Source organism: Euphorbia lathyris, chromosome 1 (assembly GCF_963576675.1).
Source record: "Euphorbia lathyris chromosome 1, ddEupLath1.1, whole genome shotgun sequence".
NCBI classification, from domain to species: domain Eukaryota; kingdom Viridiplantae; phylum Streptophyta; class Magnoliopsida; order Malpighiales; family Euphorbiaceae; genus Euphorbia; species Euphorbia lathyris.
This window is the reverse complement of record NC_088910.1, coordinates 53,145,781-53,217,869: the sequence shown is the minus strand read 5'-3', so window position 1 is coordinate 53,217,869 and position 72,089 is coordinate 53,145,781. Positions and strand designations below refer to the sequence as shown.

The 72,089-nt window shown below is 36.4% G+C and overlaps 1 protein-coding gene, 1 long non-coding RNA gene and 1 pseudogene across 4 annotated transcripts in view; all 3 read right to left on the bottom strand.

The window, feature by feature from the left end:
• Window positions 1-1,868, bottom strand: part of LOC136232998 (uncharacterized) — a 3,057-nt gene extending 1,189 nt beyond the window's left edge. The window contains exons 1-2 of one of the 3 annotated variants that reach the window (XR_010690659.1): window positions 1,197-1,866; window positions 35-155 (exon numbers count right to left, since the gene is read on the bottom strand). This is a non-coding gene — a long non-coding RNA (uncharacterized lncRNA). Of the gene's footprint in view, window positions 1-34; window positions 156-1,196 lie in introns of all 3 variants that reach the window. The other 2 variants (XR_010690662.1, XR_010690661.1) reach the window with 2 other exon arrangements.
• A 19,546-nt stretch (window positions 1,869-21,414) lies between these two features.
• On the bottom strand, window positions 21,415-30,779 carry LOC136233010 (flavonoid 3'-monooxygenase-like; annotated as a pseudogene).
• Window positions 30,780-59,571: 28,792 nt separating this feature from the next.
• Window positions 59,572-63,629, bottom strand: LOC136232990 (chaperone protein ClpB1). Its single transcript, XM_066022500.1, has 7 exons — window positions 63,441-63,629; window positions 61,862-63,038; window positions 61,594-61,775; window positions 60,857-61,497; window positions 60,498-60,777; window positions 60,211-60,408; window positions 59,572-60,124 (listed from the first exon to the last, which is right to left on the bottom strand). The coding sequence occupies exons 2-7, from the start codon at window positions 63,009-63,011 to the stop codon at window positions 59,819-59,821; spliced, it is 2,757 nt and encodes a 918-aa protein (XP_065878572.1). The 5' UTR covers window positions 63,012-63,038; window positions 63,441-63,629; the 3' UTR covers window positions 59,572-59,818.
• Between the last annotated feature and the right edge of the window lie 8,460 nt (window positions 63,630-72,089).

Sequence of the window (72,089 nt, the reverse complement as noted above, 5' to 3'; positions counted from 1 at the left end):
GATAAAGAACAGGGTCTTAGTTAAATTTAAGAACCTCAATTCAAAAACATGAGTTAGCCGAATCCAAGAAGGATCAACTGGTTTACATGAGTGATTTCTGTGGCTTCGAGCTTAAGCTTGAGCTTGTGGTGGACATTGATAAGCATTGATGCACACTAGAATTTGAAGCCAAACAAAATTAGGAGACTATACATGACTCATGAATGAACTAAGTTACTGATAAAGACTCTAGACCAAAAGGAAAAAGGGATACAGTTGAGTAGAAAACTCAAGGAAACAAGAAAGCAGAATTAGTAAAACCAAATGCTAATAGCAATTTACATTGTGCTTCTATTTTAAACCATAAAAAAGTCAATAACATCAATCTACTTTAGGAAGAAACTGTAAAATCAGATATGCATAGCAACTGCAATTGCTGAAAAGAAGAGCTATGAAATTAAAGCATGCAAGTGTTGATCAAAGAAATGAGATTTAAACAGCAATAATTGGTGCGAAACTTTGTCAGGGTTAATCAAATGTAGAAAAAGGTATATATATATACAAATTTGATTATTACATGAATGGAAAAGGAAAGCAGCTGGCTATTTAGAGCATCTGTAGTCATACTTGTACTATTGTACATGTACAAATAGAAAAACTTGAGAGACATACTAGGTGGGATCCCTGAAGAAAGTAGTTATAATGAAGATTTGAGGTTCAAGGTAATAAGAGATCATCTTAAAACAGTGAAAAGGGACAGCTATGGAGGAGGCCATGATCATAACCCAAAACCATCCAGGTCTAGTTATGGTTCCTCCTCTGCATCTACTAGTGATTCATAAAGCATACTGTCAGATGTAACTATTATATCCTAACCCATGTTTCCATGCGCATAATTATCCTCAATTAAAGCATGATCCTTCGTATATGCTCACGATCTATTAACATTTGTTGAAAGCAAAAGTCTCACTGGTTCTGAATCGAGTGATAATAGACACACAACGAGTGATAATAGACACACAAGTGGAAAGAGTAAGAATGTTAATTTCATTGAAGACTTGTATGAAGGGATATATTATAGAGGCAAATACATAGCAAAATTAGAAAAAATCAATGAAAACTGTTGAGCAAACTCTCATTATGAAACTTCAGTTTAAAACCCAAGCAAGGGCTAGTTAATTTAAGGAATTCTTACAAATTAACAAAGGGGGACAAACCAGTGAGGTTATTAGCAGCAAGGAACCGAGACACAGGGAGAGAGCAGCAAAAAAAGGATCAACGACAGGGGCTGGAACATGGAATTTAAGAAATTAACATAACCCAGGAATAAACACAAACCAGAAATTAACAAAATTCAAGTGAGGACAACTAGATTTGGTGTGATGGTTGCCGCCCATAGTGGATGACCGTCGAGAAGTGTTTAATATTTAGCTAATCTGCTCTTCTCGTGTGTGCGATACAGCAGCTCACAAGTCAAAAATCAGAGAGAGTGAGAAATAACCTGATTATAAAAATTGCCAGAATTTCTCCTTCTCTTTTGTGACGAGCAGGTCGGGAAAGTCGACGTTGATCGGTGTAATTGCTGACTGATGTTCTTCAAGCTCCCTTTCCAAGCCCAAAAAAAAAATCTAGAGTTGAGGCGTTATCGATCAATTAGGACTCTGTATTGCGACCAACACGGTATTTGAAGATTAAGGGCATCTGAGGTTCCAGAGGTGAATGGTGGAGAGTTTTGTTTGGGATTAACATAGTTCACGACCCAATTTCGTTATTCCTTGAGATTGAGAAGAATGGAGCAAGAGGCAGAGAAGACGTGGAGGAACGAGGGAGAAAAAAAAGAGGGAACCAGGATAATAAGTAGCCCGTTGTAAACGTAAGCATATTTTGTTGTAAACAATGTAAGGATAAGGATAGCGGGTACCTATATTTTTGGTTTGACAGGTTTATTATTCACTATTTATAAATATATTGTCTAGTATTTATTCTATAAAAATAAAATAGAATTATACAAATTTTTGATGGATTCTGACGAATTTAATATAATACAGATTAATGCAGGAATAACAAATTTCCGACGGATATCGCCGGTAAATATCCGTCGGATATTATTTTACCGGCGGAATTCCGCTGGAACCAAATGGTCGGTATTTAAATTTACCGGCGGAATTTCGCTGGAACGAAACGCTCGCTGTTTATTATTACCGGCGGAAATCTCTTACCGAAAATGGGTCGAAATATTTTCCAGCGGATTTAAAATATGGTCGGTGTGCGGGAGCAGCAGCCCTTTTACCGGCGGATAATTTTCGCTAGTAAACCGTCGATAAGTTGTATTTCCAACAGATTTTTCCGCCGGTAATTCGCACTAAGGCGGTGGTTTAGTATGGATAAAGGTTGAGATAAGTATAAAGATAAAAGATTGGGATAAGGATAAAAATAAGATGGGATGACTTATTATCCCATGTTTGGTACGTAGGACAGAGATATGGATAAAATAATTCATTTTACTATGTTACCCCTATCCAAATTTAAATAGACTCATATATTATTATAGTATCAATGTGGAATGGAATTAATTAAATTTAATCTATTTTCTTAACTTAAGAAATATTTGAAACACTATCTTAAATTTTCAAAACACAAAAAATGAAATAACAAATATATTTAAGATGATAGATTAAATTTAATTAATTTCATTCCATATTAATACTCCAATAATATATGGGCAAACTTACGTTTTCAAAAGTTCAAAATTAAAATTAACTTGAGAAATATTTTGAACACTCTATTTAATTTTCAAAACACAACAAATAGAATAAAAGGATAATGTGCAAAAATATCCCTAAAACAGCCAAGAGCAATTTTACCCCTAACATCTAAAATAGTTCAATTTGACCCTTAACATTGGCAGTCAAGAGCAATTTACTCCTGACGTTGTCAAGTTGTGTCAATTTGAGAAGTAATTCATCAAACTGTCTTCTCGGTCATGAATCTTGTCATTTACACATATGTGAGTCATTTTTATCACCCATTAGTAACAAATCATAAACATATGACTAGACGTGATATTTTTAATTAAAAAAATATACTATTTTTTTGTACGAGAGTGACAAAAAAAAAATTTCATAAAATTTCATTACATTTATAAATATTAATCTCTAATTCTATTATTAAATTACAGAAAATATGATTTTTTTTAAAATAAACTGATATGCAATTGGTACATAATAAGCAACAAAATATCTGTATTTTATAATAATGTCTGAAATTTATTCAACTTGACAACTTTAGGAGTAAAAATTATTCTTGGCTGCCAACGTGAGGGGTAAAATTACACCATTTTAGATGTTAGAGGTAAAATTATTCCTGGCGGTAAACATTAGAGGTATTTTTGCACCCTATCCCTAAAATAAATAATAAAATCTGAGGGACTAATTAGACTTTTCCATCTAAATAAGTTATCTCTATGTCTTATACCACCCCCTCTCTAGGTATAATTTTAGTGGGATAAGGAGCTTATCCCTCATTTATCTCACAGTCCTATCTCCCGAGCTGAACCAAATAGAACCGAATCGAACAACATGAATTTTTAGGGACCAAACTGAACCAAATTCCTCATTCCTACACCACTAAAAACTCCATAAAATCATGATAAATTTTCGAGCATTGTGACGAGAAAGCATTAGTTATCCACGTTCCAAGCTAAAGAAGAAATCAAATCCGCCAGGCTAGCAAATAGATCTCCTACTCAAACGTAACAGTAAATAATAAACAGTAACATCAAACAGTAGGTAAAACAAACGGGCCCTTATTTATATAATGGAACGAATGGAGTAATAGATTTACAAAAAAAATGATAGGTGAGGACAATTGAAAAACTTGAATTTCTAAGGAGAGAAAAGGAAGAAATGTAAGCGGATTTTACAAGTGTAAAGTCACTGAAAAATTTTAGGGGACTTCTGGAGTAATACTCCCAAGCAATAAATTCAGGATATATATATATATATATATATATTCTTTCCACCAATCATATCCATGTAGTGCATGGTATTTAAAATAATTTTCATTGGCTGGGAGTATTACTCCCGGAGTACTGTAAAATTTCTCAAATTACTACTAATTAATGAACTCATCTTTCAAACAAACTACTCAAACGTTGAAGATACGAAACAAGCTACTTGCTAAACAAAGTTCATACTGTAAGAAAGAAATAGTGTTACAGAAAAAACTTATCAGAAATTGAACTGTGTCGTGGCAGGAGCCACTGCCTTGAAAGCGATTTTGGCAGACGGAAGTGCAATATGAAATTTGTTCGCTCTCCAAGGTTAACCAGTAGAAGATCCGAGAACTGCTCCATCGTGTAGAATAGTGGCGGCACTAGTGATACAATTCTCCTAAGGCATTGGATTCGCTCTTCTGGATCCATGGAGTATGTTTCCTCCCTTGAAATTACCTAAAAGGCGGTTGTGCCCCGGAGCTAGCGCATCAGGCAAATTTCCCAGCATCTTGCATTACACAATCGCTGGATTCTTGACCCAAGTGAGTTTTTACTACTATTCTGACATCATGTAGAAACGATTGTGGAGATGAATCTAATGAATCTCGTATCTATATGACGGGATCATTAAGGCGAAATGGAGAAGTAGATCCTATTATGAGTACTTGAGACAGTGGTAATCCCTGTAGTGGGAGGGGCTAGGATCCCCGTAGTGTTAACGTTAGTGATCCCAGTTGTAGGTAGAGTTGGTAACCCATCTGATGTCATCTTTGTTCGTGGTAAAACTCTAAATAATTGAGAGTTCCACGCTCACCACACTAGTTGATAACTTGTGGAAACTTCATTGGTTGGAATACCTTCTCTAGGAGGTGTCGTTGGAATCGGTGAGGGACTTTTCGATGCCAAAGTCAATATAGTATGGAGAGAATAATAAGAATAATCTCAAAAGTGCTCTATAGCTAGTAAGTGTACCTTTTAGCTTCTGTTGTTGGAGTATTTATGTAGGTTTTTGTAACCTTTGTCATTAAGGAAGAAGGAGATACACGGTTGTATCTTTATTGTTCATTTAATGCCTTTTAATAGCTATGTAACCGTCTTTAATTATAGAAGCGTTCATCCAGTTACATCATCAGACGTTATCGTAACTGATATAAGATATGATGGCAGATCAATGATCCCTTATGGCGTATCATCCTTTGGGGATCTTAGTATATCCGTCTGGCACATCATCCTTTGGGTATCTTGGCATACTCGTCTGACGTATCTCTATATTGTTACACGTGGCTGGTTATAATGCTGGCGACTCCTCTGTTATTTGTATCATTACAATGTTACTCCTTGAATAACATTTCGAATGTTACCACAACTTTTAAACCACATAGTTTATGTTTGAAAATTGATCCAAACTATAAGGTTTATTTTTGTACTTTTTTTCTATTATAAATGCTCAAAATATTAAATGGTATAATCGTTTGATAAATACTAAAAATAAATACTGAATTTGATGCGGACATCCTAACTGGGATCACTGATCACGCGCGCCCTGGCGGATCCTCAGACATCAGATCCACGGAGGTTGTACCTAAGAGGGCGGATCCCCAGGACATACGAGCGGGGCGGATCTAAGAGTACACAAGGAGGCGTATCAACATCTACCCCTGGGCGGATCTCTATGTTACTTCCTCCCGAAGGAATTCACCAACAACCCTGACACGTGATAGGGGTATTTTACCTCTATCTTTTAGCGTGATTTACGGGTTGATTTTGGATAAAATAAATAAGTTTAATTACCAAAATAAAGTGTTTTGATAAAATAAAGAAATAAAAATAAATCTCGTACTTTCATTTAATTTTCCGTGCTTTTGATTAGTTTAGGAAATAAAAACGTCAAGCTAACTCGGCTCGCAAGATTTGTATTTCAGGTACGAGCATGGAGCAAAAATCTACTCAAATACGCGGGGCGTACAATCCTTTACGCAGGGCATGAAACATGTTGTCAGCAATGATTGCCTTATCCGCAGGAGCCACGTGGAATTGACTCAGCATACGCGGGGCGTATGCCAACCTACGCGGGGCGTATGACACATGTCGGAAATGATTGGCCTAATCCTGAAAGTCAGACTGCACTGTCTCCTCGAGTCAACTCTTCGTACGCGGGGCGTATCACCATACACGCGAGGCGTACCAGGCATTTCCTCAATGATAAAAACTCAGAGACTCTTTTACGCGGGGCGTACGTCAGCTACGCACGGCGTAAAAGCTCCAATTCAAGCAATAAAACTTCAGAGACTCAAACACGCGGGGCGTACTTTAGCTACGCAGGGCGTGCTTGAGACAACAAGACAACGAATTGGTCCACATGCAGGAGATTTCTGACAGAATGGGCACTTACGCGGGGCGTAGACCACCTTACGCGGGGCGTATCATGGGATTTCTGCACCAAATAATGTTGCTCCATACTTGTACTTTGTGAAGTTACAAACTTGCCCTTGCTTGATGTCTATAAATAGGAAGCTCTTGAACTTCATTTGACACCAAGAAATAATTACACACTAGAGAGCAAACTATACTTGTTTTGATTATTGTTGTAGTATAGATTCAGTTTTTGTAGCTAAACTCTCCACCTCGAGAGCTTGTTCGGTTGTTTCGGCATTCCATCGAAGTTCCGCTCCACCATTCGTCACCAAGCTCGAGAGCTCCACCTCCATGACCTAGGAGACGGCTTTGAGTCCGGTTAGCTAATTTCAAGGGCGGATTCTCCCCTTTTACGTGCTAATTAGCTTGTACTCTTCCTATGTACTAGGCTTGGTTGTATTCCATTTATATACATTTCATATTTATAATTTCATGATTTATGATCTCTACTTCCCTTTACGTGTTAGTGTTTGCTACTTGTTTTGATATTGATAATTGATTATTGTGTAGGAGAACGCGATTTCCGACGCCATTCGGGCTATCTTTAGGGAGTTATATAAGTGTTGCCCTACCGGAAGTGACAAACCGGAGACCGTAGGAATTGACAAACCATGGAACTTACGGGCCCTAGTTTCTAATTCCCCCGCATTAGACACGCCTTGACTAGGAATCACGTAGTCTAAGTGCTTCACGGGTCGGTCCTACTACACTTAGTCATCTTTGCAAGAGTAATTATTATCCGTATACATTTAGAGTCGTTATTTATCGTGGTTATAACTTATCATTATTCATCCCACTTCATAGGGTTTTAGCTACATACCAATAGTTAGGAATAGTGTGTAGTTGTGTCTTACTTTACCCCAAAGTAATCGTCGCTTAAATAACATACGAAACCGAGTCGTCTAATACTTGTAATTATAAATCCCGTGGATTCGATACCCGGTCTTAACCGGATTATTACTTGATACGACGGGGTACACTTACCCCTAAGTAGTCGTAGCGTCTAGCAGAGTTAAGAGCAATTTATAAAGATCACATCCATAAATATAGAGTCCGCACTCATTATATATACATTTCATCGTGAAAACTCTACCACTAGGCGTCGCGCTATCAAGTTTTTGGCGCCGTTGCCGGGGATTTATAATCTCCTACAATATTAGACAAAAACGTTTCATTGTTAGTTTAAGCATTCTTTTTGTATAAATTGTTTATTTATACTTTGACTAACATTATTCTTTCTTGTTGATAATCTTTTATACTTCTTTTTACTTTATGCACACCCGATCGAAAAGTGATTCTCTTATTCCTATTGGTCTCGAAATTGAACGTACTCTTTGTAGGATTCGAAAAGAGAGAATGGCAAATCTCAACGATGAAGCTAACCAGCCCGAGATCAACCAAAGGGTGCCGGAACAACCCGTAAATGACGACCGTAATGGTGAAGGCAATGATACGCGTTCGATGTTGGAGATTCTTGCTCCACATCGCCCTCAAATTCGCCACGGAATCGTTGCCCCCACCATTCCGGCCGACACATTTGAAATAAAGACTAGCATGATCCAATTAATTCAACAATTCGGTCAATTCGGAGGGGAACCCCATGAAAACCCTAACGAACACCTTGATAAATTTCTTATGTGTGCCGAAACTTCACGGCAAAACAATGTTCCGGTTGAGGCCGTCCAACTAAAACTATTTCCTTTTTCTTTGACAAGACAGGCGTTGGAATGGTTGCACTCGTTAGAGGCGGGATCGATCACATCGTGGAAGGAACACGAGAAGGAGTTCCTATCTTACTACTTCCCGCCCTCTAAAACTGTTAAATTGAGAAAAGATATCACTTCCTTTCGGCAACTTGGATACGAGGCCCTCCACTCAGCTTGGGTTAGGTTCCGAAAGTTGCTCCGAAGCTGTCCCCATCACGATATCCCTAAGCATGATCTAGTAAGTACTTTTCTTTTTATCATGGTTTAACACCTACTAATCGTGCAACCGTTGATTCTGCCGCAGGTGGGGATTTGTTTCGCAAATCGGCAAGCGAGGCGTATGAGCTCATTCACGAATTAGCTAGGAAAAACGTCCAATGGCAAGAAGATCGGCTTACCGGACCCTCGCAACATCAAACCTTTGCCGTAGAGGATGAGGCTTCCACAATCTTCATGATCGAAATGAATAAGAAACTGGACGCTTTAATGGCGCAAATGAGCCTCCAAAATTCAGCACAAGTCCTAGTGTGCTCTCACTGTGGTGGTGGCCACCAAGGTAAGGATTGTCAAGCCGGAAGCCCTTTTGCCGGTGACGCCGAAAGCGTAAGTTATGTAGGGGGACAACAAAGGTATAATTCTCATTATAACCCATATCCTAACACGCATGCTTATCACCACCATAACAATAATAATGACAGAAGGAGGCTTCAACACATTCCATCTTATGATAACAAGCGGAATGTGTTGAAGCCCCTGTCCGAACTCCATGGTAAATTTGTGGAACAAGGGTTGGGCCAATTCCCTCATGACCAAGAAGGGCAAAAATCACAACCTCCTAGCAATGCACAAGATGCAATGGTAATTGATCTTCTTAAAGAAATATCTTCCCGTCTTGCTAACAATGAAGCATTTTGCAGGGACTTGGGACAGCAAGTGGCCCAATTGAGTCGCCAACGACAAGGGAGACAACATGGGTCTCCCCCGATTAACACCGAACAAAACCCGAGACCAAAAGATTGGGAGACCGCACAAGCAATAACTCTCCGTAGTGGTAAGGGTTTGGAACCACCGGTTCCAAAGGCGACTCCACCCGCTCCACAGGTAAGTGACGAACCGGAAGTGGTAAGCAACCCCAGTTCGGATCCAAAACCCGCAACTTCCTTGGATAAGAATAAAAATGTGTGTGATCCAATTGGAGCTTATGTACTGAAGCTCCCTTTTCCAGAACGCCTTAAAAAGGAAAAATTGGACCACCAATACGGCAAGTTTTTGGAAATTTTTAAGAAACTTCACATTAACATTCCACTTGCGGAAGCATTGGAGCAAATGCCCACATATGCGAAGTTTCTTAAAGAAATCCTCGCCAAAAAGAGGAAGTTGGATTATAATAAGACGGTAGCGCTCACGGAGGAATGCTCCGCGATTATAACAAACAAACTCCCACCTAAACTCAAGGATTTAGGTAGTTTTTCTATCCCTTGCACGATTGGTAATGTTGAGTTTAGGAGAGCTTTATGTGATTTGGGTGCTAGCATCAATCTAATGCCTTTATCTGTATTCAGGAAGCTCGGCTTGGGAGAACCTAAGCCTACCAATATGACGCTCCAGCTGGCCGATAGATCCATTGCCCGGCCAAAAGGAATTGTGGAGGATGTCTTAGTGAAAGTGGACAAGTTCATTTCCCCCGCCGATTTTGTAGTGCTCGATATGGCGGAAGATGATTCGGTACCAATCCTCCTAGGACGACCATTCCTTGCAACAGGTAGGACTCTCATTGACGTCCACGAAGGTAAGCTCATCCTACGGTTGCAAGACGAAGAGGTAGAATTTAACGTGTACAACTCCATGAAATTTCCATCTAATACCATGGCGGATTGTAATTTTTTAAATTCCGTGGACTCTATTGATCTCTTTGTTGAAGAATTTTGTGATAGGTCTTCTGCGGGAACCTCTTCGGAAATAGATGGTATTGAGCATTTGGATGAGGAGCCATTGAACAAGCCGTTTGAATACTCCTCTGAAATAGAACAATGTCTGTTGGTAAGGAGCCGGTTTGAGGGTTTAGACCGGGATAGCAAAGCAAAGCCGAAGACCTCTCTTGAGGAACCTCCAACTTTGGAACTTAAACCCTTGCCTCCTAATTTAAAATACGTATTTTTGCAACCTCCTAATTTCTTACCAGTTGTTATTTCTTCGCTTTTGACAGCGGAAATGGAGGAAGCATTAATTGCGGTGTTACAAAAACATAAAGGCGCATTTGGGTGGACCATTCACGATATAAAAGGGATCAGCCCCACCATTTGCACACACCGCATCTTTATGGAGGATAAAGTCAAGCCCTCCGTGCAGCCGCAACGATGGCTTAACCCCAATATGAAAGAGGTAGTGAAGGCCGAGGTAATCAAACTCCTCGATGCAGGTATAATCTTTCCTATCTCCGATAGTCCATGGGTTAGCCCGGTCCAATGTGTTCCCAAAAAGGGGGGCACAACGGTGACGGAAAATGATCAAGGGGAATTAATCCCCACACGGAAAGTAACCGGGTGGCGAGTATGCATTGATTATAGAAAACTTAACGAAGCCACCCGAAAAGATCATTTTCCCTTGTCGTTCATCGACCAAATGTTGGAAAGAATGGCGGGTCATAAATTCTTTTGCACCCTCGATGGCTTATCCGGTTATATGCAAATTCCCGTCGATCCTTCGGATCAAGAAAAGACGACATTCACTTGTCCGTATGGGACATTTGCATATAGGCGGATGCCATTTGGGCTTTGTAACGCCCCCGCCACCTTTCAAAGGTGCATGACGGATATATTCTCCGAAATGATTGAGGATTTCATGGAAGTCTTCATGGACGATTTTTCTGTTTTTGGGTCGTCCTTTGAGATTTGTTTAAGTAATCTTGATAAAGTGCTCCAACATTGCGAAGACACTAACCTTGAGCTCAGTTGGAAAAAATGTCAATTTATGGTTCAAGATTGCATTGTTTTGGGACACAAGGTGTCCGGGGAGGGGATCAAGGTCGATCCGGCCAAGATCGAGGTAATTGAAAAACTACCTCCACCAATCAACGTTAAGGGAATTCGGAGTTTCTTGGGTCATGCGGGGTTCTATAGACGATTCATCAAGGATTTCGCTAAGATAGCAACCCCCTTGACCCAACTCCTTGCAAAGGATGCGAAATTTAGTTTTTCCCCCGAATGTTTACTTGCATTTAATACGCTAAAGGAAAAACTAGTTAATGCACCTATCATGGTGAAACCCGATTGGAACCTCCCCTTTGAACTCATGTGTGATGCGAGTGATTTGGCTGTAGGTGCTTGTTTGGGCCAACGGGTGGATAAACTCTTTCGCCCTATCTATTATGCGAGCAAAACGCTCAATGAGGCCCAACAAAACTATTCCATCACGGAAAAAGAGATGCTTGCCATTGTTTTTGCTTTCGATAAATTTAGGTCATATCTTGTGTTATCCAAAATTATCGTATACACTGACCACGCAGCTCTCAAGTACTTGATGACTAAGCAGGACGCCAAACCACGCTTGATACGGTGGATCCTACTCCTACAAGAATTCGACATCGAGATCAAAGATAAAAAAGGAGTGGAGAATGTTGTGGCCGATCATCTCTCTCGCTTACAAGGCGAGCAAGGCGAATCTCCGGAAGCTATTGAGATTAAGGAGACCTTTCCCGATGAAACACTCTACGCGGTAACATCTTTACCTTGGTATGCCGATATGGCAAACTACAAAGCCGGTAATATTCTTCCCCCGCACCTTACATATGAGCAGCATAAGAAATTCTTTCACGATGCTAAGCATATTTTTGGGAAGAACCCTATCTATTCAAATCTTGTGCCGATAACATTATTCGTAGGTGTATACCGGAAGAAGAGGTTAATCATGTGCTATATATGTGTCATACCCAAGAGCCGGGGGGCCACTTTGGCCCTAGTCGGACTATGGCAAAAGTCTTACAATGTGGGTTTTATTGGCCTACTTTGTCCAAAGATTCCCAAAACTTCGTCAAATCATGTGACGCTTGTCAAAGGAGCGGAAACATTTCCCGAAAACATGAAATGCTCCAACAAGGAATCTTAGTCTGCGAACTTTTTGACGTGTGGGGGATAGACTTCATGGGCCCTTTCCCTTAGGCGCATAACAACGCTTACATTCTTGTAGCGATTGACTATGTCTCCAAATGGGTAGAGGCCATTGCCTTACCTTCAAACATTTTTACTCGGTTCGGGACCCCTCGAACTATCATTAGCGACGGGGGTTCCCACTTTTGCAACCGCCAATTCGATCAACTCTTACTTAAATATGGGGTTGCACACCGAGTCTCTACACCCTATCACCCGCAAAATAGTGGGCAAGTTGAGGTTTCTAACCGAGAGTTAAAACGCATTTTAGAAAAAACGGTTAACTCCTCTAGGAAAGACTGGAGCTTGAAGCTCGATGATGCTCTTTGGGCTTACCGCACGGCGTTTAAGACGCCCATCGGGATGTCCCCTTATCGTCTAGTTTTTGGAAAATCATGTCATTTGCCCGTAGAATTAGAACATAAAGCATATTGGGCGCTGAAATTTTTAAATTTTGACGTGCAGGCTACAGGAGAACACCACCTCCTCCAACTCAACACTCTTGATGAACTTCGCTTAGGGTCGTACGAAAATGCCAAACTTTACAAAGAACGTACAAAACGGTGGCACGACAAGCACATTCAGGTTCGGGAGTTCACCAAGGGGGATCAAGTTCTCCTCTACAATTCTCGCCTCCGGTTATTCCCCGGAAAATTAAAAAGTCGGTGGTCGGGACCATACACCGTAATTAATGTGCACTCCTCCGGAGCAATTGAGATCCAAGGTCCCGACAATGCAACCCTCCGGGTCAATGGCCACCGTCTAAAGATATACCGCGGCGGCGTTTTTCCCCAACAAGGCGAAACCACACTCCTCGCCCCACCGTGAGCTTGCGCATCACCAAGGAAAGTCGAGCTACTCCGACTATAAATGTAGCGCTGGTTTGATGCTCTCAAACCCTGTATATATCCATTCATTTTTCTTGTTTTCTTCGTTTTGCTTCACTCCCACGGAAAACCAAATCCCAATCCGACATAATACGCGGGGCGTCTCCTTATGCACGCCCCGCGTCTTTGTGCCTCTGATCCAAAATTATGCAAGGGACACCTTTCACACAGGGCGTACCTCCTATTACGCCCCGCGTATGAGTTCCTTTCCGTGGCTCCCAAAGTTCAGAAACTCAAACACGCGGAGCGCCCTGTTCCTGCGCCTCGCGTATTTGAGTCTCTGACTCCAAAAGCAATAAAAATGCCGCCCTACGCGGGGCGCCACCCCTATTACGCCCCGCGTATTTGAGTCTCTGACGCAAAGCGCAATAAAAACGCCGCCCTACGCGGGGCGCCCCCCTGGGCACGCCTTGCGTAGGGCCCCTGACCACTAAGGGTCTTCTTTTCCTTTCCTTACTTTATTTTTGTTTTTGTTTTTGTTTTAACCTCTTTTTGCGACGCCCTTGGAATAGGCGTCATTTTAAATAACGCGGAGGGCCGTGCAACCCCGCACTTTTAGTTTGGTTTGCACTACCAAAAACAAAAATAAAAATTTAATAACAACAAAATAATTAAACTCACTTATTACTCTTTAAAATTTTCCCGATACGCCATCCCTCCTTCGGAAATTAATTAAAGTTCCGTTATTTGTCATCAAAAATAAAAGCATCAGAACATAAGGGAATGATTCAATTAAGAGATTTTAGTCTTGATCTTAAAGTTAGGGAATTTATGCAAAACTTAGGATTAGTACTAAACTAAGGCATTGAGGCTTAACCAAAATGTTATCTCCATAATAAACTTTAAAAAGGCAATAAAACGGGATAGTTGAGAATTTAGCGAAGACTTGATAGTACACAATTTAAACCCGAATCTTTGTGAGGTATTTTTGAGCCTAAAAGAGTTCGTACGAGAACTCTAATTCTTTCACAATTTTTCGAGAGCTTTGACTTCACTCGACTCATAGAATTTGCATCCAATACCGGGTTAAGTACACTTATTTTTGGTAAAAAAGCAATAGATGATAAACCGAACCCACTTAGGCTAATTTTTCTTAATTTATTTTTTCTTGTTTTCATTGAACATTAGGAAACCCCTTCGAGCCTATTAACCAACCTTTTTGTTAATACCCGTTTAAACATTTAACCCTTTTTCCTCTTGTTCAAATACCGACATAACCAAGTTGCACCCGAATTACCCGAAATAAGTGTTTTGATAAAATAAAGAAATAAAAATAAATCTCGTACTTTCATTTAATTTTCCGTGCTTTTGATTAGTTTAGGAAATAAAAATATCAAGCTAACTCGGCTCGCAAGATTTGTATTTCAGGTACGAGCATGGAGCAAAAATCTACTCAAATACGCGGGGCGTACAATCCTTTACGCGGGGCATGAAACATGTTGTCAGCAATGATTGCCTTATCCGTAGGAGCCATGTGGAATTGACTCAGCATACGCGGGGCGTATGACACATGTCGGAAATGATTGGCCTAATCCTGAAAGTCAGACTGCACTGTCTCCCCGAGTCAACTCTTCGTACGCGGGGCGTACAACCATACACGCGAGGCGTACCAGGCATTTCCTCAATGATAAAAACTCAGAGACTCTTTTACGCGGGGCGTACGTCAGCTACGCACGGCGTAAAAGCTCTAATTCAAGCAATAAAACTTCAGAGACTCAAACACGCGGGGCGTACTTTAGCTACGCAGGGCGTGCTTGAGACAACAAGACAACGAATTGGTCCACATGCAGGAGATTTCTGACGGAATGGGCACTTATGCGGGGCGTAGACCACCTTACGCGGGGCGTATCATGGGATTTCTGCACCAAATAATGTTGCTCCATACTTGTACTTTGTGAAGTTACAAACTTGCCCTTGCTTGATGTCTATAAATAGGAAGCTCTTGAACTTCATTTGACACCAAGAAATAATTACACACTAGAGAGCAAACTATACTTGTTTTGATTATTGTTGTAGTATAGATTCAGTTTTTGTAGCTAAACTCTCCACCTCGAGAGCTTGTTCGGTTGTTTCGGCATTCCATCGAAGTTCCGCTCCACCATTCGTCACCAAGCTCGAGAGTTCCACCTCCACGACCTAGGAGACGGCTTTGAGTCCGGTTAGCTAATTTCAAGGGCGGATTCTCCCCTTTTACGTGCTAATTAGCTTGTACTTTTCCTATGTACTAGGCTTGGTTGTATTTCATTTATATACATTTCATATTTATAATTTCATGATTTATGATCTCTACTTACCTTTACGTGTTAGTGTTTGCTACTTGTTTTGATATTGATAATTGATTATTGTGTAGGAGAACGCGATTTTCGACGCCATTCGGGCTATCTTTAGGGAGTTATATAGGTGTTGCCCTACCGAAAGTGACAAATTGGAAACCGTAGGAATTGACAAACCACGGAACTTACGGGCCCTAGTTTCTAATTCCCCCGCATTAGACACGTCTTGACTAGGAATCACGTAGTCTAAGTGCTTCACGGGTCGGTCCTACTACACTTAGTCATCTTTGCAAGAGTAATTATTATCCGTATACATTTAGAGTCGTTATTTATCGTGGTTATAACTTATCATTATTCATCCCACTTCATAGGGTTTTAGCTACATAAATCTGTGTCGCCAATAGTTAGGAATAGTGTGTAGTTGTGTCTTACTTTACCCCAAAGTAATCGTCGCTTAAATAACATACGAAACCGAGTCGTCTAATACTTGTAATTATAAATCCCGTGGATTCGATACCCGGTCTTAACCGGATTATTACTTGATACGACGGGGTACACTTGCCCCTAAGTAGTCGTAGCGTCTAGTAGAGTTAAGAGCAATTTATAAAGATCACATCCATAGATATAGAGTCCGCACTCATAATATATACATTTCATCGTGAAAACTCTACCACTAGGCGTCGCGCTATCAACACGCCGTACCTGTACCTTTGTACTGCTTATCGGGGCGTATTACCTATTTTACCCTTTTGTTGTTAACCTTATTGTAACCCTAGTAGGGGTAGTCCTTGTCCTTTCTCTTATCTTTAGCGGAAGTATTTAAACCCCCATTTTGTAAGGATGAGGTAACTTTTTATCAATCAAAATCATTCTCTTTGAGAACCTAAGGTTTATACCTTGTTTATTGGGATTCACTCCTTCTAGTTTAGCTAGAGAAGAACATCTTTGTTAGTTTACGATTAAAACCTCCATTTGGTGGAGCATGTGGAGCACTTACAGATAGTATTTGACCTATTAAGGAAACACCAGTTTTACGCCAACACTAAGAAGTGTGACTTCGTCATGGAAAGTTTGGTTTTCCTTGGGTTCGTGGTTAGTGGCGATGGGGTCCAAGTTGATGGGGAGAAGGTAAGAGCCATCCGAGAATGGCCTACTCTGAGGAATGTGGGGGATATCAGGAGTTTTCATGGGTTAGCAACGTTTTATCGCCAATTCATCAAGAACTTCAGTTCCATAGTGGCCCCCGTTGACGGAATGTTTGAAGAAAGGAAGGGGGTTCGAGTGGGCGGATGCCCAACAGAAGAGCTTCGCCCTGATCAAGGAAAAGTTGAGTACATCGCCCGTGCTGGCGTATCCCAATTTTGATAAACTGTTCGAAGTTGAGTGTGATGCCAGTGGAGTTGGGATTGGTGGAGTCTTGATGCAAGAAAAGAGGCCCATTGCATATTTCAGTGAGAAGCTCTGTGAGGCATGACAAAAGTGGGCCACGTATGATCAAGAGTTTTATGCTGTAGTGAGGGCATTGAAAGTGTGGGAACATTACTTGGTGGGGAAAGAATTCATCCTCTACACTGACCACCAAGCTCTCAAGTACCTGGGAAGTCAGAAGCAACTTCGAAGCTCCATGCATGCCCGGTGGTCCGCCTTCATAGATAAGTTCCCCTATAAGCTTATCCATAAGGCTGGAAAACAGAACAAGGTGGCGGACGCCTTGAGTCGAAGGGTGTCACTAATAAAGACAGTCAACCTGGAGACCGATTGTTTTGAACACATCAGAGGAGAATACTTGGCGGATCCTGACTTTGGCAGTATCTGGGAGAAGTGTCAACACCAGCATGGGGATGGGGCGTATCACCTGATGGATGAGTATCTCATGAGGGGCAACCAACTTTGCTTACCCTGCACTTCCATCCGCGAGAAGGTTATTCGTGATCTACATGGCGGATCCCTTGGAGGAAATTTTGGGCGAGACAAGACATATGAAGCAGTGAGTTCCCGTTATTTTTGGCCTAAGATGAGGAGAGATGTTGCCTACTTAGTAGAACGATGCTACATTTGCCAGACCGCCAAGGGACGCACTATAAATACCGGATTGCAGTTACCTTTGCCTATGCCAGAGACCATATGGGAGGATCTGTCCATAGACTTCGTCCTAGGGTTACCCAAGACTGAGAGAGGCATGGATTCCATCTTTGTCGTGGTTGATCGGTTTTCGAAGATGGCCCACTTCATACCATGTCGCAAGACTAATGATGCCTCAGCGACTGCTAAGATATTCTTCAAAGAGATTGTCAGGCTACATGGCGTACCTAAGAGCATTGTCTCGGATCGTGATATGAAGTTCCTCAGTCACTTCTGGCGGACGTTGTGGGCTCTATTTGATACGTCTCTGAAGTTTAGTACCACCGCCCACCCTCAAACAGACGGACAGACCGAGGTGGTCAATAGAACTTTGGGAAACCTACTGCGCAGCAAATGTAAGGATAAACCCAGGATGTGGGATGTGGTTTTAGCCCAAGCTGAGTTCGCCTACAACGACTCTGTACATTCGGGAACCGGGAGATCCCCATTTGAGGTAGTATACACAAAGACCCCAAATCACGTCCTTGATATAACCCATCTTCCTAAAGGAAATGTGACTGCCAACCAGCTGGCCAAGGACTATGTACAGATGCACCAAGAGATGAGAGAAACTCTTGAGGAGAGAAATCAGAAATTAAAGGCTAAGGCGGATGAGCACCGCAGGGACCTACAGTTTGAAGTAGGGGATGAGGTTATGGTATATTTGGGCAAAGAGAGACTCGCCAACGCCACAAGTAGCAAGCTTCGACCTAGGAAATACGGGCCATATAAGGTCACCAAGAAGGTCAACGCCAATGCCTATCACATAGCATTGCCGAATTGGCTGGGTAAAATCTCACCAGCGTTCAACATCCGTGACCTTAGCCCGTGGAAGCCGGATGGTCCTTTGGAGTTCAACAAAGACGAATCAGTGCCGAGATCTTTTAAAGAAGGAGAGAATGATGCAGACATCCTAACTAGGATCACTGATCACGCGCGCCCTGGCGGATCCTCAGACATCAGATCCACAGAGGTTGTACCTAGGAGCGCGGATCCCCAGGACATACGAGCGGGGCGGATCTAAGAGTACACAAGGAGGCGTATCAACATCTACCCCTGGGCGGATCTCTATGTTACTTCCTCCCGAAGGAATTCACCAACAACCCTGACACGCCGTACATGTACCTTTGTACTGTTTGTCGGGGCGTATTACCTATTTTACCCTTCTGTTGTTAACCTTATTGTAACCCTAGTAGGGGTAGTCCTTGTCCTTTCTCTTATCTTTAGGGGAAGTATTTGAACCCCCATTTTGTAAGGATGAGGTAACTTTTTATCAATCAAAATCATTCTCTTTGAGAACCTAAGGTTTATACCTTGTTTATTGAACTGGAGAAGAACATCTTTGTTGGTTTACGATTAAAACCTCCATTTATCGCTTTCAATCTGTATCAGAATTTAAAAATATTAGTTAATAATGTTCAACTTAAAATTTTAAGTTAAATTTTTTTTATTTACTAGAATAAGTGATTTTGTGACTTAACTGAAATATTTAATAAGAGAGAAATTGAGGACAAAAGAGTTTTGCTTTCTCAATATTAGTGGCTTCTTTTTGTCGTCGCTTGAAGGTGCGTACTCTTGGGGGGAAATTCTAGTTTTCTTTATTACACTCACAAACAGATGATAAAATCATTGAAGAATTTAATGCATTCTCACCATGGTTTTAAAAATCGAACCGGACTATTGTCGCCGCTTGAAGGTGCATACTCTTGGAAGGCACGCTTGAAGGTGCATACTCTTGGAAGGCAATTCTAGTTTTTTTTATTACGCTCACAAGCAGATGATAAAATCATTGAAGAATTTAATGCATTCTCACCATGGTTTTAAAAATTGAACCGGACCTGTCAGTTCAACCAGTTCAAGCGCAAACCAGCTACGCATCCAATTCGGTAAAATACGCATCCAATTCGGTTTTACCACTTTGGGGGTTCAATAGTAATTATCCCATTTAAAATAAAAAAAACTGGTAAACCGGAATCATATCGATAAACTAGAGTTAGACCGTCAGACCAGCAAAATCTCGGTTCATAAAAAATCTGTAAAAAAAATTAAAGAAAAAACTCCTAAGGCTTTGATTGGAGGAGAGGTTTTGAAAGGTAATTAAAGGAATGGTAGGGAAGGGTTAGTGGAAACCCTTGTTTGGAAGATTAAAAAATATGAGGGTAAGGGTTTTGAAGGGTTCAAAATCAATAAGTTTTTAATAGATTTTCAACCCACCAAATTGGTGGGTTTTGATGAACCATTCTTTTTCTTCCAAATAAGGGTAAGGGTAATACCCACTCTCCCCCTCCTTCCCCTTCCCTACCCTCCCTTTAATTACCCTTCAAAACCTTTCATCCAATCAAAACCTAATCCCAGTTCATAAAAAAATCTGTAAAAAAATAAATAAAGGAAAAACTCCTAAAAGTATTTGAAGGTTGTTGGCATTTACACTTAAACACTTTGAAGCTGCCTAAATCGTTTTTTCAGCCATTTGCTTATTTATAGCCTATTTTGTCCCTCCTTATCCTTGATTTTTCGATGTGGGATATGTTGTGCTTCTCATGCTTACTTGTGTAGCTTTATATCAATATCTCACATTGAAATAAATGAAAAAACCAATGTTATGAGAATTGTATCGGACATTAAACCAGATTGATAATTAGGTCACTAGTTATTTAATGGGATAAGATGGCTCGGATTGGTTAGACTGCATGACGTAATAAATAAATAATATATATTAAATATATAATTATTTTTATAAATCATATAAAACCAATGCATCAATCAACATGGTATGACATATATATATATTTTTTTCCAGCTTAAAATTAACAACCAAGACAAATTATGTATATATATTATATATTAATTTAGGGTATATAAAACCAAATTAAACCCATATATAATTAATGTGAGGTATAATTCTTCAAAAAAAAAAAAGTGAGTGAAGTATAATCACGTGATTCAAATTAGTTCATTTTCCATTAAAAAAAAAAACTCAATTGGTCCAAGTTTGGGAATTAGTTCATTTTCCATTAAAAAAAACTCAATTAAGTTTGGGTGGCGTTTATGTTGGAATTTCCTCAATTCAAATTTATCCCACATCATAAAGCAGGAGCAAAACAGATCCAAAATAGTGCTATAAATACAAAGATTAAATAGTGCCTCAAGTTTGCACAGTATTTAATGATTGGTCAGAAGTAAATGTCTTGACGAATCAGACTGATATGGGAGAATAGCGGATCGAAAATACAGTAGCACGAAATATTTCATCTGTTGGTTGCATGGCTTGACACCCGCCATCGGAAGGATTTCTCTCGTGTTGTGTTGATGTCGCATGCTTTAACGCTGATGGTTGTGCAGGGATGAGAGCAGCAGTACGAGATGCAAATGGGCAGTTTGTAATGGGGAGATGTGCGAGTTTGTTATGTTGTCCGACAACACGAGAATGTGAGGCTGAAGCTCTATTACAAGCTATGCAATGGCTAGAAGCTGATGGAATAAGAAATTTGGTTTTCAAATCTGATGCTAAATAAGTGATTGATGCAATAAATTCTAGTTCTGTTGATGATTCTGAATTTGGGGATAGAATTATTCAAATACGATCGATTCTAACATGAAGTGACTCTTACTCAGTCAAATGGATACGACGGCAAGTGAAGTCTTCTCGTTTATCCACTTGCCCTTTTTTTTTTAATTTATTACCAAGTTATATTTCTGATTCAATGTTACAATTTTAAAATGATTTGACTCATTAATTCATTGTTGTTTTGATTAAAAAAAATTAATGCCACTGATTGAATTTTATTTCATTACTATAATAAAATGTTAGGGAGATTATTTAATTTTATTATAATGTTTTGGTTAAATATACTTATTATTTGTATCCTGTTTAACTAATTCGATTAACTTTTGATATGTTATTAATCCGGTTTGATGGCCTTCCAGTTTTTAAAACATTGATTCTAACAGGAAATTAAAAACTTATACTTTACACATAAACAAAAAAATCAATTGGGAGCCGCCGCAGCATAAACTTGAGGGGATAGCCTAGGTTTTGGGTGCACCATTAATGGCTGAAGACGTTGTAAAGTCAAGCCATAAGCTTCATACATATTCAATTTCTCAGGATTCAATCCATCTTCTAATTCCCATTCAAATCCATGTACTAAACTTGCTATTAGCATATGAACCATAACTAACCCTAAATTCATCCCTGCACATATTCTCCGCCCAGCCCCAAATGGTATAATCTCGAAATCAGTCCCTTTCAAATCAGCATTTGGTCTTTCTCCGCCGGCTAGAAATCTTTCCGGCTGAAACTCTAACGGCTCATTCCACACATCTGGATCACGAGCTATTGCCCATACATTAACCAAAAGAGTGGAGCCTTTTGGAATGTGGTAACCATTTATTTCGCAGGATTCGGCAGCCATCCGTGGCAGAGATAGCGGCGTCGATGGGTGGAGGCGGAAGGTTTCTTTTACGATAGCTTGGAGGTAGGTGAGTTTGGAAATATCCAACTCGGTTACGAGACGATCGGAGCCCACGACTGTGTCGAGTTCTCGTCGGAGTTGGGCTAGGATTTTTGGGTGACTGATGAGTTCAGCAATGGCCCATTCGATTGTGCTTGATGTAGTGTCTGTACCTGCTGTGAACATGTTCTGCAACCAACGACACCCATGAGTCAATGGACCACTATATTCAAATTCAAATTCAAATTAAACAAAATATCTATTTGAAAGATTAATGAAATGATAACTTCAACTTATTTTACCAGAAGAAGTGCTTTAATTTCAGTGTCAGTGATTTTTCCTCCCTCACCGTCATCAGCCTCTTCCTCCTTTAGTGATATTAAAGTAGTCAACATGTCTTTGTGAGTTCCGGTGCTCATAACCTTATGTTCCTCAACTATCTCACTCAAGAAACCATCGAATCTCTTATGGAGCTTCTTCATTTTAGCTGCTACACCCTGTAAGTCTAGCCACTCCAATGAAGGAATAAAATCCCCAATATTGAAAACTCCAGCCAATGTCATCAACTCCACCACCATCGACTTGAACTCGTCGGCCTTCGAATCACCGCCTCCGTTGCCGTCGCCAAATACTCGTCGGCCAATCATCACGCGCCCTAGTGCATTTGTGGCGCACAGGTTCAGCAATTGCCCTAAGTTCGCTGCTTTTTCTGGTCCACAGCTAACCAGAGCGCGTATCAGGATTCCCACTTCTTGCTGCACAGTCAACAAATTATTTAATTTTAGAAAATAGTACTGGTTAGGGTTGTTCAATTTTTTTTTTTTTTTTTTTTTTATAATAATACTAATATTTGATTAAGTAGTAAAATTGTAAGTACAAAATAAGATCAGTAAGGTATAAAACCCACATACATATAGGCTAAGCCTAATACATAATCTATTAGGGCAAGAAAATGACTATTAAAAGCAAAAAGGGCCATCAAAAGCACATCGAACATAAACAACAGTTGAAACATATATTTATCATAGCTCCAAATGCGCCGTAAAGCAACTGTAGACCAATCTTCAACATTTGAACCATTCTGAAACTTCGGATCTAAGTCATTTCTTATGCAACCACGTAGATCCAGTGATCTACGGATAAGATCTACCGTTTCTGTCCATGCTAAAACAGAAAAAGTTACAAAAATAAAGATTGTAGCCACCAGATGCAATTTCAACAGATCTAGAGATCTGATAAGATATAGGATCCAACTAACAAAACCAACACAAACAAAAGGAGAAAACAACTACAAAGACAAAAAGCAAAGAAAAAAATAAAAATGGTGGGAGGAGGAAGAAGGAAGACAAGCTTCCTTCTTCCTCCTCAACTAGGCTACAGCAAAGAGGAAGACAGCTAACGGGAAGATCGGCAGATTCGGCTGGAGCAAAGAAGAAAAAAGAAAGAAGAAAGCGGTGGGTGGGAGGCGAGGGTGGGTATATAAATCCTAGAGAGAAGGAATACGTTCTCTCTATAGGGTTGTTCAAACTTGGGTTGGGTGTGTTATAGTATAATTTTAACCCAATCCATGTAAGGAATTTTTTTTTAAAGATGGGTTGAGTTATAGGTTATGATGGAATGTATGAATTTTTTAAGTGGGTTACATGGGTTGGGTTATAGTGGGTTGGATGAGTTATTGTATATTTATCAATAAATTGTACTTAACAATTCAATTCCATGTTTTTTTATTGAGCTCATTTATTTTTATTTTTTTTACAAGTTGCTGAGTTATTTTTTTTTTAAAGCTGCTGATTTTTTATTATAATAATAATAATAATAATAATAATAATTAAACCTCAAAATCATAGTTAAAGGATAATAAATCAGTATATGAATATCAAAATACAAACCGATGAAAAATATAAAAAAAAATAAAAGCCAAATCAATCAACCATTGATGAATCTTGTTCCACGACCACGGGTGATCTTGCCTTTTCGAACTCTTTTTAATTAGGCCAACATTGTTTTTTTATCCATTTAAAATTTTAAGCATATTTTTTTTAGTGGAGTACATGAATCGCCAGAATCGGTGTACTCACTCGATTCACCATCGATTTGGTAGGAGTGTTCAACGGTCGTTTCGGTCTGAAAACCGAACCAAACCGAACCGAAATAACCGAAAACTGAATAATCAATAAAATAGAACCGAACCTACCCGAATAATAATAGCAAACCGAACAGAACCGATCGAATAATTCGGTTCGGTTCGGCTTATCAGTTCACTGTATTTTTCACTAAATTGAAATAAACTATAAATAAAAAAAGTAATTAATTTAATTTCAATAAAGAGCCTAATTTTTTTTATATAAATCATGTTATATGATTACGTTGATTTTAGAATTTATGTTAGATTTAAACTGAATATTGAAAATATGAATTAATCTGGGCTATTGTTTCAAAATTAATAAATTTTATACTTTTAATTTATAAATATAAATTTGTATTTTTGAGGATTATCGTTTAGAAATTAATAATAGAGTAAGAAATACAAAAATAATATGTTATAAATTAGGTTGTTTCTATTTATATGAAAACATAGAATTTAATTCAAGAAAAAAACATAGAATTTGAAAGTTTTTTTATTTTAATCACATTCAACAGTATTTTTCACATGGACCCTGATGACCACGTGAATTTGGTCATTCACCGTTAGATGTAGGTTGATTAAATCTAAACCTTATGATACTTTGAATCTCTACCTTAGGATTTTAATCAGCCTACATCTAACGGTGAATGACCAAATTCCCCGTGGTCATTAGGGTCCATGTGAACACTACTGTTCACATTCAAATGGACTAATTGAAAATTAAGAACTTAGAGAACTCTTTAAAAAAACTTAGAAAACTATTAATCATCTGGTTATAATTCTCAATCTATTTAGAGTTTATTTTGGCCGGTTCGGTTATTTCGGTAATTTTATTACAAAAACCGAACGGATCGAAATTACCAAAATATTGTATATATTAGAACCGAAATCGAATCAAATAGACCGAAAAACCGAATTTCATCGGTTCGGTCGGTTATTTCGTCCCGGTTCGGTTTTTGAACACCCCTACGATTTGGACGTCATGTTTGATTCAAGTACGCATTTTTTCCTTTCTAGATTTTTTTTGTTTTCTCAATTGTACGGTTTTACAATTTTCATTTTTTTAATTTAAAAATATCATATTATTAATAACCACATTTTTTTAAAATTTAAATGAGACAAATAAAAGACAAAGTGAGAATATAAAGAATTATATGGATTGATTGGGTTAGACGGGTTATTAAGATGGATTATGATAAACCATCAAATATAAGTTTTATAATCCATTCAACCCATCTAACCTATTGTAACCCACTTAATACTATCTTTCATGGGTTGGATGGATTGAAATTTAGTAGGTTATAATAACCCAACCAATTTTGAACACCCCTAACATATTAATGGGGTTTAACCATGTACAGTACATCATATGAACTATAGACCCCCCAAAAAAAAGTGTACTGTTTTTCTCCCTGTCAAACAGTAGAGAGAAAAATATAATAAAATAACAATTTATATAAGATATATAAAAATTAATTATATTATACAAGAAAATCAAGAGAGTATAAACAACGTGTGAAATGGAAAATAAACAAGTAGTTTCCAAACCTCCCTATGATACACCCCCGTCCCACTATAGCCTTGTTTGATAAAGAGCGTTTTGGGATAAAAAAAAAACGGTTTTGACCAACTTTAGCGGTTTGACCACTGAAACCGCTGATTGGAGTGTTTGGTAGAGAGAGGTTTGAGAGAGAGTTTTGGGATGAAAATGCTAATTTAGAAAAAGCTCATTTTAGGAGCTTTTTCAATTAGCTTTTTGCAATATTAAAATTAATGGACTTCTTTAACCCTAATAGATAGACTCATCCTCCAGCCAAATAAACGTTTCATTCGATCCTTTCATCTTCTACTGCGCTTTTCTTCAATTTTTTGCTTCTTGCGACCTTAGGAAGCAATCTAGGAATCTGTTTGTTGCAGAAGAATTTTTTTTTTTTTTTGAAGAAGTTCTTCATCAAGGAGGTTAGTTGATTAATTTTTGTTTGCTTGCATAAGATTCTCTTCTTATTGATCATATGGTGTAATGATAGAAATTTTAAATTTCAATACATAGAACACTATAGGTCATAATTTTAAGGGTAATTAATTTATTAGTCCCTATATTTTGATAAAACACACTGTTTAGTCCATGTATTTTCAAAAACACATGGTAAGGTCTCTAACCTTTTTCTCAGTGAACTGTTTAGTCCTTCTGTCTGTTTGTTAGATTTTTTTACCGTTTAGGACTTCAGAAATGACGAAATTACCCTGTACCATTTACCTTCAAACTTCAGAAGAGGAAATCCAATTTAGAAGAAGAAGCTATTTGTATGGAAAACAAGAAAAAGAACATACCCAATGCTTACGAATTTGAACGATTAAGAAGAAAATCAATAAAAAGAACACTCAAAGTTGATTTCAGATGGATTAGAGTTTAAAGGAAAGAAAAATAAAGAAAAAGAAGAACGCAAATCCAAATTGACTAACAGACTTTTCATGAGAGTCTAACGGCAGGGACTAAACAGTTCACCAAGAAAAACGTTAGGGACTAAACAGTTCATTGAGAAAAACATTAGGGACTTTACCGTGTGTTTTTGAAAATATAGGGACTAAACAATGTGTTTTATCAAAATATAGGGACTAATAAATTAATTACCCTAATTTTAAATATATTTTTATGTATTAAAAAAAGAAATGCCCTTATTCGTCTTTTTGCACAAACCGCTATTATCAATCAGGTAATTTTTACCAAATAGGTCTACACAAACAGCTAGTCAAATTAGCTAATATAATCGGCTAACAAATATCGGCTAATGTAATCAGCTAACAGCTAACAGCTAATTCCTAAACAGGGTCTATATCATTCTTTGTCTATTAAAAAAACTAGTGTAGTCAGAGAAATTCTTTTCTATTTTTAATTCTTTTTAAACTATTTTTTATATGTATCTTGAACCTATAGTAAAATTTTGGGAAAAAGTAAAAATAAATTTATGGTTTATTAGATTTGCAAAAAAAAAAAAAATGTTTCTTACAATTAAAGAGTCAATTTTGTAGTGAAATAATATTTATTTTCCAAGTCATTCTAGAAAGTTTTTTTCTAAATATAAATCTTTGTAGTTTTTTAAAAACCTTTTAGTTTAGTTTTTTTTGTCCAAGCATTATATTTTTATGGTCTATGTGTTTTTTAATATTCCAAAACTTATTCTTACCATCATATAAGAGAGAATTGTTTTTTAGTTAACCAATATATATTAATTGCATTTTTTAATTTATGTGAAATAATCTAAAACGATTTATATAATGGAATAGAATGAATATATATATATATATATATATATATATATATATATATATATATATATTTGCAAAATCATCTTTTTTTTAATTGCTCTTTTTGAGGTAAATAGCCACCGACAGAATGAATGATTGACTTTACAAACGGCATATGTTTATAAAAATTTGGAGGGTAAATTACATTCATGGTTACTCATTTAACATTATGACTATCAAATTTCAATTCTTAACAGTATGGTCATTAAACTTTATATTTTTTTTAACACAGGTGGTCATTCAAAGTCTCAAAATAACTGTTGACGGTCTAAAAATAAAAAATCCGAAGTGTTAATGATATTCTAAGAAACTTTAATTCTTGAAAATTTTCGTTTTGAGGTCATTTAGATGTTGTTTGGTTAGGAGAGAGAGAGAGTGGATTTTTAGAGAGAGAAAGCTCTAAAAAATGCGATTTTGGAAAATAAAAATGTGGTTTCATGGTGAATCTCGTTCTGAACAACTTTAATTTTTGAATATTTTCATTTTGAGGTCATTAGCGGTCGTTAATGGTCATTTTGAGGAGTTAGTTAAAATTGAGTGACCACCTGTATTAAAAAGTGTAAAGTTTAATGGACATACCGTTAAAAATTAAAGTTTAATGGCCACAATGTTAAAATATGTAAAGTTCAATGGTCAAAGGTGTAATTTACCCAAAATTTGGAACATGTCGACTTTATGATTATTTGAACTGTTATTAACGATTACATAAGATATTTTAAATTATTTTAAATATTAATTATGTTTAAAATATATTTAAAATTCTATTAGATTGTCACATTAGCCTATTGCTCTCTCAGCCTGCTATATCAGATTCGAAATTTAATATGTTGCTGTCATGTGCTATTTGGTTTCCAAACTTATATATATATAAGTGATATATATTGGTATTGTTTGGTAAATAGTTGTTAGTCGTTGACTGATATTTTTTTTTTAGCTGATTTGTCTACTGGTGATGTAAACTTGTTTGGTAAAACTTAGCTAATTGTTAATAACTGCTTTCATAAAATTAAGGACATGGTAAAACCTTTATTTGAGGTTAAATTGTAGTAATTGGGGATAAAATTATCATTCAAAAGAGATTTAGCAATAAACTAAGGCAAAAAGTATAATTAAGCTTCTGAACTTTGACTGTTAAGGATTAAGCTCCTGATCATTTATTTTTCCACATTGAGCCCTTGATCATTCATTCTATTATGGATTAGGCCCTTATTTAACTTTTTCATCGAGTTTGGACTGCATACATTGTTAGGGCGATTCGGCTTGTTGACATGGACAAATAAAAATAAGAATTCCTTGACTAGGATGGATAAAAATTAAAAACTAAAACGAAATTATCGAAATTAATTTGCAGTATATTCTTCCAAACTCGATTTTCTCCTCTCCCATTTTGTGATTTTCAACATTAGAATCGCCAAATTTTTATTTTCATGTCCTAAACTCGACGGAAAAATTAAGGGTCAAATCTATAACAAAATCTATGATTAGGGGTTCAATATGGAAAAATAATTGATCAAAGACTTGATCCTTAAAACAGGTAAAGTTCAGAGGCTTAATTATACTTTTTACCATAAACTAATTAAAAAACTTCTAAAACAATTTTTTCATAATTAGCTTTTTGAATCTAATAAGTTCATTCAAAACTCTATTAGGTTTGATTTCAAAACTTATAAAGTAACTCAAAACTCTAAATTTACCCCCAAAAACTTTTTACCAAACAGGATTATAATCAAATTTGAATCTTATCATTGTTTAACAACAATAAAAGCAAATTTGAATCTTATATTGTTTAACAATCACCAATGATAAAAGTTTTTAATACTCCATTATTGGTAAAAATAGTAACAAGTTGTTGGATGTTGTGGTTTTATAGAAATCGGCCTGTTCATAACGGTATTGCTGGTCAAGCGGACATTATTGCGGCGGCTGCTAAGGATTGGTTGTCTAATTGGAAGGCTATCAATGATGTTAGCAGTGATGGTGTTGATCAACTCGACGTTAGTAGAGGGAAATGGTCTCCACCACCGGCTGGCGTGATTAAGATTAATGTGGATGCCTCGTGGAAACTTAATAAATCTGGTGGCAGTGGAGCTGTTATACGAGACGAATTGGGCGATGTTATTTTGCTAGCAGCTGCGCCGGTACACCCGACAATCTCAATTGAAGTGGCAGAAATGTATGCGATTGTGCTGGGACTTCAAACGACATGGGATGGTGGTTTCACTAATCTTGTTCTGGAAACGGATAATCTGTCTCGCTAGCTGGTTCTATTCTACCTTTCTTATATCAGTTTATTTGTAGCGACAAGCGCTCTCTCGTTGCTGTTTAATTGTTGTGATGTCTCTCAAAAAAAAAAAATACTCCATCTATTCTATTATATAAAACATTGTAGTAATTTAGTTTTTGTCAAAATATAAGTTCTTAATTTTTCAAGTATTTTATGTTTAGTTTTTGATCCAAACATTAGGTTTTTAGTTAGAATGATTTAAGGAGTCTTTCGTTGCTCTTTTTTTTTTTGTTAGTCATTTCTTGTTTACTTTTACATCTGAAAATAAATTAACCTTTTATAAAAGTATAGATCTCTGTTTTTTTAAAAACAGTTTTTTTTTTTTAACAACAAACAATAACAGCAAACTGATAAAACAAATGAGGGAACACAGTGAGTAATAGATTTACAAAAATGATAGATTGAGTTGAGGACAGTTGAAAAAGTGGAAATTCCAAGGAGAGAAAAAGGAAGAAACTTGAGCCGAGTTTACAAGTGTAAAGTCACTACTAATTAATGAAGTCATCCTTCAAACAAACTACTCAAACCTTGAAGATGCTAAACAAAATTCATACTTTCTTCAGCTTTTAACTTAAATTAATCTTGAAACAGTAACAGTCTCTCCATCTCTGGATGTTTAATTGAAAACTCATTAATAAAAAGAGAGAAAGAATAAAAAACCTGTCTACCATGCCGGGAATCACCCAAGGCCTTCGCCGAGAAAAGATGAATGGAGCTAATTTTCCGAAGCATACGCCACCTGGGTCCGTACGGTGCAAAAACAAGATCTTGATTATTATAAGCAACATGTTTAGCACCAGAATTAGGAGGTCTACTAGAGAAATTAAGATCATGAACTTTCAAGAACTGAGCAGCGACCGACGAGGACGCAGCCACAACAACGTCGACGAAGCCCATACGGAGGTGCATAAGAGGACCATAAGTCCGAGCCAGGGCGGCTATAGATTGGTGTGGTTTGGGGCCTAAATGAGGCAGGTTTCCGAGAATAGGCCATGGTTTAGGACCAGGAGGAAGAGGGAGAGAGGAAGAAGAAGAAGAGAAAGTAAATGAAAGTGGCTGAAATTATGGAAAACAAAATTAGTGTAAACATGGTGTTCAGTTAAACTTAGTTGAACGTTGTTTGTAGAGTTACGTACATATATATATAGAGGAAAAGGGGATAGATGGAGGGGATGACGGACCTGTCGGTGGTACTTGCCAACAATGGTGGCTAAGCAACCATGCATGCTTTCCGCGTAGACAGCGGGGCCGGGCCACTCCGGCCGCCGGAACCACTTTGACCCCGGATAGTTTTGGCCGCTAGCTCAAGAAATTTTTTATCGAGATGTTGAATTAGCCGTCCAAGATAGCTCATTAAGTGTTAGCCTTGTCCAAAATTTAAAATTTTAATATTTTGGACCTATTAAATAAATCCTTAATCCAAATTTCTAATTTTTTTTTTCTCTAAATCCAAATTTTTAATATTTTTTAGCCTATCATGCATTCCTCAATTCAAATTTCTAATTTTTTTGGCCTGTTAGGTCATCCTTAAATCCAAAGGGGCCGATTTAAGTGTTGTAAAGGAGAGACAGAAAGTCACAATTCACCTACTATGATCTTTACCTTACCTCGGCACATCCAACTTTACACAAGAGATTCTATCTGATATCATTTACTTGAGGGATTATGACGTTTCTGCTGGGCGAAGCGGTAGCGAAGCTCAGGTGGTGATTGATTCAAGTGCGCGGTGAGCGTAGTATTTTTGGCCTGGTAGTCCATCTCAAATCAAAATTTTTAATTTTTTTACCTGTTCGGCCCTCACTAAATCCACATTTTTTTATATGTTAGGAATCTTAAACAAAATCTAGCTTAATTTTGAGAAATTATACATTAATACTTAAAAGTTGGTTCTTGACCACTCAAATTATAACATGCATATATATAAAAAAAATTGCGCAAGTTCGATTTAGCAAATTTTTTTTTGTTGCTAACATACGTGTAAAATCGGTCTCCCAACCGAGTAATCATATATTCGTCACTGCATGCTTTATGCTCTATCAGTAGTACTAGGTTAGGAGGATGCAAATAAACTACTCACCTTGAACGTTTTCTAACAATATTAAATAAGGAACTTTTGGAAAAGAATTAGTTTGATAATTATTTAACTGTCATATTGAATTGGTGCCTTCTATGGTTACTTTGTTTTTGATAAAGTAAAGCTTACTTTGTTTTTTTCACCATTGGATGATGGTGGACTTTAACAAAGTAAGTTCATCCAATGGTGATAAAAACAAAGTAAGCATAGCTTAATCCTGAATTTTATAAACAAGTTTATGGAAAAGCTGAAGAAGGTTTGTACATTTTTAAATAGTTATTTATAACTATATTAGTAACACATGTTAAGGATATACTTTTGAAATATTACTGTTTTGTATTTATCTCTTTAGTGGTAGTTATCTTTTCCTATTTTTATTCTGATTTGTATTTATCTCTTTAGTGGTAGTTATCTTTTCCTATCTTTACTCAAGTGTGCATATATACACACGTTATTGTACTCAACATAATCAGGGAAATATACTGTGAAATATTTTCACCAAACATGGTATCAGAGCTCCTCTCCTTATGAGTTCTAGTAACCCTAATTCTTCTAACCCTGTTGAGCCGCCTACTACTCCTCTGCCCCTATCTCGTAATTCCTCTCCTTCATCTTCAACCAACTCTAATAATCTTAGCAGTGGAGATTCTCCTCCACGCACACCTACCTCTCAAATGGCAAACCCTAATCCCAATACAACCAATACAGCTATTCCCCCTGCTCCTACCTTTTCTTCTTCTCACACCTTTACCATAAAACTCAATGCTAGAAACTATCTTACATGGAAAACACAGTTTACCCCCATCATTCACTCTCATGATATGATGGGCCTTATTGACGGCACAAGTACTGAACCCTCCCAAACCATTCCTGATCCTAATAATCGACTCCTTACTCTCCCTAATCCTGATCACAAACCATGGTTTCGCAAAGATCAGACCTTACTCTCATGGATATTATCTTCTATCTCTGAAGAAATATATCCCTACATAACTCATGCCACGACGTCATATCAAGCTTGGTCAGCTCTTCTAGAGGCGTTTGGATCTATATCTCAGAATAGACAACTTCAAATTCATGTGGAACTTCAAGGGCTCCGTTGCACAGAAACAGGTATTTCTGCGTTTCTAATGAAAGCCAAATCTTTGGCTGATGAACTGGCTGCCTCCGGCAGACCTATGTCGGATGCTGAATTCAATTTAATGCAAATGTTAAAACCTTTGTTTCCGACTCTGGTGGAGAATTTCAGAAATTAATACCATACTTTAAACAACATGGCATTGTGTATCATTTTGCTTGCCCATACACACACGAACAAAATGGAATTTCCGAAAGGAAAATTAGACATATAGTAGACACTGCTTTAACTCTTCTGGCTCATGCTCATGCTCCTTTACGTTTTTGGAACTATGCGGTTAATCATAGTGTTCAATTGATCAATTGTCTTCCCACACCAACATTAACAAATGCTTCACCATTTTTCAAATTATTTTCCAAGGAACCTAAATACTATGATTTCAAAGTTTTTGGTTGTGCTATTTTTCCCCTCACTCGTCCTTATAACCGTCATAAATTTGATTTTCGTACAAAACCGTGTGTTTATCTTGGTCGCTCTCTTATTCATTCCGGATACATATGTTTTGACCCTCAAACTGAAAGAATATACTATGCATGACATGCTAAAATTGATGAAATTCATTTTCCCTTTGTTAATAAAGTGCGGAACACTCCTGATCCTCCACAAATGCTGGCCATTCCATGGTTGACCTCTTATCATCATTTTCGTCAACCGAGCACTTCAACTGGTAATTTTCTTCCTCCCTCTTCTATTAGTCCCACCACTATGTCTCATAGTCCTAAATCTACTATACCTCACACACCTACTGCCCTTTCCCCAAATACTTTAACATCATCCCATTCTCAACACAACTCTCTCATACCTTTTCCATCCCACTTTGCATCCTCCTCCTCTAACTCTTCTGGTCTCAAAGTCTTACTGGATGTTTCCCCTACTCCTAGTATCCCATCGACCATGCCCATATCTCTCCCTCCGAAATCCCATTCGATGCAACTTCGAACCCAAGTCGAGCGTCGTCCACCTTCTAAACTAGCCCTCCTCCATGCTAGCAGTTCCACCCCTTTATCTGACACCGAACCATCTTCCTATTCTGTTGCCTGTAAATGTCCTGTGTGGCGTGATGCTATGCAAATAGAAATGGCTGCCCTCCATAAAAATAATACTTGGACTTTGGTGCCTTGTCCTAGTGGTGTGAATCTCATTGGGTGTCGATGGTTGTTTCGGATTAAACGTAACTCAGATGGCTCGGTCGAATGGTATAAAGCGAGATTAGTCGCTCAAGGCTTCACTCAACGGCAAGGTATTGATTTTCAGGAGACTTTTAGTCCGGTGGTTAAATCTACCACTATTCGGACCATTCTTGCTCTTGCTGCTTCTAATAAGTGGATGATAAATCAAATGGATTTCTCTAATGCTTTCTTACATGGTACCCTTAATGAGACTGTTTATATGAAGCAACCTCTGGGGTTTCGCAGTTCTTCTCATCCTGATCATGTGTGTCTTCTTCGGAAATCTCTTTATGGCCTCAAACAGGCTCCTCGAGAGTGTTTCTCTCGTCTATGTGCTTTTCTTGAGAAATTGGGCTTCCGCAAATCCGTTGCAGACAACTCTCTCTTTATAAAAATCGTTGGTTCCACTTACACTTTTCTTTTATGCTATGTAGATGATATACTGGTCACAGGAACTTCTCCTGCTATCATTCAGCAGACTATTAAAGACATGGAATCTGAATTTCCCATACGGGACTTAGGGCGGCTGCATTTTTTTCTTGGCATTGAAATCAATTATGTGCCCATTGGTCTTCTTCTAAAACAAACAAAGTTCATTCAAGAACTTCTAGACAGGACCAACATGAATGATTGCAATGTTTGTTCCACTCCGATGGCTACATCTCCTCCTCTCTCGAAGACGTTGGGCACACCTCTTGTCAATGGCACTGAATTTCACCGGCTTCTAGGGGGCCTTCAATATCTTACTTTTACTCGTCCCGACATAGCATTCGCCGTCAACAAATTGTGTCAATTCATGCACCAACCTACTGATATTCATTGGCTTGCTGCTAAGCGTCTCCTTCGCTATCTCAAAGGCACTAAAGATCACGGTCTCTTACTCTCACAATCTGCCTCCCACTCCTTGGAAAGTTATTCGGATGCCGACTGGGCTGGGTGTCCCGACGATCGCCGCTCCACAGGTGGGTATTGTATTTTTCTAGGCTCGAGTCTTGTTTCATGGGCTGCCAAGAAGCAACCCACGATCGCACGCTCTAGTACTGAAAGTGAATATAAAGCCTTAGCTAATGCCACTGCTGAGCTCTTATGGCTTCAATCCTTGTTGAGTGATATTGGTTTTCCCCTTAAACAACGTTTTCTCCTTTGGTGCGACAACATCGGCGCCATCTACCTCTCCAAAAATCCGATTCTTCATGCTCGCACTAAGCATATCGAACTTGATTTTCACTTTGTTCGGGACCTTGTTCGCAATGGCACTGTGGACATTAGATTCATTCCCACAGATGGCCAACTTGCTGACATTTTTACCAAGCCATTGGGTACTCAGCGTTTTCATCATCTTTGCAATCTTCTTCATGTTCTTCCTACCCATCGGCTTGCGGGGGGCTGTTAAGGATATACTTTTGAAATATTACTGTTTTGTATTTATCTCTTTAGTGGTAGTTATCTTTTCCTATTTTTACTCTGATTTGTATTTATCTCTTTAGTGGTAGTTATCTTTTCCTATCTTTACTCAAGTGTGCATATATACACACGTTATTGTACTCAACATAATCAGGGAAATATACTGTGAAATATTTTCACCAAACAACACATATATTAAACATTTTGGATACTTTGAGACAACTTAAATTTTCCTGTCTAAATAATCGGAAGTAATCACTACAAGTAGTATACTAAAGTTAGATGTTTTGGCACATCTGAACCTATCTTCCATATGGTGTTAAAATGAGAAACATGCTCATCTTTCAAAGAAAAAAAATAGAACACCATAACTCATTACACATGTTTCATACCATGTGTGCTTTAGCGACCACAATATGAAAAGGAGTCGATCTTGAATTGGCTACCTTAGAAGGGTCACCTTTGGGTTGATGTGATAATTCCAACCAACAAGAACTTGTCTGGGCAAGCGAGTTAGACTATGATGGAAGAAATAATGTATGAGGGAAAGATATTCTTTTAGTTCATATCTTGAGAGTTTTTATATTTCATAGTTCGGACACCTATGCATATGTGTATATTTGTGAAAAACAGAGAAACTGTAGAGATCAATGTTATTACAATGAATGTGATGTGGAATCTAGGATAAAACATACACCAGTGACGATCCACATTCAAATCTAAAGCCGAGTGCATAGTGCCAAGTTTGATACATGCACATCGAGCAACTATATGTTTCAACGAGTATATAACACTAGAGCTCTCGATAGTATGCCGGTCTCACGAAATATTTGCAATAGTATGGATGAAACTGAGATGAGGATTGGAATATGTTCCATTATGTGTGAGTATGGGATGTTAGGAATATTTGCGTTCTAGGCCGAATATAAGTGAAAAAGGCCAAGCCCATCTAAAGAGATGGTGATTAAGGTTGAGGTTTTATAGCCTAACCGGAGGCTATAAATAGATAGCATCCTAACCCTAATTAGAGCACACAATACACAATATTCTATGTGCCTCACTATGTATGTACTCCTGCACCACCCCCTCTATCTCATAAGTCAGCACTTAGTTCGTGGATCATTCGTTATCACTTTGTGGCTAACGTCATCGTGAGTGATACATGATCGTGGTAGATCTGACCCTTCTACTGCTAATCAAATCAACGGGAATTGCTCTAGAAGAAGTAAGTCTAAACCAATGTTTACATTCGGAATCAAATAATATCTTTATCATGATTTACAGCTAAAACAAAAATACCGAGTGAGGTTTCTAAAATTATATAGATATACTAGTGACAATGAGCAACGCATTGCACATTATTGCCATGAAAAACACAGAAAATGACAGATGATAACAAACCCATGCAACAGATCTACAGTGGGGGCACTTGCCCCAATGAGATCTAGAAAGAGATAAAACCCCTGTATAAAAAAAATTGATCTTAGGAGTTTGCCCCCAGAAGACTCCATTGTTGGCGTCAAAGTAAGGTTATGTGGAGGTCTTTCGAAATAAGGAAGAAGAAGCTAGGTTTCAATTTTAATTCTGATTGCTGCTATTAAAAACGACGTCGTTCCACTTAAGTGGAATGATGTCGTTTTGTGTATCAGCAATCAGAATTAAAATTGAAACCTAATCTCCCTCACTCCAGCAAAGCCGCAAATCCCTAAACCCTTACTCCAGCAAAGCTTTCTTTCTCGATCTCTCACTCACCAAATCTCTAAATCCCTCTCCCTTAATTTTGAAATCCCAAACCTAATCTGCTTCTTCTCTCTCAGTCATCATCGTCGTCCCTCCTTTGAACCAGAATGACTTCTTCTCTCTCACTTCAAACTAGGAAGGAACGAAGGTTGAATTGAAGTTTGCTTCTTCTCTCCCACTCGTCCCTCGTTCGTCTAGACTCTCGTTGTTGGTCTTGTTGCTTTTCTTAATTTCTTACTTATGAATTCATGTTTGATTGCTGTTAATTTTGATTCTTTTTTGTACTCTAATGTTTAATTCCTGCTCTTTTGCTGTTAATTTTGGTTCTTGGTTGCTAATTTTTTGTTCCTTTTTATCTTCTGATGCTTAATTTTGATTCTTGATTGTAACTAATCCAATTTATTTGGTGAAATTGTTGATTTTGATGGTTGTTTTAATGAAAATGTGAAAGTAGTTGTTATATCAACTGGAATGTGGGTATTCTGAAAAATATATCAACTGGAATTTGAGTATTTTGAAAAAAATTATATGCTTAACTAAATTTGGAGAATGATTTATCATGTATATCTATGTTACTTTAACTAAATTTGGAGAATGGTGTATTAACTGGAGTATATGTTTTACTTATTTTTCTTATTTATTCTCTAGTTATAATTTATATCATTACATGCATACTTATTCTTACATATTAGTATATACATATTTTCTAGTTCTAACTAAATTATGTGCTTAACTTTATTCTATTTATAAATATATCATGCTAGACAAATATTTTTTATAGTATAAATATAGTTTGCTCCCACTATCAACAAACTTTGGATCTGTACCTAAGGATAGGATGTATTGGGACATTTATTTTCAAATACTTTATATCAAAGAAAAAATCTCAACTAATCAGTGGTCACAAATACCATTTGAATTTGAGATATGAGAAATTTCCCTATAGTCGAAGAAGAGCCAAAAATATCAAATGACATTTCATAGATGAAGCAGTTTTATGTCTCAATAACGGAATATATTAAAATAAATTACATTTATGGTATTAATTTTAACATGTTTCATATACGTAAATGTTAGGATCAAATTGACTATTATCCCATAAAAATATAATAGTTTTATTTTAATAAAAAATTTATACTATTAAAACAAAAATAAAATATTCTTACAAAAAAAAAACAAAAAAAAATATATATTTATATATTATTTCAATAATGAAATATATGCATTTTGATATATTTTAAAACAAAAAAAAGTAATTTTTATTCAATTAAAATATTTTTTAAATATATATATTAAAACAAAAATATAATTATTTAATAAATATGTTCAAAAATAGAATATTTTTATATTATTAAAATAAAAATAATATATATATATATATATTAAAAATGTTGATATAAGAATGTAACTTTTATTAAAATAAAATATTTTTAAATATTAAAATATATATTTATTTCTATGTATAGAGTTTTTTTGAAGCACATTCTATATATAGAGTTTAGTATTTTAAGTAAAACTGTTTTTTTTTTTTTTGTTAAGTTGAAATATTTTTAAGTTAAAAAATGAAGTTGAAATATACAAATTGAAACAAAAGATGCAATTTATCGTGATTTTTTTTGTTAACGGGATTAAAATTACACCCTTCGTAAAATCTGCAACTTAAAATTATATAGTTTCGTACGATAAAAGATTAAATGTATTTTTTTCCAAACCATAATCTAAATTTTTATTTTATTTCATAAAAAAAGAACTGCAAGAGTATTATATACATGGTGTAATATATATATATATATATAGAGAGAGTTAGAGTAACTCTATTCTTCCATTAGAATAAAAAGTAAGGGAATCCCTCTCTATAGCCTAACTCTCTCTCTCTCTCTATATATATATATATATATATATATATATATATATATATATATATATATTGGTAATATAGAAAAAGCCAATAAAAACTAACAAGTTATTTCTACTCATTGAAGAGATTCTTTAATATACGTGTTTTTGTGAATTAGCCATGTCTATATTTAATTTGAGTCAAACCTCATCACTTAAAGACATCCAATGAATATTCATAATCAGCTCTTGGGTTGGGTTGTTAATTGGCTCTCTTTATTAGGATGTATAACTCTGGCAAAGACTGTTTTATCATTTATATACTCTATGCAAGATACTCATTTACCTGTTCATATTTGCACTAAGATTGATGGGATGGTCAGGAGATTTATCTAGGGCTCTAGGGGAGACAAAAGGAAGATTAGCCTAGTTAACTGAGACTAGTAACCTCCTTAAAAATGGAGGGAAGGGCATAAGAGCCTCCAAAACGATAAACGATGTATTTCTTATGAAGTTGGATTCACCTTTGTTTCGCAACCTCATCTCCTCTAGGTCCATATTGTGGTTAATAAATAGAATGTTCACTTTCTTTTTGAGTACTCGACCAACCCTCAGTGCCTTTCATCCCTTTTTTTGGAGAGCTCTTTTGAAGATTAGAGAGGATCTCATCCTCGGAGTCAAGGGGTCGGTGGTAGTCGGGTTAACTTCTGGTCTGACCATTGGCTAGGAGACCTCGAGCCTCTCAAGCTCCTAACGACGAGCCCTATTAGTGATCACCTTATTTGAATGAAGGTATGTGACAATGGTCGATGATAAGGGTCAAGAGAGGTGGGATATTATTTAGCATCAAATGCCTCAAGATTACATTAATTATTTAGCGGGAGATCTTCCTTATAGCCTTTCGCAACACACTAATCAATGTTATTGAATTGGAACCAGTTCTGACTGCTTTTCAATCAAGTTTGCATATGGCCTTATTCATGAGGAAAGTTTTGCTTATATGCTTAGAGGTTGAGAGCGTATTTGGAAATGGCATAGGCCTCAAAGTATTCGTAGTTTCGTTTGACTGGTTATGAAAGGTAATCCACTTACAAATATAGAGAGAAAGAGGAGACATCTAGATGCGGTAGGCATCTGCCCCATCTGCTCCCTTCGTGAGGAGTGTCCATTATCCACATTTTGAGGGCCTGCTTTTTGGCGCGCTCATTTTGGCTTCAAACTCTTTCATAGAATGATTTTTGGGCATTTATCGTCTCGAACGAAGCTAATTGGTTTTTGAAAAAAATCGGTTATCCTACAATTAACATCTTATTTTTGTGGTTACTTGTTGGCACTTATGAAAAAATAAGAACCTTTTTGTGTTTCAACAATTTAATAGATCTAATATAAAGATTGTGCAGAGTATTAAGATGATTATTAATAGCATCATTGATAGTAATCAGATTTTTTCGAAAGATTTATGTGCGTACATAAATCCATTAGAGAAGAGGTTTTGGCTGGGTGGAGACATACAGGAACCCTTTGGGTGAAGTATTGATGGTGATATTAAGGAGTGCTCATTCTTAGCTAGGCTGAAGACCTTATCCACAGTTGCAAAGGTGACTAGATTTAAGGTTTTACGAAGAATGTAGGAGTTTGCTTAGTGGTTAAGGCGGAATTATGAGGTGTTATGAACGGCTTGAGACCAACAACTAATACAAAAAAAGTCTTTTTAGAAGTTGATAGCAAGATATGTGTCAACCTTATTATTCGGCACCTTATTCCTTCAAGAAGGGCACCTCTCTAATTGCGGTCATTGTGGAGCTTATTGAGAGTAGGTGATTCTTATCGGGGATTCCCCATCCCCGTCGGGACGGGTCACCAATGGGGACAGAATCCTCGTCCCATTTACATCCCTAGTTAAAGCGTAGTAATTAGAGATAAAAATGTCATTCAAAAGAGAACCGAACCAAATAGAACCGAACCGGATAACATGAATTTTTATGAACCGAACTGAACCAAATTTCTCATTCCTACACCACTAAAGACTCCATAAAATCATGATAAATTTTCGAGCATTTGTTTTGGAAGAGTTAGATAGCATTGTGAAGAAAAAGCATTAGTTATCCATGTTCCAAGCTGAAGCAGAAATCAAATCCGAGAGGCTAGCAATTAGATCTCCTACTCAAACGTAATAGCAAATAACAAATTGTAACAATAAATAGTAGGTAAAACAAACCGACTCTTATTTATATAACGGACTCTTATTTATTCTAAGAAGAGAAAAGGAAGAAACATGAGCTGATTTTAGTTACAAGTGTAAAGTCACTGCTAATTAATGAACTAATCTTTCAAACAAACTACTCATGATACGAAACAAGCTACTTGCTAAACAAAATTCATACTTTCGTAACCTTTTAACTAAAATTAACCTTGAAACAGTAATATTCTCTCCATCTCTGAGATGTTTAATTGAAAATTCATTAATAAAAGAGAGAAAGAAATAAAAACCTGTCTAACATGCCGGAAATCATCCAAGGCCTTCGCCGAGAAAAGATGAACGGAGCTAATTTTCCTAAGCATACGCCACCGGGGTCCGTACTGTGCAAAAACAAGATCTTGATAATTATAAGCAACATGTTTAACACCAGAATTAGGAGGCCGGCTAGAGAAATTAGCATCATGAACCTTCAAGAACTGAGCAGCGACAGACGAGGACGCGGCCACAACAACGTCGACGAAGCCCATACGGAGGTGCATAAGAGGACCATAAGTCCGAGCCAGGGTGGCTATAGATTGGTGCGGTTTGGGGCCTAAATGAAGCAGGTTTCCGAGAATAGGCCATGGTTTAGGACCAGGAAGAAGAGGGAGAGAGGAAGAAGAAGAAGAGAAAGTAAATGAAAATTGCTGAAATGACGGAAAACAAAATTAGTGTAAACATGGTGTTGAGATATTATTAGTTGAACGTTGTTTTGTAGTGTATTGGACTTATTGTAGAGTTACGTATATATATTATAGAGGAAAAGGGGGGTAGATGGAGGAGGTGGCAACGTGACGGACCTGATGGCGGTAGTTGCGAAGAATGGTGACGGACCATGTACGCAGTCTATCAGTACTAGGTATAGGTTAGGAGGATGATACTTACGGAGCTACTCACCCGTTATTCAATCAACCTTTCTCTTCCCCACTTTTTCAAGCATGTGAACAAGTTTCTTTCAGTTAAATGTGTATCCTCTCCAAATTCAAACTTTTTGGGTATGATTAGAACATAAATTCGAAATTTAATTTAAACCACTTAAAACCCCTAACCACTCAAACCATTTTTGGTACCTTTAATTAAAGATTAAATGAGAAAATGAAGGTGGGGGATTCGAACCTAGAACTGGGACATAGGAAGAGTGAAGTGCACGCCATCTACCGTTGAACCACTTACTTTAGTTTGTTTATTATATAATTCCTTTATTTATATATTATTAAGTGCCTCTGATGCTAAAAAAATCCAATACTATTTTTTTAAAATAAAAATACGCTTGCTTTAGTTTGTTCATTATACAATTCTTATTTATATATTATTAAGTGCATCTGATGCTAAAAAATAGAAGGTACACATTTAATCGATATTAATAAGTGTATGGGTCAAATATTAAACAATAGAATATACAAGGACAATAGTATATTAAGCAGCGCGCGACATAATGTATAAGAAAAGTAATTGGCTTAGCGGTAAGCAGCATGGAGTGTAGGTGTGAATACTTGGGTTTGAATCCCACCAGCAGCATTCTATGTTTTATTTAATTTTTATACTCAAAACGGCGTAGTTTTAAGTGTTCTCACATAACAAAGTGTCCTCACTTAAAAAAGGGTTCTCACAAGAACCCTCTCCTATAGATAGATATAAAAGAGGGAGATTTTTTGTGTTGCCCAATATACGTATAAGTTTATGCCTTGGTATTATACTAAGGTTTTTCATGATAAAAGAAAAAGAGAGAGAGAGGGGGAAATGGAAATATAATTATGGAGAAAAGGAACTTTAAGGCTTCTCAAATGGTAATTAATTCCTCACATTTCCTTTCTTTTAATTTAAATTAAGATTCAAGCATACTAGATTTGCTTAATTAAGGTATATTTGATTGTTTAGAGTTTTTAATGAGTTGTTTTAATTAAAAATTGAGCCTTCCAAAGTTTTGATTGTACTCAATTAACCATGTGGAATTAATTGAGTTCAATTAGGTCCTTAATTAAGATTTAAAGTATAAATTGAAAATATATAAAATTTTAGACTAGTTGTCCTTTGGATTTAATAATGTGAAATTCGGTATTAATAGACTCTTAGCAGTGCACGAGTTTAAAGGTATAATGAGTAAAAAAAAAAAAACTAAGTCGGTTTAAAATTAATATCTCAGCGACCGAAAATAATCCAATAAGAATATCTCGATTATTTTAAATTCTATCAATAAAACCTTAATTCGTCGAGTTAAAATAGAAGGATTAATAGTGATATTTACCAATTAGAGTCGGTATAGAGTAGAATATAAAATTTCTATAAGAGTTTGAATATAAATTAGTACAAGTAGACTTACGACCTGTAACGAGTCTAACTGAACCTTCGGTCGGAACTAACGATATCGGTTTAATGTTACACGTAACTATTCTGGTGACAGATAAGATTAAGTTTCAGTCTTAAATTATATAAGTGGCTTTAAATACGTTTTATTAAATTGTTTAAAATAATTACATACTTTTGATTTTGATAATTGTGTTGGAAAATGAATTTAACAATCTTATTCGAATTGTTTTTGGATTGAGGAAGTTATTGTGGTTATTGTTATTATTTATGAGATTTGGATTGAAATCCAATATGATTTTTATGTTGTGATATTTTGAAAGAAAGATAAAAGGGTTTTGTCCATCTAGGATTGTCCAGGGTAGGAGTTGTAAGTTGTAAGATCATATCTAAGGGCGGTATGGCCAGAGTGCACGGCTGGTAGTCCTAAAGTTAGGCAAGGCGAGATATGAATAAGATATCTCGATTATTGATATGATTGATGTTATGATAAGCTACACGGGTGGAATTCGAGGATGGACACACACGCAAATTTAGTATTACGTTTTGAAAATGCTTGATGATTTGAAATATAATTTTACGTTTATTTGATTACGAATTTGGTTTGATGAAACGTTGTTGGATTTGATTGTGTTTGATGAAACGTTGTTCGATTTGATTCGTTTTGATGAAACGTTGTTCGATTTGATTCGTTTTGATAAAACGTTGCTCGATTTGATTCGTTTTGATAAAACGTTATTCGATTTGATTCGTTTTGATAAAACGTTATTCGATTTGATTCGTTTTGATAAAAATAAGTTATTAGCATGTCAATTAACGTGTCAATAAGTTAAAAGAGTTCACAAGTTAAGAGAACTACCAAAAATAGGTAGAACTACGTGGCTTTGATTCCCGGTTTAAAGATTAAAAGACGTTCGGGATACGTATGAAGCTTGATAGAATTATCAAGTCCAAGCCAAATAATTAAATAAAATTTTAGGTAGTCCAAATAAATTTTTATCTATTAGAAAATTAAATTGAGAATTGAACAAGTTAAAGATTGAAGAGCCGAATTCATAGATCGTTATCTTGTTTTTCTTTCATACCCGATGCCGTTTTGGGTCGGGTGTGACAATAAAAAAGCCTTAGTCCCTCAATCTTCAAAATCATGAGCAGCCTTTGCATCGCCCATCTCCTTCTGCATCGCTACCAAATTTTGGCTAAACCTACGAGAGACTTCGTCCGCCAAAAATTGGTATTTAGGGTCAAGCTGAGCTTGGCGCTCCGCTTCTTGATTAACATCTTCTTTGTTATTACCATGTATCTGAACTCGTTTAAGTGTTCAAAACGCATTGACAATCTTCCTTACAATCAACTTATAAAAACAGAACTGGAGGTCAGACAGGGTCGGAGTCCAGCGAACTTACTTTAATGCCTAAGTCAGTGTCTGATTTAGGAAGGATTGAAGTGTATGGATTAATTGTGAGATAATAGTTAACGTACGTATCTTGTGTATATACATGTATATATAGGTTTTTTAGGTTAAGTCCTTTACTAATTAAGTATCACTACACTATAGAATGCCTGTTGCAACGATGCTGATTCGTTACGTTTTGCACCGAAAGCTGTTGCATTTTGGCCAAAAATGGGCTAAGGCAACGATTTTGGTCAATTTATTTTCGTTTGTTAATTCCAGGCCCATTCCCGAGCATGGGTAGGAGGGGCGCATGCCCATAGCCCAAGTATGAGAAGGGCCCCAATTATAGTAATGTATTAGTTGTTGGATAATTCGGTATTAGAGAGAGAGAGAGAGAGAAGCCGAATTATAGAGAGAGAGATAAATTGAATGAATAATAATTCCCTTAGATTATGGTTTGTATTAATCACCAGTATATATATGTCAGGTACATAAGTGTATACTAATTAGGTTTTTGTGACCTAATTAGTTGTATAGTTTAGATACAACTCTAAAACTCAATCCTAGAGATAATAGGAATCTTATCTCTGCACACTAAATTGACTTGTATAATGAATACAACTCTATTTAGTGTGTGGATAATTATCATTAGAGATAATACATATATTATCTCTAACATTAGTACCTATTAGATTATACTTGATTAAATTCAAAAAAAAAAAATTATAGTTGATTAAAAACATTGGCATTAGATTTTTTCCAAATTAGTTTTTCCAAATAAAAAACGTTGGCATCAGTTATTAAATAGTCTTTCTAAATTTCCTAATTTATCTCGGATTCTTTCCAAATTTCCTAATAAAAACTTTGGGCATCAATTCTCTAATTTATCTCAAAGTATTTCTATAATTATATTTCCTACCTATCAATCCCAACAAAAATTTATAATTTATCTCTCCATTTTTTAATCACACTCCAATCCCAAAGAATATTAAGCAGTAATATTATCCTGCATCCCCAGTTCATCTTCTCAATTCATAGCTATATAATCAATTTTGTTTTCTAATCACCTCACTGTGAAACTTCCGATTACTAATAGCCTTTTTTGTTGTCGTTGAGAAATTCTATCAGATTCTGATTTACTCGGTCTTCAAAAGAAGTTTGGGAAAAACGTATCAAAATCTTCCAATTTCAAGAACTTAGACCTAAACCTCGTTAAATGATGTGATTTTCAAATTTGGTTTTTCATTTTTCTGTTATCATGCTTTGTATCGTAAAGAGCATAAAATCTATTAGAACTATTTCATAATTTATTAAATTTAAGAAATTTACTTCTAGAAAAGCAATATAAAATATTTTTATTAGATATTTTGTTAAATGTAACAAGAAAAATGTCATTTTTAAGTAATCTTTTTTTATACAATTTACTTTTCTACTTATTTTTTTATTTCCATTTATTTATTAGGGCCCCATTTGGTAATTCGTCCCTCGGCCTTTAAAATCTTAGGATCGGCCTTGGTTAATTCACGGTTGTTTTTTCTCGCAAAGGCAACGAAAATGTTCTCAAAAGCAACAACGAAGATATCGTCGCTTTAAATTTCAGCAAGTGCAACGGTTGAAGGATACAACAATAAGGCAACGAAACATGAACTTAAAGCAACGATTTTACATTTATCAATCGTTGCCTTTAGAAAGAAAATGCAACACTATTTCAAACTAAGGCAACGTTTTATTCCAAAAGGCAACATTATTTTGAGTCAATAAGCAACGGTATTTTATAGTAAAGGCAACAAATTTTTAACCATGAGCAACACCTATTTTTATACTAATGCAACGAGTTTAATTGTTTAAGGCAACAATTATTTTTCTAAATCAACTGTTTTTATTAGCAAAAAGCAACACATTTTTATAGCAAAGGCAACGAATTCAATTAATAGCAACAATATTTCTCTTACAAATGCAACAACTTTTTACATTAAGGCAACAATTCTTTTATTTGCAATTATTTTTAGAACATTAAGGCAATGATGTTTTGTTTACAAGTGCAACGACGTAAAGAGTAGAAGGCAACAGTGATATTTATAATCCACAAGCAACAAAATCCAAAAGTACCTAAATATCAAAATCCAACATTACCTAAATAATAAAATCTCAAATCCTAAAGTATCATCACAAGCATAAATAAATCAGTCATCGCGTTCATTTGGATGAACTATAGGAAGAATACCATCCAAATTTAGATTGAGTAATGGGTTCATAAGGCTCAACTTCTATACAAGAAATTCAAGATGAGATAATAGTTCATTCTTCACTTCCTCTCTAACTCATTCTTCACTTTGTCTCTGATTTCCTCTCTAATTTCCATTTTCAATTGCTCTTTTGCATCTTCGGACATGGAGCTCTTACTCATAGTAGTTGAAGATTCATCGCTCTAATAACCTTATGTTTTCTTCATAGGGTCTATCCTACCAACTAGATATTCACGACCATGAGATGACGAGCCTCCGAGTATTTCATCAATCTGCTCAATGTTTTTCCCGACAGATGACAACTCTTCAATTCTTGACTGTAGAATTAAAAAATGAAAACAAGCAGAAGACAACCAACAAATATCATGGTCACAAGAAAACAACAAAAAAAAATTCTGATTTAAATAAAGTGTAGACAGTTAAACAAAAAAATTCTCATTTAAATAAAGTGCAGTTAGAGAAGCATCTGAGTTCTTATTATGGATTCAATTTCTACCAATCAAAACACATACCTTTGCTTATGATTAACATGATTCTCTAAACAATATTGTATCATAGAACGCATACCCAGAGAAAGAAAGAGAAGCCCTTTAAATTTTCATTAAACTTAAGATATTTCAATCACAGACCACTGAACGTCAAATTGGATATTTGGAAGAGGTAAAACAAAATAAGAATATAATAGCAAATTGGATATTTGAGAAACTAAGGACTCTTCTAGGACTCTTCTAAAAAAGATTTCTAAGAACACCAAATTCCTTCACTAAATGCCATGGAAAATTGATACAGCTTGAACAAGTGCATATACGTGTCCCGCGAAGGAATCTATGTCCCGGGAGGACTCCTTTGTTATATAGGATTCTCAAAGATTCCTCTATTGGAGGAAGTCGAAGCTTTTGATGACACCCTTTAAGCAGGCTCCTTTGTACGTGATCTTTAAACTCAAAGGGGATAGTGTTGATGTCATCCGTGTGATATCATTTTGCATGATATCACTTTTTATATTTATTTTTAATTTATAGTAAGATTTACGAAAAAGTAAAAAGATGAATATTGTGATTTGACCTATTCATAAAGACAATTTTGTGGTTTAAAAGTTTACAAACAATTGTGTTTAGTGAATTTTACAATTAAAAGATTTCTGAGTCAATTTTTTAGTGAAACAATTGTAGTTTAGTTTATTTACAATGTCAGACCTTATATATATATATATGGTGTTGATGAGTTGGACAAGTTAACCGGAGAGGATCCACCTGCGCTAGGAGCGGTCCCCTGAATAAACTCCAACGATCAAGTTAGTAAAGGGAGTATAGAGAGAGAAAGTCCAAGAGCTTAGAGAGAGAAGAAGTTATCTTTGTGAGGTTATGGTGGAGGTATTTATTCTTGGGGTTTAGTGTCCTATAGTCAATTATTGTAGGATATAAACCAGTTATAAATGAATCATTTATTATCGTTTGTTTTATAAGATATAGTACGTTTAACTATATAGAGGCATTTATCTTTTTATCAAAACTAATTAAGTTAAATAAAAGAAATCCCGAAGTTTATTTAAAGTGAGCATAAAGTGTTCATACAAGCATGAAGTGAGACAAAACTTTATAATAAACTGATAAATTTAAAACAACCCCAAGTCAAGTAATGTGTTTATGGGATTAACATAATACTGGTGAGACTTGCATGTAATAGTGTCTTCTATCGTGAACAGAGAGCTAATCTCCCACGCTTTATATATGGAGATATCTAGGCAATTACGTAGATCCGGTGAAGGAGTTCATTAGGATTGGGGACCCGACTTGAGATAACGGGATGAATGAATTTATCTAGTGTCATCTGTTTGTCTCATTGGTATTAGTAGGTATAAGTAATCCCCAGACTCAAATAAACATTAATTAGTGATTCTAGATTATAGAGTATGATGCTTTGATTCTATGCGAGCACGGTCCACTACAGGGGGAGCCCTGGGATGTGTGAGAGCAGGGTTGGGTATCACATAAAGTAATTGCATGATAGTTAATGTTTGATTGAACATTCATCACTCCTGATAAATATGAGATATATCCATGGCCTCTTGTGGAGAATTAACTGGAAATCCTTGCAAGGTGATAAGGTTAAGAGTAGAAATGGAGATTTCACTTTACCTATCTAATCAGAGTTAATTCTACCTGGATGAGTAAAACAGACTCCTCTATATGTAACTTGACATATTCCATAGTTACAAGTTTCGTCTAAAGATATAGCTGATAAAGGATCGAATTATACTGGACCTAATACGGAAAGGTAACCGTCATAATCAACCTGAATTCTTATCACTCTAAGGGAATGTGACGATTCTGATAAAATAGTATGCGCACTCATTCCGTTATATGTTTAGTTTTAAATAGGTTTGGTGAAAGTAATTTAAATAAATATATACGGCTAGTTGCGATAAGAACCTAATGGGTCACACATATAATTAAGACCAAAGGACGGAATGATAATTTTGAGAGGGAGGACATGTATGGGCCGAAATATATATAGGGGGATTATTAAGTTGAATTAGTTGATTTATTTAGATAATTATAATTAGACTATATTTATGATTGAATCAATTAAAGGATAATATTAATTTTTTTTTTGGTAATTAAAGGATAATATTAATTGGATAGTATAATTTGATTATATCTCTAAATTATTATCCTAACTTAAATTAAAGGATAATATTAATTGGATAGTATAATTTTGATTATATCTCTGAATTGTTATCCTAACTTAATTGAAATTGGAGTTGTATTTATTTATGGTAAAAATACGAAAAAAATGCCCGTAGTTTGCCCAATTTGCAAACAGAGGCATGTGGTTTAAAAGTTTATAAATAAAAGTTTGTGGTATATTTTATTTGGGTAAATTACATACGTGGTGTACAACCTTCACCTATTTTCACACTTTGGTGTATAACCTTCAATTTTGCATACTAAAGTGTACAACCTTTTGGTGACCTCCCATTAAAGTGTACAGCAGGTAATTGTGACCGGTCAACCCGAAGTCAACGCGCCACCTCAACAATTTAAATTTTCTAAAAATAAAAAATTAACCCAATTAATATAAAATTACTTTTATACCTTTTATAACATCATCTTCTCCGTCCTTATTTTCTTTCACTCAATTTTCAAAAACTATTTCTCTCTCCAACATACATCCTTATTTTCTTTCTATTCTATTTTCAAAAATTATTTCTCTCTCTAACTCTCATCTCACTCTTACTTTCTCTCTCCTCCATTTCCATTTTATAAACACCACTTCTCTCTCTAACTCTTCCATCTCTCTCTTTAATGATGCCTTTCTCTCTCTAACTCTTCCATCTCTTTTTCACTTTCTCTCTCCTTCATTGCAAATTTCCAGAACACTGTTGAATGTTCTTCATTGCACTCGGGTCCAACAACAGATGATCTGTCCTCCGTGTTATTTGTTGTATCGGCATCAACATGAGTTTTCACTGCTATGACATTTCTGCTGATATAGCTTTCAATTACGGACCGAATCGGTATAGTTGAGACAATCAAAAAACTTCTGCCCTTCAAAAATAAGAACAAAAGAATATAACTTGATGTAAATTCAAAGCTTTATATACACGAAACGATAAGAACAATTAGTTCATTTACATTGATACTTGACGGAAAAGAATCAATCAAGAACAGAAAGATTTTGATACTCTTTCCCGGATATGGCAGCTTCCATAACAGTGATCGATCAATTTCACCATTTCCGTCCAAGAAAAGCTTCACGATATTCTTCGAAAACCCGCTCACCAATGCCACACCTTTTTGTTTTGCATCAACTGGTGTAGCCATTGAATCTCTCAGATTCCAAAACACAATCTGCGGGATCACATTTCCGTATCCTTTCTCTGTAAATTTCTTCACTATGACTTGATAATTAGTCTCCCAAGGTGTCGAGGATCAGATCAAACACCTTCTGAAAATCAGTGTTTCTGCCCCATTCCATCTTTCTCACAAATTGAGATTTTTGAAGAAGATTTTCTGAAAATCACTATTAACACTCTTCGCTGCTATGATGTGTCCCCATATGAGAACATTCAACAGTGTTAATAGTGTTCTGGAAATTTGCAATGTAGGAGAGAGTTAGAGAGAGAAAGAGATGGAAGAGTTAGAGAGAGAAAGGCATAATTAGAGAGAGATGGAAGAGTTAGAGAGAGAAGTGGTGTTTATAAAAAGGAAATGGAGGAAAGAGAAAGTAAGAGTGAGATGAGAATGGAGGTTTGAGAGAGAAATAATTTTTGACAATGGAGTGAAAGAAAATAAGGATGGAGAAGATGATGTTATAAAGGGTATAAAAGTAATTTTATATTAATTGGTTTAATTTTTTATTTTTAAAAAATTTAAATTGCTGAGGTGGCGCGTTGACTTCGGGTTGACCGGTCACAATTACCTGCTGTACACTTTAGTGGGAGGTCACCAAAAGGTTGTACACTTTATTGTGCAAAATTGAAGGTTGTACACCAAAGTGTGAAAATAGGCAAAGGTTGTACACCACGTATGTAATTTACCCTATTTTATTTAGAAAACAAAGTATTACAATTACACAGTTAAGTTGTGATTACAACTAAATACATTTTTATCTTAAAAAAAATATTCTTACATATCAGCAAAACACAACCTCCGAAAAATACAACTTCCTAAATCGAAACAATAAATAATATGGTGGAATTTCACGTTTTTTACTAATCTGAAAGTGTACGAACTAAATTGATATTTAAGATCATTTTACACAGTTGCAATTTGATTTTTGGATCTATGTTTTGTCAATATATAAATGTAATTGAAAAAAAACGCTCTTATTGTTATCAATTACTTAAAAGCTTAATTTTATATACTTTGTTTTGTAAAAAAAAAAGCAAATCACATACCTCTATTTATAAACTTTTAAACCACGGACCTCTATTTGCAAATAAGGCAAACCACGAGCATTTTTTTCGTACTTTGCCCTTTATTTATTATAGTTATTAAATATAAGTTATTTTAATATATGCTTTATCTATTAGAAAAACTAACGGAATTGAAAGTCTAATTAATTAAACTTAATGGAAAAAATCAAACACTATAAATACACCACTATGTTGCATATTTCGGTCAGCCCAATTTTAGAGAAGAAAAGTTCTTCATGTCTCTCATTCGATAAATTACTTTTCTCGTTCCACTCGTTTCTTAGTTCGTGTGGATACCGTTAGAGCATCTCCAATAGAGGGTGCTTAAAAGAGTGTCAAAATTTAACACATAATCCCAAAATATAATATTTTATTATCTCTTTCATCCACATCACTTTTGACAACCTTTACTTAAAAAATGCTCCAATAGAGGTTGCTTGAAAAGTTTCCATTATAATCCTACAAATTATTATTTTATTATAAATATAAAAAATAAAAGGTTCCAGATTCATATATTTTATGTTAAAAAATAATAAACAAGGTTGCCAAGAGGTTGACAAAAATTGGCAACTTTCTTTGGCACCCACAATCACTCCAATAGTATGCACCCTTTAAAAGTTGTCAAACCTGATGCCACATCAGCTGACACTCTTTTGGGCACCCTCTATTGGAGATGCTCTTAGAGGCAATCTACACTTGGTTGCTATTTGATTGATTACTAACTTTCAGTTTTGGTTTCTTGATTGTGTTCATGACTGTGTTCGTGATTGACATAACATCCACGTGGGCACTTCGTTAGCAACAGTAGATAGGTCATCAAACTAAAGGTATTTTGTTTAATCCCTCTTTATATGAAAATAACGATGGGAAAAGGAAATAGACAAAATAGATAAAAAAAAAAATTATATTTCTATTGCGCCTAGACTTGTCTAATTTCCTTTATTTATAGGTTTCCCCTTTGGCTAGGGTTGATCACGACCATAGGGTCTCTAGATAGACGTTCTTCTCTAGAGGCGAAGGAACTCTTCTGGGCCCGATGAGCGTCCGACATCGAGGACCTGGATCGATGGCGCTAGAAGGCGGGGATCTTCATTTGCTTTATCATGTGGTAATTGGCAAAGTCGATCTTTTAAATTGCTCCCTTTTAAGGTAAATAGTCATTGATAGAATGATTGAATTTGCAAACTGCATAAACCACATACCCCATATGTTTGTAATTTTTTAAACCACAAAACTGTCTTTACAAATCGGTTATTTTTTTATATTTTTCGTTAAAATTTTACTACTTAGATTTTCAAGCATTACCAATTTTTACCCGTAACAAAAATTTGAACATATTGATTTTATCATTATTTAATTTGTTATTAATAATTATATTGAATATTCTAAATATCAATTATATCTAAAATATTTAGTATATTATTAAATAATTTCTCAAACCAACAATTAAATTGGTGACATATAAGTTATTTTTATAAAGAAAGTGACATATAAGTTTAAAAAAAAATAGTTCCAAAACAACTTTTATATTGGAAACTATTTCAATTTATTGGAATGTCAAATTTTCCAATTGAGATAAGATAAAATTTTATTATTTTAAAGGTTAAAAAAAATCTACACCTCACCAACAATAAAAGCAATTTTGAATCTTAGCATTGATTAAAATCAGCGATGACAATAAAAAAAAAAAAGATTCCTTTTATAATAAATTTACAAAAATTATAGGTGAGGTGAGGACAGTTCAAAAAGAGAAAACGAAGAAAACGTGAGTGGATTTTACAAGTGTAAAGTCACTACTAATTAATGAACTCATCTTTCAAACAAACTACTGTTTGACATCCCAACTAGAATACACTCACTTATAAATACTAGGTCTAATGCTTCCCCAGACCCTTTAACTTGTCCAAATTAGTCATTTATCTCCAAACTCATCGAATGTCATATTTATCCCATTAACTCCATAAAAGTGGTATTTCTCAACCTCTCAACTTGTCAATTTGCCCATCTAACTCATAGAATGTCCTATTTACCTCATTAACTCCATAAAAGTGGTATTTCTCATCCCTCACAATCCATTATAAAGACTTAAATTGATACATTTTTTTAAATGCTAAACCTAAATTGATACATTTTTTTTAAACGTTAAATTTATATTTGTGCTATTTTGTACGTGGAACCTAAATTGATACTTCCCCAAAAAGCATAGGCCTATTTTGGTACGTTATCCCTACATATAATGTCTTTAACTTGTTTATATTAATATTCTTGTTATTTGTATCTTTTATTCATTCTTTCTCTTTTCAACTTTTTTAGCTAGTTAAATTTTGATTATCTAATTATTGTAATAAACACATGAATTTCAATAAAATTATCAAATTAACACAAAATAAAAAGTTGATATTAAAAAATATATTTTCAAACTCATTTGAACAAGTCCTATTAATTTTGCACTATAAAAGGATAAGATTTTATGGAGTTGAGGGGGTAAATAGGATCATAAGGGGTAAATAGGACATTGGATGAGTTGGGAGGGGTAAAATGACCAACTTGGATAAGACAAGGGGGTGACAAATGCCATTTTTATGGAGTTAAATAGGTAAATAGGACATTCGATGAGTTGGAGGGTAAAATAATCAATTTGGACAAGTTAAGGCGGCCACTTAAATCCAAAATTCACATACCATATAGCCCGAGAATATCTCAACCGAGCTTATCCATATACCATAACATTCACAATATTAGTATCATCAATATCCAATAATCCGACAATACCCGTGCGCACAAGGTCCTGATGCCGCTCACCAGAAAGCATGTCCTTAACACGTATTTATCCACAAATAATTATGTATAAATTATTATAAATAATAATGCACTTTTATAAGTGAAAATAATACTTTAGTTGAAATGTGGTGAAGCTCTTAGCCTGTTGGTTGAGAGCTTACCTATGATCCTAGAGGTCATGGGTTCGAATCACATGGGGTGGGGTAGGTTGAGAGTTTTCCTTTCTCTTTAATGTAATCTTCCTTTGTTTAATATAAGTGCATTGCGCAAAAATTTTAGAAAAAAAAATACTTTACTTGAAATATTGCTTCTCCTACCGGTGGAATATCTAAAAGATATAATATTATCTTTAGAATCTACATTAGTTTAGGAAAATAGAAAATATTGAAATTTATTTCGTTACGTTTTATAGACTTTCATTTTTTTCTTTTTTTTTACCTTATCCCATTTTCGTGTGTTACAGTGTCCAGACAGCCTGAACCTAATTAATACGGACCTCTAAATTTTGTAGGTGCATTATGTTCAGAACCCATACGATTAAAAATTGAGAAAATTACAAAATTGGGTCAAATGGGAGGCTCATTTACATATTTAACCCATTTACTCAACCTACTACATATCTAGATTGTTTTTGTGTGACTTTCTCATAATACCCTCAATATTTACAGCGCGGCTATTTTCATACCGTATGACTTCGCAGATTCCAGAATATGCGAAGCCTGCGAAGCTAATGTTTGGTTTAGTTGATGATTTTAATTAGCATATGCGAAGTCTGGTTGTGAGTTTTCCTTTCTCTTTAATGTAATATTCCTTTGTTTAATATAAGTGCATTGCGCAAAAATTTTAGAAAAAAAATACTTTACATGAAATATTGCTTCTCCTACCGGTGGAATATCTAAAAGATACAATATTATCTTTAGAATCTACATTGGTTTAGGAAAATAGAAAATATTGAAATTTATTTCGTTACGTTTTATAGACTTTCATTTTTTTCTTTTTTTTTTACCTTATCCCATTTTCGTGTGTTACAGTGTCCAGACAGCCTGAACCTAATTAATACGGACCTCTAAATTTTGTAGGTGCATTATGTTCAGAACCCATACGATTAAAAATTGAGAAAATTATAAAATTGGGTCAAATGGGAGGCTCATTTACATATTTAACCCATTTACTCAACCTACTACATATCTAGATTGTTTTTTTGTGACTTTCTCATAATACCCTCAATATTTACAGCGCGGCTATTTTCATACCGTATGACTTTGCAGATTCCAGAATATGCGAAGCCTGCGAAGCTAATGTTTGGTTTAGTTGATGATTTTAATTAGCATATGCGAAGTCTGGTTGTGTTTTTAACAAAATTCGCTAAGTGGTATATAACAAAAAATGTCAAACAACAACAGATTCTAACATTAAAATCATAATATTATCAAAATTTACAACAAGATTGCCATAATAACAACATTAAAATCATAACATTATCAAAATTTACAACAAAATTGCAACAATAAACTCCTAACAAATCTCTTCAAAGTGAACGTGATAAATCTAGACGGAAATTTCTCCCTTTACAGGAAGTCCAGACCTTTTGGGATGAGAAATGGAAGTCCAGACTTTTTGGGATGGATGTGTCTCATGGTGCACACCAAGATTAGCACAATCTCTACTAACCAATCATTTTAAAGTTAATGTGCCAATCTTGAGGGAAGTTAATCTCTATACAGGGAGGAAAGTCATCTCCTCTGCAGCCCGATACACCGTCTTCCAGAAAGGGATGTTATGTATTCAATCACCTTCAGAAAAAATTAATCGTGTTAGGCAGGAAAAATGACGATTTTGGCTTCGCAAAATGAGGATTAGCGAAGCATGCGAATGTAAATGTGCAGGGAAGATGATGATTTTACTTAGCGAATCGATGCTTTCGTGAAGTCTACGAGGTCTGAAACGTGACGATCTACTTAGCGAATCGATTCTTTCGCGAAGTCTGCGAGTGAAATCATGAAATTTTCTACTCGCAGACTTCGCGAAATAACCGATTAGCGAAGCAGATCGTCACGTTTCAGGCTCTTTCTCATCGCAGATCTTCGCGAAATCATCGACTACGCGAAGTGATTTCATGGAAAAACGCAGAGAAAACAGTAGATACTTACATTTTTCGTGCCTTTCACCCTTAAAAGCGACAATAACAATATGATAAACTAGGAAAAACGATGGAAATAATGTAGAATAATCATTTCTTTGATGGTAACAAGAAGAAAGAAACCAAGTAACGAGTAGGAACAGAAAGATGAAGAATCATGGCTTCGTTTTCTAGCATTAGGAAGATGAAGAATCAAGAGAGGAAGAAGAGAAATACATTGTGATTTGGAGAAATTGTACAGATTTCGTGCAATTTAAAGGAAGATAGGACGATCAAAAGTCTGGAAATCATTAATGGAGGAGCCAACCGTTTCGCGTAACCAAGGAGAAGGGGGCGTGACCGTTCGCGTAAGGGGGAAGTGGAAAGGTTAGGGGTATTATGGGAAAGTCACACAAAAACAGTCTAGATATGTAGTATGTTGAGTAAATTGGTTAAATATGTAAATGAGTCTCCCATGTTACCCAATTTATAATTTTCCTTTAAAAATTATTTAGAGAACCAAAGACACTCATCCTGAAAAATCAGAATAGATTATCAATTTCTCTAATGAAACCTAAGCGTTCTATTTATAATAATGTTGATAATTTTCATTAAAATGACACCATCTCTGAAATTTTTGGTTTAACATTACAGGTCATTTGTCTTATTTAACACTTTGATGTATAATCTTCAATTTGTCTCAGTAATATATATAAACTTATAGATGACCTCCCACTTTGATGTATGGCCGACCTCCCACTTTGATGTATGGCGGGTTAAAATGACCGGTCAATGTGGAGTCAATGTGCCACATCAGCAGTTTGACCTATCAAAAAGTCAAAAGTTTACTCACCATATATGTAATTACTAAAATACCCTTATTTGGGTTTTCTACCAAAACCACCCTTTTCCTCTTCTGCTCTACTGCCTTCTGGCATTTTCTTCTCCTTTCTCCTTTGCAGTCTAAATTTCAAAACTCCACCAACACTCAGCAATCATCATGCTCCCCATTTTTTTTTTTTTTTTTGAAGGAGCAATCAGTGCTCTGTTTCATTCATTTGAAGAAACCCCAAAATCCCCTTCAATGGAAGAAAAAAACTTCACTTTCATTTTCTAATTTTATTCTCTTTTCTTCATCAATCTCTTTCAATCGTTTGGTGAATTACTTGAAATATTGTTGAGTCCAGTGAGTGGAGTGGGTTTTGGATTTGTTAATGCAGTTGAAGTGTTCTTCTCTCAAGGATTTCATAGTTGATTATGGAGCTATTAAATAATGACACTGTTCAATGATTCTCTACGGAGAAACTGGATTCCATTACACACTGATTCCTTCCTCGAATATGGGATTTTTTGCTCCAATCTGATTGTTCTTTACAAGAAGAAAATAACCCCCAAAGGCATGATTTCTGCAATTCGATTTCTAATTTGTTTGATTTCTGGAGTTGTTTGTTTGATTTCTGGAGTTGCAATTTTATCTAAAAAACTTTTTATAGAGAGAAGAGTTAGAGAGAAAAGTTCCACAATCAATAAAACTGTGACTCCGGTTAGCAAATGCTAAGGATCTCGAATTCATCACTCCGGTTGTTGTTGGAGTTCCATTCCCAAATCAAATCTCTCACGGATAAAGCAGTTTGAGATTTTATTAAATATAAATCTGAATATTTAGAAAAGAGAGGTTAGAGAGAGATCGGAATTGGAGAGAGAAAGAAATATTAAGATGAGAGATAAGGGTTAACGAGAGAGAGAGAGAATTATTTTTTTTTTAATTTGTAGATCCTATTTGTATTAATGAGTTGGATGAAAAATAATAAGGTGGCGTGTTGACTTCGGATTGACCGATATTTTTATCTACTATAAACTTTGTACACCACAGATAAAATTTACCCCAACATTAAATCATAAAATGTTAATAACTTTTATTTAAATGACACCAAATGTTAATAACTTTTATTTAACTGACAGTAAAATCTTCGGGTTAAAATTACATCATAAATTCATTTTTCTTCTAAAGACATAATTTACGTTTTAACCAAAAAAAACTTAATACATCATTTGTCTTCTTATCATATGTAAAAAGTTTGATCATCCCCTTGAATTTCGATAACCCTCTCAACTTATGTAAAATGTTCAGTATTTTGATAACCCTCTCAACTTACATAAAATATTCAGTTAGCTCCCTCAACTGTTATCAACTTGCATAAAATGTAATCAATTAGTTCAATGAGCTCCCTCAACTAGCATAAAATGTAATGAATTAGTTGTAAAAGAAAATAAGTTCTCAATTTATATATTAAAGAAAAGTTCTTCAGCTATATTAGAAATGAAAAAGTAAAACTTATCTGCCAAAAAATAAAAAAAACTTGTCTGCCAAAAAGAAAGAGTAAAAATATACCAAGTTCATTTCATTTGAGTCAAACCTCATCACTTAAAACTAGAATTCATCTGATAATTTTTAATTCGGCTAACTAAATTCATGGATGCAAAAGAAGTAAGAATCATATATAAAAACATAATATAAACCTAAAATGACTCCTTAAGAAACAATCCTTTTACCCCTTATCAATAAAAAGGGTACACAGAATCAGAACATACCAAATCATCCAGTGAGATTTATGGAAGTACTGTTTTATTTACATTTAGGAAGTAGTAAATACAAACAAAAAAGAGCACTAAGCACCAGAACAAAAGACTGAAACAAAGCAAAACAAACAAAATGAGGAACTCAAACAGGGCCTTTCTCATAAAAATTCCGCATCAGCAGTTCACTCAATCATCCCATCTTCTTCATCATCACCAATAATTTCCTCAATTTTCATCTTCTTCACTGCCTGAGCAGCGTCACTCTTCAACCCACTAGGTAGTTGAATCAATACCTCTGCTTTCTGTCCAGTGGCAGCATTAACAAGACCCCCATTCTTCTCCACTCGATACACCAACTCATTACCATTGGCCCCTGCATCTATGTACACAGTTGTATTCTCATCTATTTCTTCTCTGATTAACATCCTTGATAGTTCAGTAACCACTTTCTTCTCCAGCCATCTTCTAATCGGTCTTGCTCCATAAACCTATAACAGAAGTAAGAAGCTTGTCAATGATTACACCAATGAAAGAAAAAATGAAAGATACAACTCTTGTATGGTAGAATACTTACAGGATTATAACTTTCTGCCAGTATATAATCTATCGCAGCATCTGTCACTGCTAATGCAATTCCCCTCTCAGCAAGTCGGAGGGCTACTTCCTTCATTTGTAACCTAGCAACTTTCCTTAGTTGATCATGTGAAAGTGGGTCAAACACCACAATTTCATCCAATCGGTTCAGTAATTCCGGCCTGAAATGCTTCCTCACCTGCCACAATTGCAGTTATATCAGCACTCAATGTTGGTAATAAAGCCAAAAAAAAAAAGACCAGAAAGTATATGTCAAATGTGGTTTACCTCTTGCATAACTCTATCACGTGCTACCTGCATTGAACATTTACCGGTTAATCCTGATAGCAAGTGCTCTGCTCCGAGGTTTGATGTCATGATTATGACAGTGTTCCTAAAATCCACAGTGCGCCCTTGCCCATCAGTTAACCTTCCATCATCTAGAACTTGAAGGAGAGTATTAAACACAGAAAGATGTGCTTTCTCCACTTCATCAAACAAGATGACACTATAAGGCCTTCGCCTTACAGCCTCTGTAAGTTGCCCGCCTTCTTCATGTCCTACATACCTACAATATGCTTTAAATGTAAGATTCGATCCAGAACACTATAAAACAAACCATGTAATGTACCGAACACATGACTTACCCTGGAGGAGCACCGATTAGTCGTGCTACGGAATGTTGCTCCATGTACTCAGACATGTCAATCCTCACCATCTGATTATCATCATCAAAGAGCTGCTCAGCAAGAGCCTTAGCTAGCTCTGTCTTGCCGACACCAGTTGGACCCAAAAATAGGAATGAACCAGTAGGCTGTTGTGGCCTCCCTAGGCCAGCTCTTGACCTGAGTACAGCCTCCGCAACAGCATCAACTGCTTGGTCTTGCCCCACTACTCTCTGATGCAACCTTTCTCCAAGCCCAATAAGCCTCTCTTTTTCATTCTGACCAAGCCTTGTTACAGGTATACCAGTCCATCGGCTAACAACTTCAGAAATATGTTCTGGTCTAACTGTTTCGGTTAACATCAAATTCTCATTCTCATCAGTACCTCCTTCAATGCTTCCTTCAAGCCTAGCTATTGCAGCATCAACCTCCTCCAATGCCCCATATCTCAAATCAGCAACCCTTGCTAAATCATATCTTCGTTCTGCATCTTGTATTGCAATTTGTAACTCCTCTTTCTTTTGCTTCAGTCGTCGTATTTCATCAATCCTCTCCTTCTCTTTCTTGTATTTCATCATCAAAGGCTGAAGCTTGTCTCTCAGATCATCAAGTTCTTTTACTACCTGAAATATCATCAAGTTTAGATGCAGTTTATATATATAGAGGAAGACATGGAAAGCTCCCAAAAGGAATAGAAAAGTCCAGAAAATACTACTTACTTCAGCAAAGCGAGCTTTGCTAGCTTTGTCCTTCTCCTTCTCAAGAGCATGTAGTTCAACCTCCAGCTGAATTTTCTTTCTTTCCAGGTTATCAATTTCTTCAGGCTGACTGTCAAGCTGAACTCTCACATTTGCACAAGCTTCATCAACTAAGTCAATCGCCTTATCAGGCAAATGACGACCTAAAGAACGAGATAACATCATTATTAGTGCCTGTTCAGATTTCAGAACATATGAAGAATGATAATTGACTAGAACTAATAGATACCTGTGATATATCGACTAGACAACTGCGCAGCAACCACAAGAGCTCGATCAAGAATTCTAACACCATGATGGCCTTCGTATTTCTCTTTCAAGCCACGAAGAATGTTAATGGTATCAGAAACACTAGGTTCGGCTACATAAACTTGTTGGAATCTTCTCTCAAATGCTGCATCTTTTTCCACATATTTGCGGTACTCTTCCAATGTTGTAGCACCAATGCACCTTAGTTGACCTCTAGCAAGCATAGGCTTGAAAAGATTAGCAGCATCCATTGACCCCTCTGTTCGACCAGCTCCGAGAACAAGATGGATTTCATCAATAAACAATATAACCTTCCCCTCTGCCTCTTCCACTTCTTTTAAGACAGCCTTCAACCGTTCCTCAAACTCTCCTCTATATTTCGCCCCAGCAACCAATGCACCCATATCCAATGCAATAAGCCTCACCTCAGCAAGATTAGTTGGCACATCTCCTCTAACAATTCTTTGAGCCAAACCTTCAACCACAGCAGTCTTACCAACACCTGGTTCACCAATTAGAACAGGGTTATTCTTGGTTCTCCGGGATAGAATCCTAACAACCCTTCTAATCTCCTCGTCTCTACCAATAACAGGATCCAGTTTCCCAGCTTGTTCTACTAAATCCCTCCCGTAAGTCTTCAATGCTTGAAAATTAGAGTCCCCAGTCGCACTCTCTACTTTCTTCCCTTCCTTCCCTCGCAGTTTCTCCACTTCAGATTTCACCCTTGCTGCAGCTATTCCAGCCTCTTTCAATAAATCCCCTATCTGAGAATCCTCAAGAAGACCCAGAATGAGTTGATCAACAGCTAAATGAGAATCACCTCGTGATTTCTGTGAGGCTTGGGCACGCCTTATCACTTTGATAAGACTACTAGTAGGTGGAACTTGATCTGGAGCTGGGGATTGAGACGGTAGCTTCTTTAGTGCATTGTTGAATACCCTTTGCGCTGACTGTGAAGCACTCTCCCCGCCAGAATTAGAAATTGCCTGGCTGAAGATTCCACTAGAATCCGTAATTAGAGCAACAGCAAGATGCAATGGGGTTAACTGCGCATGACCACCACTAATTGCTAACTCATGAGCTGAAGCCAGAATCTCATTTGTCTTGTAGGTAAACTTTCCAGGATCCATTTCTATGTTTCCACTTAGCTAAAAAACCTAATATATCAGCAAGAATCCAAATGTAAGATATTATCCAAACCAATATTTGCAAGAATCCAAAGCTTTACGTGATTTTTGAATATAATCAGAAGATTAGCATATATTCTACGAAAAGGAGAACTCCGATTTCCGAAATTAAATAGAAAAGAAACAAAAGCCCCAATGAAGAACAAAGAAAACAACAAGACTGAACCAGTTAAAGATTGAACAACCACCAACAACAAAAAAGAGTAAAACATGTTAATGTAATCGAAAAAGCAAGCACATTTCCCAATCTTCATCTACTAACCGCCAAATTATATTCATTCAAGAATCGATTATACAAAGAAAACATAAAAGAGAGTGACAGAGAACTACATTAAAATAGTAAAAGAGCAGTATAGAAATCTATTTGCTTACCTCTGTTCCGCAAGACAGTTGAAGCAATTTGGAAAAGAACAATATATAGTAGGTTGAATTCCCGATTGATAGCTTCTATTGGGTGTGAAATTGTATGTAAACAAGTGTAGTTGAATGAGAGAGAGTTTTCTCTGATTTTGGTTACAGAATGAGCTTCTAATGGCAATGAAGCGGTGGGAGGTGAAGGAACTCATTTTATGATGGGAGACAAGAGGAGTCTGGAAGGAACTAGATACATTCTTCAATTATGAATTTATGCTAGAAATTACTAGATCCACGTCTCTCTCTCTCTCTCTCTTTGCTGTACTAAACGGCAGCGTATTCTTGTATTTGGATATGGAACCGGAGCCTCCTGGACTTGCCTCCATAACTGTTGCCACGTCACTACAATTTTTATTGGTTAACATGTAAAAATAATTCTAACGTTTTTGGTCAGGAATAATTTTACATCTAACGTCTATAATGGTGCAATTTTACTCCTAACGTTGGAAGTCAATAGCAATTTTACCCCTAACATTGATAAATTGGATCAATTTCAGACACTATTATAAAACACAGATATTTTTGTTCATTATTTCGCACCAACTGTATATCAATTCGTTCTAAAAAAAAGATTTCCTGTTATTTATAATTTAATAATAGAAGTTGATATTAATATTTATAAATTCGGTGAATTTTTTAATTTTTTTTGTCTAATTCGTACAAAAAAGATAGTATATTTTTCTATTTTTTTTATTTTTTTCACATCCAAATAAATGTTTGTGATTTGTTACTGATAAAATGACGCACGTGTGAAGTGTAGATAACAAGATTCATGATCGAGAAGATAGTTTGATGAATTATTTCTCAAATTGATCCAATTTATCAACGTTAGGAGTAAAATTGTTCTTGGCTTCCAACGTTATGGGTAAAATTGCATAATTTTAAACGTTAGGGGTAAAACTGCTCCTGATCCATAATATTAGAGGTATCCTTTTTTTTTTCAAAAGACGTCACTACAAATTTAAAATAGTCAATAGTCAATGGACTTCTCAAACTAAGGCTTTGAAGTCAATTAGAACCTTAAACTGTAAAAATCATCAATCAGATTTCTGAACTAAGTAACAATTATAGATTTAGTTTCAATTCTAAGCAAAAATCATCAATTAAAATCTCATCGAAAATCATTCAATTGAACAGTTTTCGATCCTCTTTTTCAAACTTATTTTGAACCAAGACATAAATCATTATATTTCATATCAAATAGCCACATTTTTTATTTTAAGATAGGATGAAGACTCAATTGATGATTTTTATTTAATTCAAAGATATAATTGATGATTTTTATTGTTTAAGATTCTAAATAACTTTGAAGTTTTAGTTTGAGGAGTTAAATGTATATTATGTCTTTAAAATATAAAAAAAAACATGGCAGCTTTTTTTATATATATAGCTTCAAATGTCTTTTTTTTTTTTGTAAATAATTCTCTTGTTAGTGTACGGTAAAACATAATTTTTGAATATTTTTGAACTGATATTTGTTCAATTCGGATTGGGTTTTGTCAATTTCGGGAATTTTAATCTTGCATTGTTGGCTGGCAAAGCAAGAGTGGCGCATTCTGTAGGATCAGAACTCTTTTTCAAACTCGAAATTTTTCATTCTCTAATTTTCTTTTTGCAGAACTCGATCATAATCCATTCGTCTTATATTTGGAGGAGTTTTTTGGCTAGCCATGAACTTCTTCGGAAGGGCTTGAGATGTAAAATTGGTAATGGAGCAAATACTTAAATCTGGAGTAGTCTGTAGCTCCTTGTAGCTCATCTTCCGTGTCTAACGAGCCTAATTAATGGCTTACTATCGACGGGTAAGGTTGAGGATCTATTGAAGACAAATGGGAGATGGAATAGATAGTTGGTGGAACCAATCTTCAACGAGTGGGATCAGAAACTCATTTTCTCTATTCTCCGAAGAAGTTTGGATAGGTGTGGTGGTTGGTATTGGTTTTTTTGACAAATCAGAAGTTTACTCAATTCCAAGTGGGTATAAGACTTCAATTGTATCTACTATATTAACTCCTCCTATTTCAGTTGGTTGGTCTCGTATTTGGAATTTGCAGGTAGCTCTGAAAATTAAAAATTGTATCTGGCGTCTTTTTTCTTCTTGCCTTCCCAAGATGTCAAATCGTCACAGTTACCCACGTGAATTTATGTTCGATTTGTGATTCGATGGACGAGGATGAGGGACATGTCTTCCTCGAATGTTCGATAACAAAAGGAGTATGGTCTATTATCTTTGGGCACAACCGAATAGAGCAGGTAGGGGATTTTTTGGTATGATTTAATAATCTACTATCTTCGGTATCTACACAAATGTTGGTTGAAGCTGCTGTGGTGATTTGGGCTCTATGAAATGACGACGTGGGGACGTTTAAGGATGAAATGTCGCAACTCAACGATGTGGGAAAATAAAAATTTATAGGCAGCCCAACTTGTTCAATTAGCCAGCATGATCTCTTAGGCTGGCTGTGCGAGCAAAATCTCTAGAAGTTTATGGCTCATAATCAGGTTCTAGCTCCCTTCTGTTGAAACACCTTTCCACAGGATTTTGATTTGACAAAATTATTTAAGTACAATTAAATATTCTATAACACACTAAGTTTAAATGCTTTGATTTATTGTTACTAATGTGTGTGTTCAATGTTGAGTTTATAATTGTTACAAGACATAAAGATCATAAGGCCCAAGCCCTATATGAAAGTCAAAGCCCAAGTTAAACAAGGCCAAGATCACTCAGCCCGCGTATTACAAAACGCTGCCGTTGAGTATTGAAACGCAGCTCAGCAATGAAGGATCCAGAAGATCCACGTAGATAACTTCGGTAAGAAGTTGCTGAGCTGTCTCGACAAAACGTACAAGACAGCCGCTGACCACAAAGCAACTTCCAGACCAAGTATTTCCTCTTTTGGTAAAGAACAGAAGACGCAGGAAGCTGTCTGTTTGACATTACCAGATTTGGAGGAACATACTGCCACACTGACCGAAGAACAGAAGATGCTAGAATCTGATTGGCTAAGAGAACTGCTGAACAGACTGAGTGAAAACGACATGAAGCCGTTTCCCTCCAACGGTTATTTCGAAATTCGAAATAACCAGAAGCTCTCACAGCTCTTTATAAATAGAGCATTCAGAATCATTATTCAACATAGAACTTTGAGCAAAAGCCGTTACGCTGACCAAACGTATACAAAAGTTCTGCATCCAAAAGCAAAGCAAATCTTACACGACAATTTTCACATCTGTGTAAAAGTCTAGAGTGATTGATCCTCAATCATCTAAGGTGTTCTAGCAATTGTTGTTTAGGACAAATCTTAATCATTTCTAGAATTAGAAAGGAGAAGCTGAGTACTCGGTTTTAGTACTTAGTGAATTAGAGTAGAAGTGAGTAGAGGTATAGAGGAAGGTACTCTTGTTATACTCAGCTTCTGATTTGTAAAGGGTTTTTGAGTCTCTACCTTTAAAGAGCTCAGTAGTGAATTGGAAATCTCGGAACGTGTTCCGGGGACAGGACGTAGGCTTAGAAGAAGCCGAACCTGGATAACTCCGCTGAGTGAAGTATTTCTAACCCTTAACTCCTTAATACATTGCTTGCTTAAAACAAACTAAAACTGACCAAGTAAAAGAGGTCAAGCTGACTTGTGCGCTGCAAACGACTTAGTTCAGGAATAGACTCTAAGTGCTATTTCCTGACTTAAGCAACGAAACTGACCTAGTCACCAGTTGACTAAGCCAGTGTTTGCTGATTGCTCAGTGCCGCTGTCATATACTTTCTTCTTAAGAAAAAGAAGTTTGCCCTAATTATTTAAAAAGGGTAAAATAGTTCCTAACCCCCCCTTGGAACTATCTTTGCAACCTTACAAGGGACCAACAAGTGGTATCAGAGCCTAAAAGCTCATTACTAAAGGTTTAACAACCTTGAGTTGATCCATACCATGGGTGAAAACAGCACTCGGTTTCTCCCTGGAAACCAGACAACTCAGATATTACCTGAGGGGCTGTCCATTACTAGGCCTCCCCTATTCTTCGGGTCAAACTATACCTTTTGGAAGAATAGGATGAAGAACTTCATTCAAGCTACAAACATGAGTGCCTGGCTATCTATAGTCCAAGGCCCGTTTGTACCTGTGAAAGTTGTTGCTGGCCAGTCAGTTGTTAAAGCTGAGGTTGAATGGACAGAGGATGATCTCAAGAAGCTACAAAATCATGCTTCGGCTATAAATATGCTTCACTGTGCGCTGGATGCTGCAGAATACAACAAAATATCAGGTTGTGAGTCAGCATAGGAGATCTGGAAGAAGCTGGAGGTCACCTACGAAGGAACCAACAAGGTGAAGGAGTCTAAGGTCAACCAGCAGATGAGATTGTTTGAGCTGTTCGAAATGAACAATGATGAGGGGATTTCTGAAATGAATGCAAGATTCACCAACATCATAAATGAGCTCAAAAGACTTGGAAAAATCTTCACTGAGGAAGAACAAGTCAAGAAGATACTCAGAAGTCTTCCTAAAGACTGGCAAGCCAAGAAGACAGCCGTTGAAGAAGCTCAGGATTTAACCACCTACAAATATGATGAACTCATCGGCTCACTGCTGACTCATGAGATATCTATGAAGAATTTCGATGTGAAAGAAAAATCCGAAGACAAGAAGCAGAAGTCACTTGTCATGAAAGCTGATTCAATTGATGATGGCTCAACTGACGATGAGGAGATGGCAATGTTCACAAGAAAAATGAAGAGACTGTTCAAAAGAAATGACAAATACTCCAAGAAGCCTTATAGAAAATTTGATAAATATAAGGCTGACTCAAGTGACAGCAAATTCAAGAAGGACATCTCAAAGCCCATTACATGCTTTGAGTGCCATCAAACCGACCACATCAAGTCAAGCTGCCCAACGCTGAGGAAAGACAAAAAGAATGGCAAGAAGGCAATGGTGGCAACATGGAGTGACAGTGATGATTCTTCATCTACTGAAGCTGAGGCCACAGAGTCAGCGAAGATATGCTTCATGGCTGACGAACTTGCTGAGCCATGCATTTCTGAGCATGCTGACCAATCTGATGAGTCAGATTATGAAGAGCAATCTAATGAGGTAATCTCACTCTCTCAACTCAGAAATGAAATGGGTAATGCCCTGAGTGATCTCTATACACTTGTCAAAAAGTGTAACAAGAAGATTAAAGCACTCAGCCGGCACTGTGATGAAGTAGAAGAGGTCAAACTGAGTGACCTCAGATACCTTCTTCAGGATAACTCAGTTTTGCATGAAAATATGAAAATCATTCATGAGTCTGTCTCTGAAGTTCAGTCAGTTTCAAAGAAACTGAGGAAGGATGTCACAACCATTCAGAACCAATTAAAGGTTCCAAACAAAAACAATTTTCCTCTGAGAACTCAGCATCAAGGTACTCAGTACCAAGGTACTCAGCAGAGATGAAATCCCCAGCGAAGAGTCCAGTGTGACTTTTATGGGAAGTTAGGACACACCACTAAGGTGTGCTGGCACGCTCAGCACTAGGGTGCTGACAAGTCAGTAAAGAATCCTAAACAGAAGGTCAGTTGTGACTTCTGTGGAAAAAGTGGCCATACTATCAATATATGTCGCCATAAAATAAAATATGATGCTTTACCTGTTGAACCTAACAAATCAGGACCCAAAAAGAATTGGGTACCTAAAGGAAACTGATCACAATGCAGGTAAGCCTGAGATGTGCCGAGAAGTAAAAAATGTGGTATATTGACAGCGCATGCTCAAGGCATATGACGGGTGATGAAACTCAGTTCATCACGTTTGAACGTAAACGAGGAGGAAGCGTAAGTTTTGGAGACAACAGAAAGGGTAAGATAGTAGGATCAGGCACCGTTGGAGGTAATCCCACTATTGAATCTGTCTCCCTAGTCAGCGGACTCAAATATAACTTACTCAGTGTAGCTCAGCTATGTGATAATGGGAGAAAAGTTATATTTGATGATACTGGATGTAAAATATATGAGGGAAAAACAAATGAGTTAATTTTAACTGCCCCTCGGATAGATAATGTTTTCATGCTGAACCTACAAAAGAAGTTTTCAAAAATTGTATGCTTAGTCACAAAGGAAGAAAATTCCTGGCTATGGCACAGGAGACTTGGTCATGTAAGCATGGACCTCCTGGCCAAATTAGCAAGAAAGCAATTGGTTGAGGGACTGCCTGAACTTAAATTTCAAAAAGATCAACTATGCCACGCTTGCCAAGCTGGAAAACAAACCAAACAATCTTTTCACAGTAAAAACATTGTCTCAACTAAACGTCCGTTAGAGTTACTACACTTGGATCTCTTTGGTCCAGTCCAGCCGCTGAGTCTGGATGGAAGAAGATTTTCCTTGGTCATTGTAGATGACTTCTCTCAGTATATGTGGGTTATCTTACTGACCAGTAAGGATGAGACCTTTGAGACATTTTCAAATTTGGTTAGAAAAATTGAAAATGAGAAAGACCTAAAATTAGCTCATATCCGTAGTGATAACGGTGGAGAATTCAAAAACCAAAAGTTTGTTGAATTCTGTGAAGCCAGCGTCATTGACCACAATTTTTCTGCTCCTAGAACACCTCAGCAAAATGGGGTTGTAGAAAGGAAGAACAGAACTCTGGTTGAAATAGCCAGGACAATGCTGGATGAGCATAGGCTTCCAAAGTATTTTTGGGGAGAAGCTGTTAACACAGCATGCTATATTCTCAATAGGGCTCTAGTTAGACCTATACTTAAGAAAACCCCTTATGAACTTTGGAAAGGACGAAAGCCCAACATTGGATACTTTCGTGCCTTTGGCTGTAGATGTTTCATTTTAAATACCAAAGATAGCTTAGCCAAATTTGATTCAAAAGCTGATGAGGCTATCTTTCTAGGCTACTCAACAAACAGCAAAGCATACAGAGTTTTTAATAAGAGAACCCAAGTATTAGAAGAGTCTATACATGTGCAATTCGATGAAACTGACCCTGCAGGAAGATACCAGCTGCTGACAGAAGATGAACCAAACTCAAAACTTGCTGATCAAGAACCAGCTACTGAGTCCTTCACAAAGCGGCTGACCAAGAGTAAGAGTGAACCTAAGATTGTTTTCGCTGACCAATCTACTTCTGCAGAGAATGTTGAAACACGAATAGAACAAGACACAAATCTACCCAAGGAGATAAGAGTCCCAAGAGGGCATTCAGAAAATGCAATTCTTGACTCAGCTGGAAATACCCTGATGACAAGGAATCAACTCAGGAAGTATCTCGGCAATGTAGCCTTTGTCTCAGTTCAGGAGCCGAAGAACTTTGCTGAAGCTGAGCATGACGAATTCTGGATGAATGCCATGCAAGAGGAACTGGACCAATTCAGAAGGAATAATGTATGGGAGCTAGTGCCACATCCAAGAAGCCAGAAGACCATTAGAACCAGATGGGTCTTCAGGAACAAGCTGGATGAACAAGGAAACGTAGTCAGAAACAAAGCACGGCTTGTAGCTCAGGGCTACAGTCAGCAAGAAGGTATTGACTATGGTGAGACCTTTGCCCCAGTGGCAAGGCTAGAAGCAATTAGGATTTTATGTGCATATGCATCTTATATGAATTTTAAATTGTTTCAAATGGATGTTAAGAGTGCATTTCTTAATGGAGTAATAAACGAGGAGGTCTATGTCAATCAGCCTCCAGGGTTTGAGGATCCTAAGTTCCCAAACCATGTTTATAAACTAAAAAAGGCTCTGTATGGCCTCAAGCAAGCACCACGTGCTTGGTATGAGAGGCTGACCAACTTCTTACTGACTAGAAACTATGTCAGGGGTCAAGCTGATACAACCTTATTCATTAAGAGAAAGGGTAAAGATACCCTGCTGGCTCAAATATATGTAGATGACATTATATTTGGTGCTACTAATGAATCTATGTGCAAGGAATTTGGTAAGCAAATGCAGACTGAGTTCAAGATGTCAATGATGGGAGAACTCAACTTCTTCCTTGGACTTCAAATTAAACAAGGAAAGAATGGCATATTCATCAGTCAAGCTAAATATGCCAAGGAGATATTGAAGAAATATGAACTAGAACATTGTAAGTCAATATCCACTCCTATGGGCACTGACACTGTCCTCTGTGCTGACGAAAATGGTAAGTCAATAGACAGCAAGTTGTACCGAGGTATGATTGGCTCTCTACTTTACTTAACAGCAAGCAGGCCGGACATTCAGTTCTCAGTATGTTATTGTGCTAGATATCAGGCCAACCCTAAGGAATCCCATTACATTGCTGTAAAAAGGATCCTTAGATATTTGCAAAGCTCAGTAAATGCAGGCTTGTGGTATCCAAATACTCATGACTTTACACTCATCGGATACACTGACGCTGACTATGGACGAGACAAGCTGGAAAGAAAAAGCACCTCTGGAGGATGCCATTTCCTAGGAAGCTGTCTTGTATCTTGGTTCAGCAAGAAGCAGGCGTCAGTAGCCCTGTCCACCACTGAAGCTGAGTACATTGCTGCTGGAAGCTGTGTTGCTCAAGTCCTATGGATTAAGCAACAGCTTGAAGACTATGGTGTACAAACAAAGACAATTGAAGTCAAATGTGACAACAAGAGCGCAATTGA

Bases quoted from the DNA above. Each gene is read 5' to 3' on its own strand.
- LOC136232990 (XM_066022500.1), bottom strand. From the start codon at position 63,011: ATGGATCCTGGAAAGTTTACCTACAAGACAAATGAGATTCTGGCTTCA. The intron at 61,498-61,593 runs GTAAGTAGTATT...ATGATATTTCAG, and splicing joins GCAAAGCTCGCTTTGCTGAA to GTAGTAAAAGAACTTGATGA. The intron at 60,778-60,856 runs GTAAGTCATGTG...AGCATATTGTAG, and splicing joins CTAATCGGTGCTCCTCCAGG to GTATGTAGGACATGAAGAAG.